Source organism: Oncorhynchus clarkii, chromosome 23, assembly GCF_045791955.1.
Source record: "Oncorhynchus clarkii lewisi isolate Uvic-CL-2024 chromosome 23, UVic_Ocla_1.0, whole genome shotgun sequence".
NCBI classification, from domain to species: Eukaryota; Metazoa; Chordata; class Actinopteri; order Salmoniformes; family Salmonidae; genus Oncorhynchus; species Oncorhynchus clarkii.
The window spans coordinates 43,576,391-43,648,479 of NC_092169.1; the positions used below are offsets into that span (position 1 = coordinate 43,576,391).

General features: G+C 41.9%; 4 protein-coding genes across 4 annotated transcripts; 3 read left to right on the plus strand and 1 right to left on the minus strand.

Moving 5' to 3' along the window:
* Positions 1–8,189: 8,189 nt before the first annotated feature.
* On the plus strand, positions 8,190–10,346 carry LOC139381344 (proteasome subunit beta type-1-like). The gene is made up of 6 exons (XM_071124798.1): positions 8,190–8,377; positions 8,747–8,854; positions 9,176–9,257; positions 9,408–9,537; positions 9,674–9,780; positions 10,039–10,346. Exons 1-6 carry the CDS (start codon positions 8,280–8,282, stop codon positions 10,222–10,224), a joined length of 711 nt encoding a protein of 236 aa, XP_070980899.1. The 5' UTR covers positions 8,190–8,279; the 3' UTR covers positions 10,225–10,346.
* Positions 10,347–16,129: 5,783 nt separating this feature from the next.
* On the plus strand, positions 16,130–25,180 carry LOC139382051 (TATA box binding protein). Its single transcript, XM_071126011.1, has 8 exons — positions 16,130–16,642; positions 17,116–17,323; positions 17,442–17,767; positions 17,953–18,040; positions 21,745–21,836; positions 21,924–22,091; positions 22,254–22,348; positions 23,801–25,180. The coding sequence occupies exons 2-8, from the start codon at positions 17,273–17,275 to the stop codon at positions 23,878–23,880; spliced, it is 900 nt and encodes a 299-aa protein (XP_070982112.1). The 5' UTR covers positions 16,130–16,642; positions 17,116–17,272; the 3' UTR covers positions 23,881–25,180.
* LOC139382050 (programmed cell death 2) lies at positions 24,975–29,167 on the minus strand. The gene is made up of 6 exons (XM_071126010.1): positions 28,748–29,167; positions 26,836–27,075; positions 26,589–26,729; positions 26,325–26,425; positions 25,781–25,894; positions 24,975–25,509 (listed from the first exon to the last, which is right to left on the minus strand). Exons 1-6 carry the CDS (start codon positions 29,034–29,036, stop codon positions 25,351–25,353), a joined length of 1,044 nt encoding a protein of 347 aa, XP_070982111.1. The 5' UTR covers positions 29,037–29,167; the 3' UTR covers positions 24,975–25,350.
* Positions 29,015–36,067, plus strand: LOC139382053 (rho-related GTP-binding protein RhoU-like). Its single transcript, XM_071126012.1, has 3 exons — positions 29,015–31,112; positions 31,481–31,539; positions 35,082–36,067. The coding sequence occupies exons 1-3, from the start codon at positions 30,863–30,865 to the stop codon at positions 35,535–35,537; spliced, it is 765 nt and encodes a 254-aa protein (XP_070982113.1). The 5' UTR covers positions 29,015–30,862; the 3' UTR covers positions 35,538–36,067.
* The last annotated feature ends 36,022 nt before the right edge of the window (positions 36,068–72,089 follow it).

The following is a 72,089-nucleotide window of genomic DNA, read 5'->3' on the forward strand; positions in this document are numbered from 1 at the left end:
ACTCAATATTAGGAAGGTGTTCATAATGGTGGTACACTCAGTGTATATATTATGTATTGCTGCTCACCAGAAGGAGAGACAGGTAAAATGTGTTGATCCTTTGCAAACACCAAATTGTCCTGGTCAAAGCACTGTCTTTTGAAATTGGAGTGAGCTGTAATGTACTTCTCAGCAGATGTATGCTTCCTTAATTGATGTTTCTTCATCATTTTTGTTAAGCCATAAACTGCAGTTACGACATTTGATTTTCCTCTTGCTTGCAGGTCTCATAGCTGGACACGCTGAACCTGGGTCTCTCGCAGTTGCACTGGTTACATCTGCACTGGTTACATCTGGGCCTCTCGCAGTTGCACTGGTTACATCTGCACTGGTTACATCTGGGCCTCTCGCAGTTGCACTGATTACATCTGGGCCTCTCGCAGTTGCACTGGTTACATCTGCACTGGTTACATCTGGGCCTCTCGCAGTTGCACTGGTTACATCTGCACGGGTTACATCTGGGCCTCTCGCAGTTGCATTTGTTAAATCTGGGCCTCTCGCAGTTGCACTGGTTACATCTGGGCCTCTCGCAGTTGCACCTGGGTCTCGCCCACATACTGACTCACATTGTAGAATGTGTTTGGTAAAATCACTCCTATTTACATATATCTTGGGGCAGTATGGGCTGTGAAAATGCTTTGCTGCTCTGCACTCCAAATGGCATATGAATATTGAAATGGGGGGGAAAAACAATCAGCATCCAGAACCCAAAGTTCCCCAGTTGATAAAAAACATGGTATCATGTGCTAAACTAGCATAATTAATGGATGAGATTACCTCTATGCAGCACAGCCTTCAATCTGTGAGACTCAATGTGTGCCGACACACTGGCATAGTCTCGGGGCTTGAAAATGGAGAGCTGGCAGAAGGGGCAATGATACAATTGGTACTTCTGGAACTTGGATAAAACAACACGGCCATCAGCTGCTTTCCGCACAGTGATATGCTGTCAAACACAAATTACAAATATCCTGAACAACAATATAAACACAACAATTTCAACTTTACATGTTGCGTTTATATTTTTGTTCCGTATAGTTTAGCAAGTCAGCTAGGTGAGTTAATAATGTTGCCTCACTGTGTATCGTACATCATGAATAAGGAGTTAGCGTAACTTTGCGTTCAAACAGGTCTGCAACGAATGGGCCTAAAGCCAATATTCCCTCAAAAACAATTAGACACTGAGGAAATTTCAGGTCTGCTGAGCGCAAACTTCACAGTTGTGAAAATTCTGTGCAACGTCCAACGAGCATTTACTATGAACACTGAGGCTGTATCCGCTTTATGTTAGTTTTAACAGTGGCCAAGTAGGCTACTGAGGCTATTTGATCATAATGTAGACCTACCAGAGTGGCCTACCATAAAAAATAATGGAGAAAATGCATCCCATAACATTTTAACATGGAAATAGCTGTTCTATCATTCAGGCTACAGTAGCAGCCAATGTGTGGTGCTCAATGTAGGCCTACATTCCATGAGACATGCAGGGCTTGACAACATGCAGGGCTTGACAACATGCAGGGCTTGACAACATGCAGGGCTTGGCAACCGGTTTATCCACTTGTCCTTCAGACAAGGAGGTGACTGAAAATGTTGTGTTGTTTGATAAGAGAACCCACTTTACAAAATAAAATGCATTATTTTTCCCATACCATTATTACAGAGAATCAGACAAATTATGCTACCCTCTGTCTATTGGCTACTTATTCAAGCCTGTCTCAAAATACAACACTGTCCCTTAAAAAAAAAAAACTCTTTACCTGACTGGCTTTTCAAAGATGTCTAGCAATGCACACGTTTTGTGCTCTTGTAGGAAGCAATCAGTCCCCTATTGCTGGCTACAAATGATCTATAACCGCATAGCATCACTACTCTGGACGGTTCTGACTTAGAATATGTGGACAACCTCAAATACCTAGGTGTCTGATTAAACTGTAAACTCTCATTCCAGACTCATATTAAACATCTCCAATCCAAAATTAAATGTAGAATCATATTCCTATTTCGCAACAAGGCATCCTTCACTCATCCTGCCAAACATACCCTCGTAAAATTGAAAATCCTTGACTTTGGCGATGTCATTTACAAAATAGCCTCCAACACTCTACTCAGCAAATTGGATGCAGTCCATCACAGTGCCATCCCTTTCGTCAACAAAGCCCCGTATACTACCCACCACTGCGACCTGTATGCTCTCGTTGGCTGGCCTTCGCTTCATATTCGTCGCCAAACCCACTGGCTCCAGGTCATCTATACGTCCTTGCTATGTAAAGCCCCGCCTTTTCTCAGCTCACTGGCTCACTGGTCACTATAGCAGAAAATACTCAATGCTTCTTTTTTTTCTTTCTTTTTTTACACTTGAGAAGAGCACAAATAGCATGCGCTCCAGCAGGGGTAAATTTCACTGGTCACCCCCAAAGCCAATTCCTCCTTTTGCTACCTTTTCTTCCAGTTCTCTGCTGCCAATGACTGGAACGAATTGCAAAAATCTCTGAAGCTGGAGACTCATGTCTCCCTCACTATTTTTAAGCATCAGCTGTCAGAGCAGCTTACAGATCATTGCACCTGTACGTAGCCCATCTGTAAATAGCACATCCAACTACCTCATCCCCATATTGTTCATTATTTTATTTATATATTTTTTTTTTCCCCCTTTGCACCACAGTATCTCTACTTGCACATTCATCTTCTGCACATCTCACTCCAGTGTTTATTTGCGAAATTGTAATTATTTCGTCACTACGGCCTTTTTATTTCCTTACCTCCCTAATCTTACTTAATTTGCACACACTGTATATAGACTTTTGTATTGTGTTATTGACTGTACATTTGTTTATTCCATGTGTAACTCTGTGTTGTTGTTTGTGTCACACTGCTTTGCTTTATCTTGGCCAGGTAACAGTTGTAAATTAGAACTTGTTCTCAACTGGCTTACCTGGTTGAATAAAGGTAAAATAAAAAAAATACTGTATGTGGGAATGTCTTATGTCCGTCCTACATGTAGTGTTGGTACATGGAATATTTCTCAACTGCATATATCATACATTGCTATTGCAAATAGAAGTATTATGTTCAACAACTGACATTTTCAGATATTATTTTGACAAACACACTTTGGTGCTTACAATTTGTTATTGTCATAGAGTTGGTGGGCACTGTCATCTGGGATCTTTGTGATATGACTTTCTTTAAGCACGTACTGATGAAACTGTCACTTGATATTTTTTTCTTAAAGTCTACAAACACTCTACAGTCGTGGCCAAACGTTTTGAGAATGACACAAATATTAATTTCCACAAAGTTTGCTGCTTCAGTGTCTTTAGAAATTTTTGTCAGATGTTACTATGGAATACTGAAGTATAATTACAAGCATTTCATAAGTGTCAAAGGCTTTTATTAACAATTACATGAAGTTGATGCAAAGAGTCAATATTTGCTGTGTTGACCCTTCTTTTTCAAGACCTCTGCAATCTGCCCTGGCATGCTGTAAATTACCTTCTGGGCCACGTCCTGACTGATGGCAGCCCATTCTTGCATAATCAATTCTTGAAGTTTGTCAGAATTTGTAGGTTTTGTTTGTCCACCAGCCTCTTGAGGATTGACCACAAATTCTCAATGGGATTAAGGTCTGGGGAGTTTCTTGGCCATGGACCCAAAATATTGATTTTTGTTCCCCGAGCCACTTACTTTTGCCTAATGGCAAGGTGCTCCATCATGCTGGAAAAGACATTGTTCGTCACCAAACTGTTCCTGGATGGTTGGGAGAAGTTGCTCTCGGAGGATGTGTTGGTACCATTCTTTATTCATGGCTGTGGTCTTAGGCAAAATTGTGAGTGAAGCCACACCCTTGGCTGAGAAGCAACCCCACACATGAATGGTCTCAGGATGCTTTACTGTTGGCGTGACACAGGACTGATGGTAACACTCACCTTGTCTTCTCCGGACAAGCTTTTCTCCGGATGACCCAAACAATCGGAAAGGGGATTCAGAGAAAATGACAGTCCGCCGGTCCTCAGCAGTCCAATCCCTGTACCTTTTGCAGAATATCAGTCTGTCCCTGAAGTTTTTCCTGGAGAGAAGTGGTTTCTTTGCTGCCCTTCTTGACACCAGGCCATCCTCCAAAAGTCTTTGCCTCACTGTGCGTGCAGATACACTCACACCTGCCTGCTGCCATTCCTGAGCAAGCTCTGTACTGGTGGTGCCCCGATCCCACAGCTGAATCAACTTTAGGAGACGTCCTGGTGCTTGCTGGACTTTCTTGGGTGCCCTGAAGCCTTCTTCACAACAATTGAACAGCTCTCCTTGAAGTTCTTGATGATTCGATAAATGTTTGATTTAGGTGCAATCTTACTGGCAGCAATATCCTTGCCTGTATCCATAGATTAGGGCCTAATGAATATCTGATCACTCTTCATAACATTCTGGAGTATATGCAAATTGCCATCATACAAAATGAGGCAGCAGACTTTGTGAAAATTAATATTTGTGTCATTCTCAAAACATTTGGCCACGACCGTACATTTATTCACTCTGTGATAGGGTTGGATCCTATATGCTACTTTTATTGTCCTGTTTTGTTTTGATTGAATGTTTTGCATGCCAACTGAGGTTCCATGTGCTGTGCCTAGGAATGAAGACAAAAGAGTTCAACAGAGTAAAGAACACAAACTGGAAGTGCAGTCTGTTGTTGAAAATGTATGTTATACCCCATCCACACTGAAGAGGCTGACATGTACATCAACCAGGGATAAAGAGAAAGTTAACACGGTGAAATGTTTCATACTTAATTGAAGTTAAGTGTCTGTTGACATGTTGGAAAAGATTAAAGGTCTAATGTTTAATTTGTCAATATTATATTTTTATTCATTGATTTACTGGCCACCTTTACTGTGGTTACATGTTCAGTATATGTATTGACCAGCAAACCCACTGCAGCCTACCTCACCAGCTCTCATCCCTGCTTTGGACAATGAATAGCATGAATCTCGTACTTTGCCCTTTTCCTTTATGGTTGAAATTAATGAAGAAAGGAGATATTATCTGTCTCTCTCCTACAGGGACTTTGAACTACCAATTATTGTAGATAAATATATCATATATAAATATTAAAGAAAAGGGTAAACACAACACTGGACTGAACCCCCTAATTGTCAAACTAATAATAATGTACAACAATATAGAAGATACATGACTAGAGGATATGCAATATGGGTGTATATCCACTGTATGCTTCTTAGGTGTGTAATTGAAATGACCAAGGAGCTATTGCAAATGTGAAACTATGAAAAATGGACGTTACACTGCATGATTTTACAGTACACAAACAAGAGTGTGCAATATAGAAGGGTAGTCAGCGGACATTAGGTCACATGACCAAGGAGCTATTGAAATTCTAAATGTTGAAAAATTCATGTAAAACCATGTGAGATGAAAATGGACAAACTAAAGGGTGTGCAATGTGTAGGGCCACTGAGTGGACATTCTGAACCTTGTTTGAAGTCACCAGGTCATATGACCAAGGAGCTAATGAAATTCTAAATTTTGAAAAAATTGTGTAAAACCATGTGAGATAAAAATGGACAAGCTAAAGGGTGTGCAATTTCGAAGGGTAGTCAGTCGACATTCTGCACCTTGTTTGAAGTCACTAAGTCACATGACCAAGGAGCTATTGAAATTCTACATTTTGAAAAATTATTTTAAAATCTTGTGAGATAAAAATGGACAAACTAAAGGGTGTGCAATGTGCGTCTATGCCATCGGGTTAGCTACAACCAGTTTTGAAAATGTTTGTAATGGTTAAAGAGCTATTGAAATTCGAGAAATGTGATTTGTCACTATGTTGACGGTCCCTAACTGCTGTTGGTGGACGTAAGGAAAACTACAGGCGAATATCCAACCTGAAACTGTCTTTACCTCGGTGTAGGATATGGGATCAAACTTTTGCATCCGTCACTCTCCTCGCCCCAACCTGTTATTGAACCAGGGACACTCTGCACACATCAACAAGACACCATCGAAGCATCGTTACCCATCGCGCCATTTGTGGATTGGTGATTTACATTTGTGGATTGGTATCTTACATTTGCGAATACATTTGGCATGATATTGATCCCATAAATCAATCACGTCGAGCGGTGATGACTCAAAAAGCAGTGACAGTCTCTACGCCCCCTGTGTATTATCGGTAGCTAACAGCTAACTTAAGCAGTCACTCAACAGCAAACGGAATTGAATTGAATTTCTAAATACACCGTCTGGAACATGACAGTGTTTGATTCTGGAAATGGTCCTCTCAGGTCATCTACAACTGTCAAACACTTATGTTCCAGACAGGGTATTAATAAATGGGTAATTCCACGGTAGTAACAAAATAAATACCAATGATTGCAAAGTTAAACAAACCATACAACTCTATGCACAAGGACTACTTACAAATTAGTGCTTACAAATTAAGCACTGAACCATACATACCAAAAGTAACATATAATACCAATGAGTGTTCCAGATGTACATTTATTATGTTACGTCTTGTCTATGAGATCAGGCTGAATACACAGACTCCCGATGTAGTGTCCCAAAGCTAGGAATAGCCCAAACTCCTTGTATTGTCCCCAGGGTAAGGTAAACCGCAACATGCGGTAAGCGACTGTGTTGATGTCAAAATCGGGGGTGTGAACTAGGTTTCTATTCAAGCGTTGATCAACATGGTAATGGCTCTATAGTATTGGAGAAAAGTTGAAAGAAACTGACCCTCCGTTACATCTTGACGTGTCATGTCGTAACGTACGTTACGACATGACACGTCAAGATGTAACGGAGGGTCAGTACGGAGGGTCAGAACGGAGGGTAACGTACGTTACGACATGACACGTCAAGATGTAACGGAGGGTCAGTTTCTTTCAACTTTTCTCCAATACTATAGAGCCATTACCATGTTGATCAACGCTTGAATAGAAACCTAGTAGTTTCCTGAAGTCCACAAGCTACTTTTTCTGTCTTACAATCTCTCTCCACCAGGTGTAGCACTTCTATCATCCTTTAAAAACAAGAAATGGACAGTGACGGGGGTAAGGGGGGGATACCTAGTCATTTTTTTCACCATCATTGCATGCGATCATCATTCTCAAAGCCGCTGTTTACTTCTAAGATCACTTTAACACCGCCCTAAAAACCCGATTCAAATTCGACACAAACCTTCATTAAAAAAGATCCGACGGGGCTCATTGCCTGCTTGAATTATGCAGATACGGGCAGCTTTTAGGTCATGTAATTGATTCTGTTGGAAAGGGGAGAAATTGTGCTTTACACTGGTATTGACATTACAGTTGATCTGGAAGTATTACGTTTTTGGGGCGCTAAATTAAGGGAAATTGTACGGACCAAGGCGATGTACGAGTTTACGTTAACTTACCTAGCTAGCTAAGGTAAAGGCGAGTTAGCTTGGTAGATTGATACGTTATAGTTATACAGCAATAAAAAGCTAGTGTATACATCTACGAAAAACGTAGATACCGGTAGCAACACCAAAGGCCAGGCTCAAAGTGAATCGCATAATTTGTTACAAAATGTTAACCTAAATGCAATGGCTTTACCCTCATCTCTGCGGACGAAGACTTACTGAAAGAGACACAAGAGGGCTGTATTCATTACGTTTATTCTGTTGCAAAACGTTTACTACGAAAGGAAAAAGTTTTGCAATGAAAACGAGATTATATTGGACAAATTCAGGTAGGTCCCTCGCCGTTTCATTACCGTTAGCTTCCGTTTTGTTATTAACGGTTTCCGTTGTAAGACGTGATGAATGTGTATTCATCACGTCTTACAACGGAAACCGTTAAGCCCAAGCAGCGAAGTCCGCACAAGACAAAAGTGTCGTAATTAGTAGGATTCTGTATTTTCATATGCTAAAGTGATGTTTTTTTATTTAAAAAATGCTTTATCTGCTTTCCCAATGAAAATATGTTTTAAAATTGTTTCTGGACATTGTTTCTGCTGGTAACATTGTTGAGCTGCACAGATTACTGTTCGATTTGAGAGCGCTCCTCCCTCACCGCTTTTTCGAACTCTCACCATGACTCCAGCCACTGGGTGGTAGGAAAGACAACTTTTTTTGTTTTGTCGGTTGTTGATGATGATGAAGAAGAAGAAGCATTTCCGTCCGCCATATTGCAGTGATACAGCGAGATTTCCCATTTGTCTCAGCAAGTTGAAGAGTTCGGGTTTCCTTGCTAACTGCTATAATGTTTACGCAAGTTTATGGAGATAATGGGAAAATGAAGGAGTATCACTATACTGGACCAGTAGAGCACCGATTCTCTCCATATTCCTTCAACGGAGGGTAAGCGTCAATATCCAACTAACAATCGTTTTGGTAGCCCAAATGATAGCAAGCTACAGTAACGTTACCTAGCTAATTCTGTACATAATTGTGTTCTGCAGAATGGACACTGACTGGAGATAGCGTCTGACTAGTAATATGTCATTGTGCAAATAGCTAACACTTCATCAATAGATGTTCGTAGTTAAGTAACGTTAGCTAACTACGTGAACAACAATACATGTTTATCTGGTTTCGATTTCAGTTAGCTACAGTAGCTAACGTTAATTATCTGGTAGTTAAGTTAATTAAGGTTTTGCCAAAACTAACGTCAACTTGTTTGTTAGGGCATCATGTCAACTGCCACTTAACTTTTTTGTGTGTTTTCAGGACTGTGCTTGCCGTTGCAGGTGAAGACTTCGCCATTGTGGCCTCAGACACACGTTTGAGTGAAGGCTATTCAATCCACAGTCGTGACTCTCCAAAATGTTACAAGTTGTAAGTCAAGTGCACACAACTGTATTTCCTAGGATTACCGAAGGCAAATTGCCAGATGGTGTGGTTTAACCCCATTTACTGCCTCACTATTGCTGTGTTTAGACAGGCAGCTCAATTCTGATATTTTTTCACTAATTGGTCATTTGACCAATCTGATCAATCACAGATCTTTTTCTGAGCTGAACAAAAAAAACAATTAGTCGTGGAGAAATCATAAATGGGCTGCCTGTCTATGCTTGTGAACATCATAATAAATTATATGTTAAATATTTCACCACTAAGTTACGGTGCTGTTACTAATAGATGTTTAATTTCTCACAGAACAAATACAACTGTCATAGGCTGCAGTGGATTCCATGGGGATTGCTTGACTCTGACCAAAATCATTGATGCAAGATTAAAGGTGAGATCATTTTGAGGCTGTTTCACTTTCATAATTTTCTTTCAAAATTGTTAGTTGAGCTGAAAGTTATGGCGTACACAATAAGTTAACGTTTGTAAATGTATAATTTTCTAACATCAGCCAATATCTGATGGGAAAATGTATTTTTAGATGTACAAGCATTCAAACAACAAGAGCATGACAAGTGGAGCCATCGCAGCCATGCTGTCAACAATCCTGTACGGTAGAAGATTCTTCCCCTACTACGTTTACAACATCATCGGTGGCTTGGATGAGGAGGGTATGACTCCTGTTCTATTGCTGCTATTACTATTATCAGATGCCTGGTTCCATATGTGTAAGGTATTCACTGCATGTGTTAAGTATAGTCCACTATTTATGACTCTAAACTGAGCTGGTTTGTTTTTGCTTTTCAGGTAAAGGAGCTGTTTACAGTTTTGACCCTGTGGGATCCTATCAGAGAGACACATACAAAGCTGGTGGCTCAGCGAGTGCCATGCTGCAACCTCTGCTTGACAATCAGGTAAATAAACCAAAAAGTGGTATAAGTTGAGCATTGCTATTAGCTTTTGAGGGCTTTGTTCCCCCCCAAAGCACCTCTGTCCAATTTGACAGCACAATATGGCTTGAATGTTTGTATGCCAAATGTGTATACAGAATTTAGCAGTGGCAAGGAAACCCTAGACATTCTAGTGACCAAGATATCTTTGGTTCGGGACAAACCATCTCTTTGTTTCTGTATTGCCCCTTAGTCTGTCTTTTATTCTTAATTTACTATTAGATTGGATTCAAGAACATGGAGGGTGTGCAGCACCTGCCCCTGAACCAGGAGAAGGCTGTGCAGCTGGTCAAAGATGTCTTCATCTCTGCTGCTGAGAGAGACGTGTACACCGGAGATGCCCTCAGGATCTGCATCGTCACCAAGGATGGCATCAAAGAAGAAACAGTCCCACTCAGGAAGGACTGAACAACCTATTTCTGCCACCATTTCAAGCTACTGCTTTTGTCTGGATTTTTCATATTTTGGACCCTTCCCCTGCTTTTCTCTTTACATTCTTGCTGAAGAATAAAAATGTTCCCTGTAGTTTATTTTCTCATGTCAGTATAAATCAAGAAACATGAAAGTTTCCAAATGTATCAAGACAATTCTTGCTCAACATACACTACCGGTCAAAAGTTTAGAACACCTGCTCATTCTAGGGTCTTTATTTGTACTATTTTCTACATTGTAGAATAATAGTGAAGACATCAAAACAATGAAGTAACACACATGTAGTAACAGTGTTAAACAAATTTAAAATATATGAGATTCTTCAAATAGCCTTCATGACAGCTTTGCACACACACTTGGCATTCTCAACCAGCTTCATTTTTTTATTTTTTTATTTCACCTTTATTTAACCAGGTAGGCTAGTTGAGAACAAGTTCTAATTTACAACTGCGACCTGGCCAAGATAAAGCATAGCAGTGTGAGCACACAGTTACACATGCAGTAAACAAACAAGTCAATAAAACAGAAAAAGAAAGAGTATATACATTGTGTGCAAAAGGCATGAGGTAGGTGAATAATTACAATTTAGCAGATTAACGAGTGATAAATGATCAGATGGTCATGTGCAGGTAGAGATACTGGTGTGCAAAAGAGCAGAAAAGTAAATAAATAAAAAACAGTATGGGGATGAGGTAGGTAAATTGGGTGGGCTATTTACCGATGGACAATGTACAGCTGCAGCGATCGGTTAGCTGCTCAGATAGCAGATGTTTAAAGTTGGTGAGGGAGATTAGTCTCCAACTTCAACGATTTTTGCAATTCGTTCCAGTCACAGGCAGCAGAGAACTGGAAGGAAAGGCGGCCAAATGAGGTGTTGGCTCATACAGCAGGTGTATCAGTGAGATACACCTGCTGGAGCGAGTGCTATGGGTGGGTGTTGCCATCGTGACCAGTGAAATGAGATAAGGCGGAGCTTTACCTAGCATGGACTTGTAGATGACCTGGAGCCAGTGGGTCTGGCGACGAATATGTAGCGAGGGCCAGCCGACTAGAGCATACAGGTCGCAGTGGTGGGTGGTATAAGCTGCTTTAGTAACAAAACGGATGGCACTGTGATAAACTGCATCCAGTTTGCTGAGTAGAGTATTGGAAGATATTTTGTAGATGACATCGCCGAAGTCGAGGATCGGTAGGATAGTCAGTTTTACTAGGGTAAGTTTGGCGGTGTGAGTGAAGGAGGCTTTGTTGCGAAATAGAAAGCCGACTAGATTTGATTTTAGATTGGAGATGTTTGATATGAGTCTGGAATGAGAGTTTACAGTCTAGCCAGACACCTAGGTACTTATAGATGTCCACATATTCTAGGTCGGAACCATCCAGGGTGGTGATGCTAGTCGGGCGTGCGGGTGCAGGTAGCAAACAGTTGAAAAGCATGCATTTGGTTTTACTAGCGATTAAGAGCAGTTGGAGGCCACGGAAGGAGTGTTGTATGGCATTGAAGCTTTTTTGGAGGTTAGATAGCACAGTGTCCAAGGAAGGGCCAGAAGTATACAGAATGGTGTCGTCTGCGTAGAGGTGGACCAGGGAATCGCCCACAGCAAGAGCAACATCATTGATATATACAGAGAAAAGTCGGCCCGAGAATTGAACCCTGTGGCACCCCCATAGAGTGCCAGAGGTCCGGACAACATGCCCTCCGATATGACACACTGAACTCTGTCTGCAAAGTAGTTGGTGAACCAGGCGAGGCAGTCATTAGAAAAACCGAGACTACTGAGTCTGCCGATAAGAATATGGTGATTGACAGAGTCGAAAGCCTTGGCCAGGTCGATGAAGACGGCTGCACAGTACTGTCTTTTATCGATGGCGGTTATGATATCGTTTAGTACCTTGAGCGTGGCTGAGGTGCACCCGTGACCGGCTCGGAAACCAGATTGCACAGCGGAGAAGGTACGATGGGATTCGAGATGGTCAGTGATCTGTTTGTTGACTTGGCTTTCGAAGACCTTAGATTGGCAGGGCAGGATGGATATAGGTCTGTAACAGTTTGGGTCCAGGGTGTCTCCCCCTTTGAAGAGGGGGATGACTGCGGCAGCTTTCCAATCCTTGGGGATCTCAGACGATATGAAAGAGAGGTTGAACAGGCTGGTAATAGGGGTTGCGACAATGGCGGTGGATAGTTTCAAAAATAGGTAGTCACCTGAAATGCACCATAAATTCATTTGTGGAGTTTCTTCCCTTAATGTATTTGAGCAAATCAGTTGTGTTGTGACAAGGTAGGGGTTGTATACAGAAATGGCCCTATTTGGTAAAAGACCAAATCCATATTATGGCAAGAACAGCTCAAATAAGCAAAGAGAAATTACAGTCTACTTCGAGTTAAGGTCAGTCAGGAAAATTTCAAGAGCTTTGAAAGTTGAAGTGCCGTCACACTTGGGGCTCCCAAGTGGGACAAGACGCTGCATCTCAGTGCTAGAGGCGTGACTAGTGAGAAACTGGTTCAAATCACAACCAGCTGTGTCACAACCAGCTGGGATTGGGAGTCTCATAGGGTGGTGCACAATTGTCCGAATTTGGCTGGTATAGGCCATCATTGTAAATAAGAATTTGTCCTTAACTGACTTTTTAAAATTAAATCAAGCGTGATGCACCTTGGTCTGAGGAAACAGATAATATATATTTCAACCTACTATGTGTGCCAGTAGGTGTTCCTCAGGAATTCCAGGCCCTAAACAGGAATGATGGTTTATGGCACCTACTACCAATTCTTGGCCCCGCTATTGTGGATGCCAAACAGACCTCATGGATAAATATACTATAATCAACAACGTTTTGTTAACTATACCTGCTCTGTCCTTACTGGTATGGCTGAGCAATTGGAGGCTACTACCAGGACCGCCAGGCAGAATTGATTGACTTTAGATATGATCCTGACCAAAAATGTTGGTGAACAATGTCGTACATTTATACCTAATAATATCCCAGATGGGAGCATATCAAAAGCATTGGTTGGGTTGGACAAGCTTTCGGCAGAAATGAAGGGCGTGGCTGGGGTGGAGGAGTCTGGCTGGATGTCTTGGATGGGGGTGTGGCTTGGTGAGTATGCATCACTGGTGGTTACTGGATTTCTGACCCTAATTCTTGTATTTTTATTATTGATGTGATGTGTTGCTTGCATCATACCTTGTTTGAAGAAGTCTGTTACAGATGTGGTACAGGCTTCAGGTATGATGCCCTTGCTTGATGCTCCTGAAGGAGATGCAGGTACGGAATCTAACTTCCGGAGAAAGATGGGGCTGACTGAGGATGACCCCTGGTTTGCTGTGGGTGAGGATGGGGCTGACTGAGGATGACCCCTGGTTTGCTGTGGGTGAGGATGGGGCTGACTGAGGATGACCCCTGGTTTGCTGTGGGTGAGGATGGGGCTGACTGAGGATGACCCCTGGTTTGCTGTGGGTGAGGATGGGGCTGACTGAGGATGACCCCTGGTTTGCTGTGGGTGAGGATGGGGCTGACTGAGGATGACCCCTGGTTTGCTGTGGGTGAGGATGGGGCTGACTGAGGATGACCCCTGGTTTGCTGTGGGTGAGGTCGTGGAATGATAACTTCTTAAATACAGGAGAGAGGGATAGGAGAGAGACCTGTGTGCAGAGGAGAGGGTCTGTGCCACAGTGTGTCGGGCGAGCGGGCCTGTCTGCAGTGAGCTGCAGACTGTCGACGTGGCTGAATGGGGGCAGCAGCAGGGACGGGACACAGACCTACAGCCAGTGTTACAGTAGGTAGAGGCGCAGGTGAGGCCACCATGGGAAGAGATGACAGCGCTCTCTCTCGCGACCAAAGGGTTGTGGTCAAAGTTTGAGAGACTGCGGCTGGCTGATGGCGTGCTACAGCGGGCATGGAAGGAGTCAGCTACGGGAGAGGAGAGGTGGCAGGTGGTGGTCCCAAAAGCATTGCGGGAGGCTGTGCTCCAGAGTACTCATGGGGGGGTGGGGACTGGACACTTTGGGGTCACAAAAACACTCCGCCGCCTCCGTCAGGGCTTTTACTGGGGGCAGCACAAGAGGGATGTGGAGGACTTTTGTCGCCGCTGTGACAACTGCACGGCGAGAAAGGGCCCCCCAGGCCGCTCTCATGCTCAGCTCCAACAGTTCCCAGTGGGACCTCCCATGGAGAGGGTGGGAGTGGATGTAGTTGGGCCGTTCCCCACCACAGACAGTGGAAACCGCTGGGTGCTCACGGCCATGGACTATTTCACAAAATGGCCCGAGGCCTATGCTCTGCCTAACCAGGAGGCAGAGACCATCGTCGACGCCCTGACAGCGGGGATGTTCAGCAGGTTTGGAGCTGCGGAGTCCATCCACAGCGACCAAGGCAGAAACTTTGAGTCCCGTGTGTTCGCCACCATGTGTGAGAGGCTGGGTATGCACAAGACCCCACTACTCCTCTCCATCCTCAAAGTGATAGCCTTGTGGAGCGCTTCAACAAAACGCTTGGACAGCAGCTGGCCATCGTCTTTTCCACACTCTTGCTGTGTGTTATGTGTTAGCCTAGTAGGTGGTTGTGTTGTACTTAACAGTACCCAGTGTTCGCGGGGTTCGACATGCCAATCAACCTGCTATCTGCCAATCACAGTAATCCCTTGAAAGTTATGATGCTTGGCATCCTGGCGGTTGGCGGAGTGGAGTGGAGAGGGGTTGGAGCATTGGAAGTTAAGACCAGGTTTAGCCTTTGTTCTCTCTCTTACGTCTGGGCTTCACAAGAGAAGGTCACGATTGGCTTGTGGGTTATCTTTCATTTATTTGGCGTGGGCTACAGCCAAACAGTAGCCTGTGTAAAGTTGGTTTAATAAACCGTCAAATCGTAAACTCAATCCTCTGTCTGGACAATTGTTCCTTTATGATCTAGTCAGGTCATTACAATATAGACTTGAAAAATGCAATAATTTGTGTGTTATTAGTTTAAGCACACTGTTTGTCTATTGTTGTGACTTAGATGAAGATCAGATCAAATTTGATGACTTATTAATGCTGAAATCCAGGTAATTCCAAAGAGTTCACCCGCCGAAGCTGTAATGCCGTATTCAGATGCTAGTCAGAACTAGGAAACTGACATTTCAGATTTGCTAACTGGTTGTTGTTATACACGTGCCGCGTTTAATTAATCAGCAAGTTGGACATTTCCTAGTTTCAACTAGTTTTTGAACGCAGCACAACATACATTTTCCAAAACAACAAGCAGAGAAAACGAACGTTTGCTAAGTGCGTTTTTGAAGCATGTGTCGGTACTGATAGGATCGATAGAACGACAATGCTGCTCTCGGATCAGTTTTCTCCATTCAGATCTTATCAATTACCATACCACTAGAATTATTCCACAATACTGAGGAGGGATCAGCTCCAAGAAAGATATCACCTATGGCTGCAAATATTGAGTCGGCTTATTCTAACGCTTAACCTAAAATAATGCACTAAATCAAGATCATTGCGCACGCTAGGCTACACATGAAATATAGACACATTAGCCAACAGAGCATACAAGTAGCAAAATATAACTCAATTTATTGAGCATGAAATTTGTCAAATTAATGTAAGTATGCCTATAACCTATTGTATTATTTTATTGCAGTCATCTCGGTTTTAATATGAATTTGAACTTTTTTTTATACGTCGCTGGCTTGTTTTATTTGTAAAGACATTGGCAACTTTATTTGTAGTCAATTTTGTTCTGAAGTTATCGGCGGGAACAGAGGCTAATAAACCACATGAATATCTTGTGTATAAAGTTACACGGGAGGGCGAAAAATAATCGACCGATGCGTTTAGCTGTTCTACGAGTGGTCTGAGGTAAGCGTTAGATTACGAGCGTTTTCACGTGCAACGTTAATAATGATGGTTTTGGGATACAGCTAGGAGATTTAACGATGGTCCTACGAAAGAATGTATTATTTAGTGTTGTGTAGTGGCTTTGCTGGCATGCGTCCCACTTATATATATTTTTGCTCCACCAAGATGTACATGCTAAAATCGGTACTGCCCCTATGCAACCAGGGGTAACGCTTCTGACAAAGGCCAGAAACCAGGGATAATTTTTCTGCTGCCACATATGTAAGGGTTGAGGGGGACTGCTGAAACAGGGATTGAAGCAAAGAAAATCACGAAAGAAAATGCATAATGCCAACCGTTTTTTCTTGAACAGCAATTTCTGTTTTGAATTTTGGATAACCTTTGCCTTTGCTCATGCCAGATAAAATAACCAAAAATGTTATGTGAACTTTGACACCGGAAGTGTTTAAGTACCATACCGGATATAACTTTTGAGCGAGTGAACGCATGAACCAGTGAAAGCAGCGGCTAGGTTTTTAATGTGACATTTTAAGTGCCGTTTTAGGGACGTGGTGAGTATTTGAAAATGTTGTCCCATCTCAACCTCACCACTTAGTGTGCAAAACACTTATGACCACATGAGTGTTGACATGGAAGTAGCTAGCTAGCGTAAATACTACGCTAACGTTAGACTGGCCAGCTCTGCCAATCATCAATTCAGTTGCGATTTTTGCGCCAAACAAGTTGTACGCGTTCTGTGAACATTGGATTTAATTATTCCAATGTGTAATGTTAGTGCTAGCTATATTAAGAGGGATTTCGTGCGCCACTATTGCTGTCTGTAGCTAGCTGAAGGTTTGCAAAGGCTAAGTTTGTTAACTAGCTTGTTAGCGGTCAATAGTTTTTCGCTAGCTACTGCTGCATAATGTGGTCTAGTTGAGTCATGATCAAGTTTCTTGACAGCAGGGTTACTTGGTATCAATTTCACCGGTCTCGATGCTTAGCTAACTTTATGTATGTTTTTTTTCTTCTAATATTCTTTCAGGTCAAAATTATCTAGCTAAGGGGTTCCCTGCTAAGCTCCGTTCCAACACATGACTTTTGTCGGCATTTTCAAATACAGAATTGCTCCTAGTCCTAGGTCTCTGAATTTATTTCCTTTGAGAGGGTCAACCAACTGCCCACCTTCATAATTTGAGGACATGGAGCAGAACAACAGTTTGCCTCCTTTCCAGGGTCTTGCCTCCCCTCAGGTAACTAATTTGACTAATGATACATGTCGGTGAGATGTTTTTGTTGACAAGACAGCTTTGCTCACATGTTCTAGATTCAACTAGCCTAATGGAGGGCTTGTTCTCACGTCTTTTAAAGGGGGCAATGACACCTGGAATGCCCATCTTCAGCCCCATGATGCCTTATGGCAGTGGTCTGACTCCCCAACCTGTGACGAACACCAACAGCCTGTCTCTCCTGGAGGAGCAGCATCGGCAACAACAGCAGCAGCAGGCTTCGACTCAGCAGGGTGGGGTGTCAGGGGGCTCGGGACAGACGCCACAGCTTTATCACTCCCAAACGGTCACCACCACCACACTGCCAGGAAACACCCCTCTCTACACCACTACACCGCTAACCCCCATGACACCCATCACACCTGCCACACCTGCCTCTGAGAGCTCTGGGATTGTCCCACAACTACAGTAAGTGTTCTTGAATAATGTGTTAGTCTCAACCACTATGTAGGTACTGCTATAAACCTGAAACACAAGAAGCTAAAAGATTAAGGTGAATAGTGATGGTTTGAATATGATTTTTATAGTGATGTGACCATATCAATAAGGAGAATCTCCCATCCTGATTGCATGGTTTATTTCCTTCTCTCTAGGAATATCGTATCCACTGTGAACTTGGGCTGTAAACTTGACTTAAAAACAATAGCACTCCGAGCTAGAAATGCTGAGTACAATCCAAAGGTAAGCATATTGTTATTATTAATTTGTTGCATACACAGATTAGCAGATGCTAACCATTTACCGTCGTGTGAATTGACCATGGTAGCAATGGAAAGGGAACAGTTTAGAGGTTATTGGAATTTTGGCAACAGTATCATCTGACTCATGACTGAATCTAAACATTGCACTGTTGATTTGATGTGTATTTTACATTTGCTGTACTATAACTAAATCTGAAAATACTCTGAATACATTCAGTAACATAAACAATGACAAGTGTTTTTTTGAGAGGACTAACTGGTGTCGTCTCCAAGTGGCCACACACCTCTCCAATGTGCACAATTCCTAAGTAATTTCAATGCACTTTTATGACTCAAAAAGAGTCTTAAACTATAAGGTGCTTTTTATTTAATTTTTTTAGCTCTCCTGGCTGTGCCGTTGAGGAACTAGAGCAGCACACTTGTGGTTGTTTTGTTTGGAACACATTCCCGCAATCACACAATTACTGTTTCTGAAATTGAAAAGTGGTCCATTATAAATTGCAATCTGGGTCAGATGGGCATCATTTGAAAACCTGTTCTCTTGTCAACATGACTAGCTAAGTTATAATATAGGACACAACAGTGTTAGGCTTTCACAATGCAATTCGGGGAAACGGATCATCATTTTGGTGCGCATAGGGATTTTGAGTGCATTCAGGTGTGTGTGCCGCGGTGAATTTTCTTCAACAGACTAACATTCTGTTCAGAACAACCCAGGGTATGTCCCCATGTAATCCTGTACATTAAACATTGTGATCATAAACCTTGACACTGTATATGAGTTTTTTGATCTAGAAATGTGAAGTGCACATTTGGACTCACAGGTTTGGCTTGCTTGTTTCAAATTATGTTGGTCACAATACACATGGTTAGCAGATGTTATTGCAAGTGTAGCGAAATGCTTGTGTTTCTAGTTTCAACAGTGCAGTAATATCTAACAATTCCACAACAAAAATCTAATACACACATGTCTAAGTGAAAGGAATAACAATGTATAAATATATGGGTGAGCAATGTGAGAGCGGCATAAGCTGAGATGCAATAGATAGCATAGAATACAGTATATGAGATGAGTAATGCAAGATATGTAAATATTGATGTATGACATCAGAGGCATTTATTATAGTTCTCAACATCTCATATTTGAAAATACATTGAGTCCTCTTAATTTACAGCATTTACCACAATTTTTTTTGTGCAAAAGTTGCGGGAGGGATGGAGGCAATGTCTTGTTGTGCGAAGTGCTCAAGCTCTGAACCCATTCAGTGCTGTGAAGCGCAAAGCCAGAGCTCTGATGTCATGTATGGCATTTTACTCTACAGCCACTGCATTCCAATTTAGCTGTTTATCAGTGCGCAAATCTCCTGTTTTCAACCCGCATATGGGTACGAGTGTAAAGTTAAAGCAGGTGCAGCGAAATGCTTAATTCTAGCTCCAGCAGGGTGTGTCCAAAAGTACAATGCTTAATACACAAATAATCCCCCCCGGCTTTGACAAAAAATAATCAAGAAATATCTGAAGAAGCAATGTCAGTCCGTAATATAAATATGCAGTGTGTGTGTATGGACAATATATAAGTAATGGGTATGCACATCAGTAGTCAGGTAGCCTAGTGGTTAAGAGTGTTGGGCCAGTAACCGAAAGGTTGCTGGTTCAAATCCCAGAGCTGACTAGATGAAAAATCTGTCTGTGCCCTTCAGCAAGGCACTTAACCCTAATTGCTCCTGTAAGTCATTCAGGATAAGTTTGTCTGCTAAATTATTAAAATGTAGTTAGTGCATTCATAAAGTATTCAGACCCCTTAACTTTATACACATTTTGTTACAGCCTTTTTCTAAAATGGGTTATATTAGATGTTTTCCCTCATCTACAGAATCTTTTATAAAGTTTTATTTCAAGCAAATTTATTACAAATAAAAAAAGATACCTTATTTACACAAGTATTTATGAGACTCAAACTTGAGCTTAGGTGCATCCTGTTATTATTGATCATCCTTGATGTTTCTCCAACTTGATTGGAGTCCACCTTAATTCAACATGATTTTTTTAATTTAATTTTTACCTTTATTTAACTAGGCTAGTCAGTTAAGAACAAATTCTTATTTTCAATGACGGCCTAGGAACAGTGGGTTAACTGCCTGTTCAGGGGCAGAACGACAGATTTGTACCTTGTCAGCTCGGGGGTTTGAACTTGCAACATTAATTCTTTGGTACCCTTCCCTAGATCTAACGCGCTAACCACTAGGCTACCCTACCCCTGATTTGGAAAGGCACACACCTGTCTATATAAGGTCCCAAAGTTGACCGTGCATGTCGGAGCAAAAACCAAGCCATGAGGTCGAAGGAATTGTCTGTAGAGCTCAGAGACAGGATTGTGTCGAGGCACAGATCTAGGGAAGGGTACCAAAGAATTAATGCAGCATTGAAGGTCCCCAAGAATGCAGTGTTCTCCATTATTAAATTGAAGAAGTTTGGAACCACCAAGACTCTTCCTGGAGCTGGCTGCCTGGCCAAACTGAGCAATCAGGGGAGAAGGACCTTGGTCAGGGAGGTGACAAAGAACTCAATGGTCACTATGACAACTCCAGAGTTCCTCTGTGAAAACCTTCCAGAATGACAACCATATCTGCAGCACTCCACCAAGCAGGCCTTTATGGTAGCGTGACCAGATGAAGAGACGCCACTCCTCAGTAAAAGGCACATGATAGCCCACTTGGAGTTTGTCAAAAGGTACCTAAAGGACTCTGTGACAAGATTCTCTGGTCTGATGAAACCATGATTAAACTTTGGCCTGAATGCCAAGTGTCAAGTCTGGAGGAAACCAGACACCGCTCATCACCTGGCCAATAGCATCTCTACGGTAAAGCATGGTGGTGGCAGCATCATGGTGGTGGCAGCATCATGCTGTGGGGATAATTTTCAGGAACTGGGAGACTCATCAGGATCAATGGAAAGATGAAAGGAGCAAAGGACAGAGGTCCTTGATGAAGACCTCAGACTGGATTGAAGGTTCACCTTCCAGCAGGACAATGACCCTAAGCACGCAGCCAAGACAATATAGGAGTGGCTTCAGCCAGAGCCCGGACTTGAACCCGATCAAATATCTCTGGAGAGACCTGAAAATAGCTGTGCAGCGACGCTCCCCTTCCAACCTGACAGAGCTTGAGAGGATCTACAGAGAAGAATGGGAGAAACTCTCCAAATACAGGTGCCCCAAGCTTGTAGCGTCATACCCTAGAAGACTCGAGGCTGTAAACGCTGCCAAAAGTGCTTCAACAAAATACTGAGAAAAGGGTCTGAATACTTATGTAAATGTGATATTTCAGTTTTAAATATTTGCAAACATTTCTAAAAAGCTGTTTTTGCTTTGTCAATATGGGGTATTGTGTGTAGATTGAAGAGACAATTTAATCAATTTTACGTTATAGCCTTATTCTATACATGTGGAAAAGGGGATTCGGAAAGAATTCAGACCCCATGTCGAGAATACACAGCTCATCCTATATAATAACTAGTGCTCTACATACCTTTTCCAAATCATTGTCAGGACCCAGGGAAAGGTGAAATGGGACCAAGCTAAAATGCCAACTAGAATGCGCCTGAAAGGCATGTTGCTTCTGGTCCGAGAATGTCCCACCAAGACACCATTGTTCTATTGAACAAATTCACAACTTTGTCTTACAGCGATTTGCTGCTGTTATCATGAGAATACGAGAGCCAAGAACAACTGCACTTATCTTCAGCTCTGGGAAAATGGTGTGCACAGGTGCCAAAAGGTTAGTATCTTCTTTCAACAAAGAAAAAACACAAAACATATGAGAACATCTATTTAAAGGTATCATGCTCCCTCTTCCCCTTCCCAGTGAAGAGCAGTCCCGCCTGGCGGCCAGGAAATATGCCCGAGTCGTGCAGAAGTTGGGCTTCCCAGCCAAATTCCTTGATTTCAAGATACAGAACATGGTGGGCAGCTGTGATGTCAAATTCCCCATTCGGTTAGAGGGACTTGTACTAACTCACCAGCAGTTTAGCAGGTTTGTAAAATTCACTACTGCAATATTAAAGTCTGTAATAGCTGAGGAGATGCATTGTCATACTTGGAATTCTGTCATTTTGTTCATTATTTATAATTTATAATACTGCGTTTGGTATTCCTAAAGTGATTTAGTACTGAGAGCAAAGATCATGTTTTTCAGTTATGAACCGGAGTTGTTCCCTGGGCTAATCTATAGAATGATCAAACCCAGAATTGTCCTGTTGATATTCGTTTCAGGCAAAGTTGTATTAACAGGTGAGTTTTTCTCCTTTTCCTAATGACATACAGTGCCTTGCAAAAGTATTCACCCCCTTGGTGTTTTTATTTTGTTGCATTACAACCTGTAATTTAAATAGATTTGGATTTCATGTAATGGACAAACACAAAGTCAATTGGTGAAGTGAAATTTAGAAACAAACTTGTTTAAAAAAAGATATATGGAAAAGTGGTCCGTGCATATGTATTCACCCCTTTGCTATGAAGCCCCTAAATAAGAAATTGTGTAACCAATTACCTTCAGAAGTCACATAATAAGTTAGATTGCACACAAGTGGACTTTATTTAAGTGTCACATGATCTCTGTTCTGAAATGCCCCACTACCAAGCAAGCGACACTATGAAGACCAAGGAGCTCTCCAAACCGGTCAGGGACAAAGTTGTGGAGAAGTACAGATTAGGTTTGGGTTATAAAAAATATCCGAAACTTTGAACATCCCACGGAGCACCGTTAGATCCATTATTAAAAAATTGAAAGAATATGGCACAACAAACCTGCCAATAGAGCGCTGCCCACCAAACTCACAGACCAGGCAAGGAGGGCATTAATCAGAGGCAACAAAGATAACCCTGCAGGAGCTGCAAAACTCTACAGTGGAGATTGGAGTGTCTGTCCATTGGACCACTTTAAGCCATACACTCCACAGAGCGGAAGAGTGTCCAGAAAAAATCCATTGCTTAAAGAAAAAAATTAGCAAACATGTTTGGTGTCTGGTAAAAACCCAACACCACATCACCCTGAGAACACCATCCCCACAGTGAAGCATGGTGGTGTGGATGTTTTTCATTGGCAGGGACTGGGAAACTGGTCAGAATTGTAGGATGGCGCTAAATACAGGGACATTCTTGAGGGAAACCTATTTGTCTTCCAGAGATTTGAGACTGGGATCGCGGTTCACCTTCCAGCAGGACAATGACCCTAAGCATACTGCTAAAGCATCACCCGAGTGGTTTAAGGGGAAACATTTAAATGTCTTCGAATGGCCTAGTCAAAGCCCAGACCTCAATCCAATTGAGAACCCATCCAACTGCTGGAGCAGTTTCGCCTTGAAGAATGTGCAAAAATCCCAGTGGCTAGATGTGCCAAGCTTATAGAGACATACCCCAAGAGACTTGCAGCTGTAATTGCTGCAAAAAGTGGCTCTACAAAGTAATGACTTTGGGGGGGGGTGAATAGTTATGCACACAAGTTTTTTGTTGTCTTGTTTCATATTTAAAAAATATTTTGCATCTTCAAAGTGGTAGGCATGTTGTGTAAATCAAATGATACAAACCCCCCAAAATACATTTTAATTCCAGGTTGTAAGACAACAAAATAGGAAAAATGCCAAGGGGGTGAATACTTTGGCAAGCAACGGTAGAAAAAGGGAATTTGTTGTCAATTTTTGTCAAATGTAACTTGCGTATTTTACTATTGCTGCTTATTTCAAGGTGCAAAGGTGAGAGGAGAAATTTATGAAGCATTTGAAAACATCTACCCGATCTTGAAAGGATTCAGGAAGACGACGTAAATATTTGTCTGACATTATTTTTAAAATTTGTTTTAATAGTCACGGGGACACTTGTCCTTTTGTTGTGACCCGTTCCATTGGGACTCTGATTGGACCTGTACAGTTTAATCAACAAAGCAGGGACCACTCCTATTCCCCTTAAAGGGATACTTCTGAGATTTTGGCAATGAGGCCTTTTATCTACTTAGTCAGATGTCCTCGTGGATACCATTTTTATGTCTGTTTCCAGTATGAAGGAAGTTAAATGTAGTTTCTTGAGTTAATGCTAACTAGCTTTAGCATGCTAGCAGATACCCGTAGATTTCCAGTCACTGCACTAATGCTAGTTAGCATTGGCTCGCGAAAATACCTTTTAACTTTCTTCATACTGGACATGCATGGTATTTATGAGTAGATCTGAATCTGGGGGAGTAGATAAAGGTGATACTTGGAGAAATGCTGTATTTTAGCAGTTTTTTTTTTTTTTTTTAAGTGACTCTTGCTTATTTAATAAGGCAGTCTTGGCTGGCTCTTTAATTTTTCTAAAGTAGGTTTTATTGTTAACCTACAGTTTTTCAGTGCATCTTTGTCCACACATTCCCTACAGACATTTTAAGATTCATAATTTAAATGTTTTTTAGTCTTTTTCATTGTTGTATGAAGAATTTCACTTGGGATTGTATTGCAGCAAGGCTTAACTACCCAATTTGTCATCATTTTAACATTGTTTGGACGACTGGTACTGAAGGCAAGAAAATGGAACATTAATGATGCAGCCTTAGTCTGCATCTTAGGAATGTTATTAGTCATCTGTATGTACCTCATGTCTTATTTCTCATTCAGTTTTTGGTCATGATTGAAGAACCCTCATGTTTTAATGCTATAATGGACTAACTAGCCTAATTCACCATGGATTTTGTTTCATTTTACACACTGTATTTTTGGTCTACCATGAAAGCCCTGTCAGTAATTTGTTTGTTTTAAATGTTATTTTGCTACCTTGTGCACAGTTAAATGTTTCCTTACTAATTCTGATCTCCCTCCTTTAGTTTAAAAAGCTTTGTCTTCAGGGTATGGTAAGATTTACAACAATCCAGGGAATGACTGTACATGGATTTGAGATAGCATGACCAGTTTCATGAATGGACTCACAATGTCACATGACATTAACATGTTTTAATTTGAGCTTTAATGCACAAAAAAGGACATTGCATTACATAAATGTTTTTAAACCAGTTGAAGCTATGCAAACTATTAGTCCTATGGCAAAACAAATGACATGTTTTTTGCTTATGGTGATAAAGTAAGAATGTAACAACCTGAAGTAAGATTCCTCAAAACAAAATGTATGAGCGATTTGGAACAGATTGTGGCTGTTTATGCGTAGTTTCTCTAGGAAAGGAAATAGCCACTGAGACAAAGGGACAGTATAACTATGCAAAAACCCCACTAAATATTTTCTTAACTAGGTACATTTGGATTTTAATACAATTATTTCTGTTCTGTGAAATCTTGTTTCCAGATGAATTCAGAAGAGTACTTGTTGCCTTGGTCACAGCTGTCAGCACATGTGTAGACAGCCAAGGTTCCCCAGTCTATACTGGCATCAGGGCTGTCCACTTTCAGATCATTCAGTAGCTGGGGCATGACCTGTTGCGATGCAAAACACTATCAGCACATTGTCATTTATAAACAGCAAGCCTTAGACTTTGAAACATTAAGGTCTGGTTTTCCGGACCCAGATTAAGTTCTGTCCTGGATCAAAGATCTCCACTGAAAGTGTGGTTTAGTCCAGGATTAGGCTTACGGGGTGTATTCATTAGTCGCAAACCACTACAAAACATTTACTCTAGGATCTAAACAAAGAAATTGAGGGACCTACCTGAATTTGTTTAATAGAAACGGTTTCTGTTGCAAATACCTGAAATTCAAAGATACGCCTGGAACCACATGAACAATGTGGGATGCCCTTCTCCACAGGAACATGTTCAGACGAAACCCAAAGAGGAGAGCCATCTCTGAAATATCGCAAAACCTACAATAACACAATATTATGGTCTTCAGTAATTTAGGAAACCCAGAACTAAAATAATAATTTAATCAGATGCTTGATTAAGCTCTGAGGGAGATGTATGAAAATATACTAATAAGTCTCCACCCGGCTAAATGGAAACTCAGCCAGAGCATTCGCCGAATGTCACCTCCCCTTATGAAATTCGAAAGCTGTGAATACCTGCGAAATCGTGATTTGTCCAAATGATCAGTGACAGAAAAAAATATGAGTCTTTGCATCTGTCTTGACAGAAGCTACGATACCATCCTAAATGATGTGCGTCTGTGCACAAGCGATTTGTTTCAATTAAAAAATGATTAATTTCAGAGTTATCTACACGATGGTCAAATATATATTTGAGTAATTCTGATGCTCTTCATGTCTGAGGATTCTGCTTGAAGAGTTATGTTACCTGATGTGGCTCTGATGCAATCCTCCGTTTAAACTTCTGGAACACTTTGCCATCTTCTGTTTCTTGCATGGCCATGTTTTCAAGTTCTGTCTCAGCCAAATCTGTGGAATAGAAAGCATGCTTTTATACAACAGAAATTGTAATCATGTATAGACTGCTATTTAGGTTGGGTCCAACGTCAACATTTTCTCTCATCCTCCTTTTGGTGTCGTAATGGATCTGAAAAGACTAGGCATGTAAATGCAATGCAGTCCAACTTCTTACCATCAACTAAGGAGTAGCATTCCACATTATTCTGTGCATCCCCCACCGTTTGACTAGACTCTTCTTTCTGATGTTCCTCAGGCTCTGTGACCAGTTCCAACTCGGGGAACAGGAATGGGGAAGGCACTGCACTGGATGGCACTAAACATGTATTGAAAGTTGAATTTCTATGTTTCAGGCGAGCATAAAACACAATTTCATCATTATTACAAATAGTGTGACAGTTTATGGTAGCAGTATAAATTACCTTGTTTGCAACACTCTTTCTTGTGACAGTGTTTCCAGTCTATGGTCTGGTGTTCTTTGCTGCAGTAGGACACTGCATGGCATTTAGAGCAAACTTTTTGACCAGGACAGCCACAGAGCTTGCATAGTTTAACCCCTGAACTGTGGACACAGGGGTCACGCTCAGTCCAATTGGGGTCTTCATCAGATGGAGGATTGTAGGGATAAAAGTCGTTTCTCCTTGGCAACTGGCTACGAAATACTAGAAAAGAGTAATCTCAATGTCAGCTTGAGCAGAATAAAAGCAGAGGAACATCATTAGTTTTATTAGTCGTATGTACAGGATAAACATGGTATACGCCGTCTTACTTGCAGGTTCCTTCTGGACAATGCAACAAGAAATAAAATAACATGAACATAAATGTCTCAATAGAATAAACATTTTAGCATAAGTATAATACAGGAAGAGACAATTTTATAGTCCAATATGTATGTGTATTGGGGAAGAGAGGGAATTGGGGGATAAGTGTTTAAATTGTGCAGTATTAGCAATAGTAAATAAGCGTTTGCTAGCAGCCATTGTGGTGTGTGTGCAGAGTCAGAGCAGGTGGTCAGTCCAGTTCAAGTGTTCAGCAGACTGCTCTAATGGCTTGTAGATATAAACTGTCTCTGAGCCTGTTAGTATCAAACCTCAGGCTCCAATACTGTATGCCCAATGGTAAGGGAATGAATAGCTTGTGGCTGAGGTGTGTGGGGTCCTTGATGATGCTGTGGGACTTCCTCAGGCATTGTTTCAAGTAGATGTCCTCGATGGGTGGGAACACGGCCCCAGTGATGTACTGGGCTGTCTTCACCATCTGCTGGAAGGTCGTGGACAGAGCAATTCCCTGTCCCAGGCTGTGATGTAACCGGTCAGGACACTCGATGGTGCAGCAGTATTTGGAGAGGTCCCGGGGGGGCATGCCAAATTTCATCAGCCGCCTTTGGAAATATTGACACGGGTGTTGGTCCATGTGAAGTCCTTGGTGATGTGGACGCCAAGGAACTTAAAACAGGACTGACTACTGCAGTCCTGTTGATGTGGATCGGGCGTCCTGTTGATGTGGATCGGGAATATTCCTGCCTATAATCACTAATGTTGCACATCATAACTACACTCAAGGCTCAGCTGGATAAGGAGAGCTCACTATGGATCCCAGCAGCTTTTTGCAACTACCAAACCGCCTCCTCTTGCCAAGGGATGGATCTGGACCTTTGGTAGTGTCAAAGATTTGTTTAACTCGCCTATGGCCAAAGCCTGGCATTTTAAAAGGGAGCAAATGAGTCGGAGGGGGCAGAGCCAAGCAGGAGCTAGCGAGATCCTATTGGTGCGTTGTAGCATGTATTTGCATTTTCTGTTAGGGAACGCCTACTCTGAAGTGCACGTGTGAAATAACTCAACGTGCACTACTTCTAAACTTTTTTTTTTTTACTTTGGAAAAAGGTCAAATCTACTAAACTTAGTCCACCCTGTTTGATTATAGTTTTGAGAACAGAAAACTATTGACGTCAAACGTTTCATCCTTGAGTAAATTGGCATTATGTCGGCCAAAATCCACTGCCGACCACTGGGCTTCCTCACCATATTCCACTGCCGACCACTGGGCTTCCTCTCACCATATTTGGTAGTGAGTGGAAACGCCAACCGGATGCTTCACACATCCAATCGGTGAAATATCTGGCTCATTGCTCCATCTGTGGTAATGTGCTTGCCCTCTAACAGGTTTGCAAATTCAAACCCCACTCCAACTGTTGCACCGCTGTAGCTAACTTTACACTGGTGGGAGCGGTGGATAATCCCAGCCTTTTAGTGTGCCCCTCTCCTTCCCTGACCATGTGACTATGGGTGTGATGTTGATGGAAATGCAATAGCTAGTTTGCTAACAGCCATTTACCTTTCAGACAACGGCTGTCGTTTCGTGAATAGCAGTCTGGTGTCTTGCAGCAGAATACAAAAAGAGTTCGGTGAAAACTTCTATCCTGTCCAGTTATTGGAGCGTAAACTTGCATGAGAAATGCGGTAGGAAGATGGCATTTCCCACATTCTAACTCGGGAAGACCTGGGATGTCCAACTGACTCAACCATGCAGGTTTGCCTCCAACTTTGCTGGGGAACTGATGACTCTGTAGTTGCCAGTTTTCGGCCTCCTCCAAAAAGCCAAGAGCAACCCCTGTTTCTGCCATAGTGTTAATTTTACTAATTTGATCGTACTAATAACGTTAATTTGATCGTACTCTTTCAATCGCTGGCTAGCTGTCTGTCACAACAAATTCCAACGTGCGTCACTGTTGTAGCTTTTAAAAATGTCCGGAGTGGAACAGTACTTTTAGAAGGCAAACGTTCCGTGTAACTCGCGCTCCTGCCATATCGCCTATTTGCAATTAAAACACTAGAGAGGGAACAGTGTGATGACCTTATTATAGTTGAAGAGTTCAATCGAATAAATGAACATCTTAAAAATCAGTCTCCTGGGACTGATGGTATATCTGCTGAGTTTTACAAACGTTTTATCAACAGTTAGCCCCATTTCTGTTGGAGGTCTTTTCTAAAAGCATTGCAAATAATACTCTCCCAGTTTGACTCAAGGTCTGATTATATTAATACCTAAGCCCAATACATATTTGCTTCTCGATAATTGGCGTCCAATCTGTCTGCTCAATAACGACTACAAAATATTAGCCTCTATATTTGCAAAAAGAATGAAGGCAAAGTTGGGCTCAATTATAGAAGATACCCAATCTGGCTTCATGAGGAATAGACATATATCTAATAATATCCGACTGGTGTTAGACCTTATTAACTATTCTGATCTAAACTTCCATGATAGCTTCATTGTATAATTCAACTTTTATAAAGCCTTCATACGGTGGAACTTGAGTTTCTATTTCTCTCCCTTGAGAAATTTGGTTTTGGGGAATTATTTTGTAGCACTATTAATTATTTATATGAATGGGACCAGTTCCATTAAATTAAAGCATGTCACTTCTTTGATTTGAAAAGAGGAATTAGGCAAGGATGCCCAATTTCGATTGACCTCTTCCTGCTTGCAACCCAACTTCTTACCTGTTTTTTTTTTTTTAAATCCAGCGATATAAAATGGATCTCTATTGTTGACAGATATTATCATGCGAGCTTGCAGATGACACCACTCTATTTTTGAAAGATACCAGGGCTCGAGAGTCCCATAGGGTGGCGCACAATTGTCCCAGCGTCGCCCGGGTTAGGGGACAGTTTGCCCGGTGTAGGCCGTCATTGTAAATACGAATTAGTTCTTAGAGATTTTCAATATAGCGTCTTTCATGTCACAGTCCACAAGATGGCAGACTTGAACTACTGTATCATCGCTCAGCCATTTCATCCGAGAGAAGTATTGTTGGTGAGATCAAACAGGTTGAGGGATACAATTGTAAGAATTGTGCCCAATTTATGTAACAATTTAACCATCAATAGTAGAGCATTGGAAACCATTGAACAGACGAAGCCTTACAAATTAGTTCATAAAAAAAAAAAAAAAATTTGCACAAAAATAATCAAATTCTACCCCCAGAGTATGATATTTTTGCAATCTACGGGGGGGGGGGGCTTGCTTGTTGCTATTGGTCAATGGTGCAACGTTTTTTCTGACTCAGTGGTGTTTGATGATGTCATGTTGCTCACGAGTAGAAGGCTGAGCTTTTTTTAGAGTCATAGGGCTGAGTAGGTGAGAAGAGTGCAAACTACAACTTTCGAAAATATTCAGGAAATACATTTCTATTCATACGGGGTGGAAACATTTTCACCTATTGGATTTATTGCTTGAGGAATTTATTTCTGTACAATGGGGATTGTCATCAAGGTGTCTACATCGTCTTTGTAGAAAGGCAAACCTTTTTCCAGCCATGGAACACTACAGAATATAAGGGACAGTTCTTGTGAAAGTCCCGTTGATGTCCAATCTAGGAAACTAATCGTTTGGCGTAACTAGGATTAACTGGTTGCTGGACAGTTCCATTGGCGATACCACAAGGCGATGCCACCCCAGGGCGACGGAGATTATAAACCTGTAGCGGTGTCGGCGGCGGTCCCACCGGTTCCTCCTCGGAGGGTTCGGAGCAGAGAGTCGTTTTCGGGCTCCAAGTGTCGGCCGGGTGGCGGAGAGCGCAAAGTGAAGTGTGTGCTTGTCGGTGACGGCGCAGTTGGGAAGACGAGCTTGATTGTCAGCTACACCACAAATGGATATCCAACTAAATATGTCCCAACTGCCTTTGATAATTTTTCAGGTAACTTGACAAATATGTGCCTTTTTTAAGTCGGGTAGACTATTAGGACCTGTTGTGGTCCTATTGGGCTATGCAATTAATTGTTTTTATCTGGCACTTTTAACAGCACAGGTGTTACCTGAAAAACAGGTATTGTTTTCTATGAATTCTATATTTGAACTCTGCCTGACTTACAACAATCGAAGTATTTTTTTTTTTGCTGCCTTACATTGGCAACAGGAACACTATGGTAATTGTTATACTCAATAGTTTGTCCATAACAACACTATTCTGGCCTTAACAGTATTTAATTGCGTTGTGGTTACCAATTTATTCTTTGTTATATTGGCTGATTTAAATGTATAATTTGTTGTATTTTTTTCTTTCAGCGGTTGTGGCAGTTGATGGCAAGCCAGTGAAACTGCAGCTTTGTGACACAGCTGGGCAGGTTTGTCATTCAAATACACCTATAGGCCAGTTTCATGTGATCGCTACAACCCTGGAAGTGTAAAGGATTCATTAAAAATAAACAAGTTGACCTTTTTGCTGTTCCTAAATGTCTCAAACGTCTTCTAACCCCCTAGGCAACTACACGTACGGAATGGGTTCAAATGGTCTACTAGTGTAGGGAAGATAAGGGATCTGTCTGTCTAAATTGATGCTCTACAGTAGTGTTTTTGTCCAGTCATGAGTCTGCACCAGAAATGAGCTTACTCAGATAAATACTGTCTTCCCCACATGTGAGGGGGTAACAAGCTTGGGGGGATTACAGAGAGGAAACTTTATAAGTGTAATGAATTGAATCTGAGCCTGGAAAGGAAACGCGAGATGGGTCTGTTTCTGAGGAGCAGAGCAGGCTGGAGAGAGTCCGCAGTGGAAAACAGCCCAGGAAAGCAGGCAAAGAGAGATCCAGAGTGGTTCTGTCTAGACACAGAGAGAGTCCCTGGCTGGAGGCTGAGCTCTGGGGGTTCATAGGGTTCTGCTTTGTCTCTTTGCAGAAAGAGCAGCGAGGCTCTGAGGCGATGGGCTTTTCATTAGACACCAATGATCTTTTCAATTGTTTTGAAATAATGTTTTACAAGACAATGCAAGCAATATCATAGTTATAACTTTGTTACATTGAAATATAATCAAGATGACATTTCCGTTTGCATTAATATTTTGCTTTCATGAAACAGTCCAAAATAATTGTGAAAGCACATGCACCACCTGCCCGCCCAACCCCATGATGTGCTACAAATATGAGATAATGGCTGAGCCAATTCAACAAAATAATAGTTATTACCTTTTCAATGCTCAATGTCACCCTGCTCCTCTGGGCATAACTGAGTCCATGTAATTAGCATACTAAGCATGCAGAAGACTGTCTGAATACCAAATACAGGATCCCTCACTGTCAATGTTTTTCTATTTTATTGGGATCCCCATTAGCTGTTGCTGAAGCAGCAGCTACTCTTCCTGGGGATGTTGTTGACCTCATTGGGTTCCTGATACCACTAATTAACTCCCAGCCAATCAGAAATGATCTGGAGACCCTTTGCTGCTACCATCTGAGGAGGGAAATGCACTATTAAAATCTCAGGAAGCAATGGGTACACACAAGCTGGGTGTATCAGAGAAACAGATGAGAGAGAGAGTGATAGAATGCACTTTTGTCAATTAACAACAAAATATAATCTCAGTGGAATGCCACCGTTATCTTGCCTCCTATAGAACTAGATGTATTGGAGATGTGCAAATGTAATATGAACGTTGTGTAATAAGTTTGCCAGATAAAATGGCTAAACACATATTAGCGAAGATAAGCACACACTTATACCTGATATAAATGATGTCATCGCTCCACTTGGGCTTTAACTGGTAATGTAAATGATGTCACTGCTCCCTTCAGGGGCTCTTTAACTGGTAATGTAAATGATGTCACTGCTCCATTCAGGGGCTCTTTAACTGGTAATGTAAATGATGTCACCGCTCCGTTCAGGGGCTCTTTAACTGGTAATGTAAATGATGTCACCGCTCCCTTCAGGGGCTCTTTAACTGGTGATGTAAATTTTGTCACTGCTCCATTCAGGGGCTCTTTAGCTGGTGATGTAAAATTATGTCACTGCTCCATTCAGGGGCTCTTTAACTGGCAATGTAAATTATGTCACTGCTCCATTCAGGGGCTCTTTAGCTGGCAATGTAAAATTATGTCACTGCTCCATTCAGGGGCTCTTTAGCTGGTGATGTAAAATTATGTCACTGCTCTCTTCAGGGGCTCTTTAACTGGCAATGTAAATTATGTCACTGCTCCATTCAGGGGCTCTTTAGCTGGTGATATAAATTATGTCACCACTCCACTCAGGGACTCTTGCTGGTGATATAAATGATGTCACCACTCCACTCAGGGACTCTTGCTGGTGATATAAATGATGTCACCACTCCACTCAGGGGCTCTTTAACTGGTGATATAAAGATGTCACCGCTCCAGGGGCAGACAAAGTGTGGACTATGGTTCATGGTCTTATGTATACTAAACAAAAATATAAAGTGTTGTTTTCATGAGCTGAAATAAAAAATCCCTGATATTTCCCATATGCACAAAAAGTTTGTTTCTCTCTAATTTTGTGCACTAATTTGTTTACATCCCTGTTAGTGACCATTTCTCCTTTGCCAAGATAACCCACCCACCTGACAGGTGCTGCATATCATGACGCTGATTAAACAGCATGATCATTACACAGGTACACCTTGTGCTAGGGACAATAAAAGGCCATATGCAGTTTTGTTACACAACACAATGCCTCAGATGTCTCAAGTTTTGAGGGAGTGTGCAATTGACATGATGACTGCAGGAATTTCCACCAGAGCTGTTGCTAGATATTTGAATGTTAATTTCTCTACCATAAGCTGCCTCCATCATTTTAGAGAATTTGGCAGTCCGGCCTCACAACCACAGACCATGTGTAACCACACCAGCCCAGTACCTCCATATCCGGCTTCTTTGCCTGCAGGATCAGGCAAAGGGGGGTATTTCTGTCTTTAATAAAGCCCTTTTGTGGGGAAAAACTTATTCTGATTGGCTGGACCTGGCTTTCTAGTTGGTTGACCTATGCCCTCCCATGGCTGCACCCCTTTCCAGTCATGTCAAATCCATAGATTAGGGCCTAATTTCCTCATATGAACTGTAACTCAGTAAAATCTTTGAAATTGTTGCATGTTGCGTTTATATTTTATGTTCAGGGTAATTATTTAAATCTATAATATAGTCATGTTCTAGCAATTTAACAATGCTCTTTCTCTACAATGTAGCTATTGGTAGTTTTTCTATTTAGCCTTCATGCTAGTGTATTATATGCTGGTCGGCATGAACAGTACCTTCATTACTAAATTGCATGTCAGTCGGCAACATTAGAGGAAATTAAAATCAACTGTAGGCTACGCTGAAAGAGCTGTCCCTAATCAGAACCACTACGGCATGTCACGCTAACTGAAACTGATACAGGTGTCATGGGTTTTCAGGTTGTGGACACAGATTGTGTGTTCCTGCTTGCCAGAGACACTTTGTCATGAGGCTGAGGCGCCACTAGTTACAGACATGCACATGGTGACATAGCCAATGAGGGCAGGATTTTCCTTCTCTTGGCTATGATGATGCCCTTGTCAACCCTATACACTCTTGGAAAAAATGATTCTTCGGCTGTCCCCATAGGAGAACCCTTTTTGGTTCCAGGTAGAACCCTTTTTGGTGTTAGGTAGAACCCTTTTGGGTTCCATGTTGAACCCTCTGTGGAAAGGGTTCTACCTTGAACCATAAAAGGTTATTCAAAGGATTCTCCTATGGGGACAGCCAAATAACCCTTTTAGGTTCTAGATGGCACCTTTTTTTTCTGAGTGTACTCAAAGACCTTTTCACAAGGAGGGCTATTGAGTTGAGCTTGCCCATTCTTGGTTCTGCTTGTTATCATGTCGTGTCATGAACCCCCCTCTCCTCTCCATTCCTCCCTGCAGGATGAGTTTGACAAGCTGCGTCCGCTCTGCTACACCAACGCAGACGTCTTCCTGCTGTGCTTCAGTGTCGTCAGCCCCTCCTCCTTCCAGAACGTAACAGAGAAATGGGTGCTGGAGATTCGCCGGCACTGCCCGCAGGCGGCGGTGGTTCTGGTGGGCACCCAGTCAGACCTGCGGGAGGATGTTAATGTTCTGATTGAGCTGGCCAAGTACAAAGAGAGGCCAGTGGAGCCCCAGGAGGCCCAGCAGTGTGCCGAGGACATGAGGGCCGTGTCATACATGGAGTGCTCCTCACTCACCCAGAAGAACCTCAAAGAGGTGTTTGACGCAGCCATCGTGGCCAGCATCCAGCACTCCGACAGTCAGCAGCAGCAGCATCGACTGAAAAGACGGACTCCAGACAAGATGAAGAAGCTTTCTAAATCATGGTGGAAGAAGTACTGTTGTGTGGTTTAGCCTCTATCTGTGTGTGTGACAGGACGGACGCATAGGTTCCAATTTTGCTTCCATGTCAGCACGTTAACAGACTTCAGGGGCAGTAAGGAAAACAGTGACTGGAATATGGACGCAGGTCTGGTCTGGAGTATCTGAGTTATGTGTAGGTTAGGCCTCAATGACCCCATGCTATTTTTGCTTTACCAACGTGAGCTGCACTGGAGACAGAGCTGACTTCCCTCAAAGAATACTCATTGACTTTCCACTGCCTTATATCCATGATCCTAGGGCTGACACAGCTTCTACATGGACGACTGTGGAAGATGAAGCCCTCTTGATTACCAGGAGGGCTTATGTTGTTATATCATTGTTTTATTAACCTGGTTTACTCTGACCTTTCCCATGGTAAGTGTACAGTATGTAAACTCAGATTAATTTAGCATATGAGATTGAGTCAACTTTCCGATGTGGGATTTACCATCTCTTTGATTTAGCCGTGTCTATGGTAAAAATAAAAACAATCTGTGCAGTAATCAGATAATGCGAGGCAAGTACTGTGTAACGTTCATTATTTGAATGCTTGTTCTTCCAGCCCATATTGGAGAGCCTCATTTGGCTTGTTGTCTAATGTACAAACCACTCAGAAACCTAATTTTTGTTTTCAAAAATAGTTTTTCAGAATTTCTAACTGTTGTTTACATTAGGACATGGGTTCTGTCTAAGCTCATATGAGGGTCACAGTCTCTAGCTATGTGCTGGAATTCTAACTAGACTTGTTGACCTTTGGTTCACTTCACCATAGCACCACCTGAGGAGTTTTAAACAAACACCTTACTCTGTACAGGGCTGACTGCAGCTGAGTCAACGTTAACTCTTAACTACCTTACTCTGTACAGGGGTGACTGCAGCTGAGTCAACGTTAACTCTTAACTACCTTACTCTGTACAGGGCTGACTGCAGCTGAGTCAACGTTAACTCTTAACTACCTTACTCTGTACAGGGCTGACTGCAGCTGAGTCAACGTTAACTCTTAACTACCTTACTCTGTACAGGGCTGACTGCAGCTGAGTCAACGTTAACTCTTAACTACCTTACTCTGTACAGGGCTGACTGCAGCTGAGTCAACGTTAACTCTTAACTACCTTACTCTGTACAGGGCTGACTGCAGCTGAGTCAACGTTAACTCTTAACTACCTTACTCTGTACAGGGCTGACTGCAGCTGAGTCAACGTTAACTCTTAACTACCTTACTCTGTACAGGGCTGACTGCAGCTGAGTCAACGTTAACTCTTAACTACCTTACTCTGTACAGGGCTGACTGCAGCTGAGTCAACGTTAACTCTTAACTACCTTACTCTGTACAGGGCTGACTGCAGCTGAGTCAACGTTAACTCTTAACTACCTTACTCTGTACAGGGCTGACTGCAGCTGAGTCAACGTTAACTCTTAACTACCTTACTCTGTACAGGGCTGACTGCAGCTGAGTCAACGTTAACTCTTAACTACCTTACTCTGTACAGGGCTGACTGCAGCTGAGTCAACGTTAACTCTTAACTACCTTACTCTGTACAGGGCTGACTGCAGCTGAGTCAACGTTAACTCTTAACTACCTTACTCTGTACAGGGCTGACTGCAGCTGAGTCAACGTTAACTCTTAACTACCTTACTCTGTACAGGGCTGACTGCAGCTGAGTCAACGTTAACTCTTAACTACCTTACTCTGTACAGGGCTGACTGCAGCTGAGTCAACGTTAACTCTTAACTACCTTACTCTGTACAGGGCTGACTGCAGCTGAGTCAACGTTAACTCTTAGCTACCTTACTCTGTACAGGGCTGACTGCAGCTGAGTCAACGTTAACTCTTAACTACCTTACTCTGTACAGGGCTGACTGCAGCTGAGTCAACGTTAACTCTTAACTACCTTACTCTGTACAGGGCTGACTGCAGCTGAGTCAACGTTAACTCTTAACTACCTTACTCTGTACAGGGCTGACTGCAGCTGAGTCAACGTTAACTCTTAACTACCTTACTCTGTACAGGGCTGACTGCAGCTGAGTCAACGTTAACTCTTAACTACCTTACTCTGTACAGGGCTGACTGCAGCTGAGTCAACGTTAACTCTTAACTACCTTACTCTGTACAGGGCTGACTGCAGCTGAGTCAACGTTAACTCTTAACTACCTTACTCTGTACAGGGCTGACTGCAGCTGAGTCAACGTTAACTCTTAACTACCTTACTCTGTACAGGGCTGACTGCAGCTGAGTCAACGTTAACTCTTAGCTACCTTACTCTGTACAGGGCTGACTGCAGCTGAGTCAACGTTAACTCTTAACTACCTTACTCTGTACAGGGCTGACTGCAGCTGAGTCAACGTTAACTCTTAACTACCTTACTCTGTACAGGGCTGACTGCAGCTGAGTCAACGTTAACTCTTAACTACCTTACTCTGTACAGGGCTGACTGCAGCTGAGTCAACGTTAACTCTTAACTACCTTACTCTGTACAGGGCTGACTGCAGCTGAGTCAACGTTAACTCTTAACTACCTTACTCTGTACAGGGCTGACTGCAGCTGAGTCAACGTTAACTCTTAACTACCTTACTCTGTACAGGGCTGACTGCAGCTGAGTCAACGTTAACTCTTAGCTACCTTACTCTGTACAGGGCTGACTGCAGCTGAGTCAACGTTAACTCTTAACTACCTTACTCTGTACAGGGCTGACTGCAGCTGAGTCAACGTTAACTCTTAACTACCTTACTCTGTACAGGGCTGACTGCAGCTGAGTCAACGTTAACTCTTAACTACCTTACTCTGTACAGGGCTGACTGCAGCTGAGTCAACGTTAACTCTTAGCTACCTTACTCTGTACAGGGCTGACTGCAGCTGAGTCAACGTTAACTCTTAACTACCTTACTCTGTACAGGGCTGACTGCAGCTGAGTCAACGTTAACTCTTAACTACCTTACTCTGTACAGGGCTGACTGCAGCTGAGTCAACGTTAACTCTTAACTACCTTACTCTGTACAGGGCTGACTGCAGCTGAGTCAACGTTAACTCTTAACTACCTTACTCTGTACAGGGCTGACTGCAGCTGAGTCAACGTTAACTCTTAACTACCTTACTCTGTACAGGGCTGACTGCAGCTGAGTCAACGTTAACTCTTAACTACCTTACTCTGTACAGGGCTGACTGCAGCTGAGTCAACGTTAACTCTTAACTACCTTACTCTGTACAGGGCTGACTGCAGCTGAGTCAACGTTAACTCTTAACTACCTTACTCTGTACAGGGCTGACTGCAGCTGAGTCAACGTTAACTCTTAACTACCTTACTCTGTACAGGGCTGACTGCAGCTGAGTCAACGTTAACTCTTAACTACCTTACTCTGTACAGGGCTGACTGCAGCTGAGTCAACGTTAACTCTTAACTACCTTACTCTGTACAGGGCTGACTGCAGCTGAGTCAACGTTAACTCTTAACTACCTTACTCTGTACAGGGCTGACTGCAGCTGAGTCAACGTTAACTCTTAACTACCTTACTCTGTACAGGGCTGACTGCAGCTGAGTCAACGTTAACTCTTAACTACCTTACTCTGTACAGGGCTGACTGCAGCTGAGTCAACGTTAACTCTTAACTACCTTACTCTGTACAGGGCTGACTGCAGCTGAGTCAACGTTAACTCTTAACTACCTTACTCTGTACAGGGCTGACTGCAGCTGAGTCAACGTTAACTCTTAACTACCTTACTCTGTACAGGGCTGACTGCAGCTGAGTCAACGTTAACTCTTAACTACCTTACTCTGTACAGGGCTGACTGCAGCTGAGTCAACGTTAACTCTTAACTACCTTACTCTGTAACAGGGTTGACTGCAGCTGAGTCAACGTTAACTCTTAACTACCTTACTCTGTACAGGGCTGACTGCAGCTGAGTCAACGTTAACTCTTAACTACCTTACTCTGTACAGGGCTGACTGCAGCTGAGTCAACGTTAACTCTTAACTACCTTACTCTGTACAGGGCTGACTGCAGCTGAGTCAACGTTAACTCTTAGCTACCTTACTCTGTACAGGGCTGACTGCAGCTGAGTCAACGTTAACTCTTAACTACCTTACTCTGTACAGGGCTGACTGCAGCTGAGTCAACGTTAACTCTTAGCTACCTTACTCTGTACAGGGCTGACTGCAGCTGAGTCAACGTTAACTCTTAACTACCTTACTCTGTACAGGGCTGACTGCAGCTGAGTCAACGTTAACTCTTAACTACCTTACTCTGTACAGGGCTGACTGCAGCTGAGTCAACGTTAACTCTTAACTACCTTACTCTGTACAGGGCTGACTGCAGCTGAGTCAACGTTAACTCTTAACTACCTTACTCTGTACAGGGCTGACTGCAGCTGAGTCAACGTTAACTCTTAACTACCTTACTCTGTACAGGGCTGACTGCAGCTGAGTCAACGTTAACTCTTAACTACCTTACTCTGTAAAGGGCTGACTGCAGCTGAGTCAACGTTAACTCTTAGCTACCTTACTCTGTACAGGGCTGACTGCAGCTGAGTCAACGTTAACTCTTAACTACCTTACTCTGTACAGGGCTGACTGCAGCTGAGTCAACGTTAACTCTTAACTACCTTACTCTGTACAGGGCTGACTGCAGCTGAGTCAACGTTAACTCTTAACTACCTTACTCTGTAAAGGGCTGACTGCAGCTGAGTCAACGTTAACTCTTAACTACCTTACTCTGTACAGGGCTGACTGCAGCTGAGTCAACGTTAACTCTTAGCTACCTTACTCTGTAAAGGGCTGACTGCAGCTGAGTCAACGTTAACTCTTAGCTACCTTACTCTGTACAGGGCTGACTGCAGCTGAGTCAACGTTAACTCTTAACTACCTTACTCTGTACAGGGCTGACTGCAGCTGAGTCAACGTTAACTCTTAACTACCTTACTCTGTACAGGGCTGACTGCATCTGAGTCAACGTTAACTCTTAGCTACCTTACTCTGTACAGGGCTGACTGCAGCTGAGTCAACGTTAACTCTTAGCTACCTTACTCTGTACAGGGCTGACTGCAGCTGAGTCAACGTTAACTCTTAGCTACCTTACTCTGTAAAGGGGTGACTGCAGCTGAGTCAACGTTAACTCTTAACTACCTTACTCTGTACAGGGCTGACTGCAGCTGAGTCAATGTTAACTCTTAGCTACCTTACTCTGTACAGGGCTGACTGCAGCTGAGTCAACGTTAACTCTTAACTACCTTACTCTGTACAGGGCTGACTGCAGCTGAGTCAACGTTAACTCTTAACTACCTTACTCTGTACAGGGCTGACTGCAGCTGAGTCAACGTTAACTCTTAACTACCTTACTCTGTACAGGGCTGACTGCAGCTGAGTCAACGTTAACTCTTAGCTACCTTACTCTGTACAGGGCTGACTGCAGCTGAGTCAACGTTAACTCTTAACTACCTTACTCTGTACAGGGCTGACTGCAGCTGAGTCAATGTTAACTCTTAACTACCTTACTCTGTACAGGGCTGACTGCAGCTGAGCCAATGTTAACTCTTTACAGCTAGCAGAGTAAGGTAGTTAGTTATTAATGACTGAGCAAATAATTCAATATCTTTCTGAAACTAATACACTGGAAAGAGTATGTTAATTGTCCCAAGCAAGCTTAACAATACCATAATCTTTTATTATGTTGAAAAAAAGTTGTCAATACCTATTTTCCTATCACTGTGGCATGGGATGTCTACCTCTGTCAATACAGTGTTCTGATTTAACCTATAGAGATGAGGTTATTAGAATTTCAAAATGATAACCATAGAATCAGGAATTAGAATACTAAAATGGACATGAACATTCTTAAGATGGTCCAAAGGTCAGCCATTTTGGTCAGGGAGTTGGTCAACTATGGTTTGACAGTGCTGTGATAAGATATGGTGTGAAACAATGAATGTGTAGAATTTATCTGCACTGTGTGTTTGTTAGCTAGCTAGCCAGCCAGTTTTAGAGGAATTTTTCCATTAATTGTTCAAATTAAATGCCAATATGCCAACATTCCATTCAAACAATGCAGTCAAACCACAGCTGTACACTGGCCGAAATCAATTGATGATAGGACTGAGACAAGTTGTAAATGCAACAACTACTGATACTGTATCATAAAAGCACTCACACTTTCCAAGAAAATAACATCCGAGACATTTATGGTCAGTTTACATATATTTTAGAGGCTATTTATACAGAAAGTTGGTATAAAACCTGTATAAACTGTATTTATAATTATGTGACAATATTTTTTGTTGATTATAATTCTATTTCTGATACATGCATCTCCTATGCCTCTACTGCCATTCATTCTAATTACACTGGTTTTGTCACGACTTCCGCCGAAGTCAGTCCCTCTCCTTGTTCGGACGGCGTTCGGTGGTCGACGTCACCGACCTTCAAGCCATCGCTGATTCATTTTTCATTTTCCATTGGTTTTGTCTTGTCTTCCATCACACCTGGTTCCAATCCCATCAATTATATGTTGTGTATTTAACCCTCAGTTTCCCCTCATGTCCTTGTCGGTGATTGTTTGTTATGTGCAAGTTATGTTCTGGTGTGCGACGGGTTTTGAACCCACTTTTATTATTTTGTATATGATGGTTTTCGGAGTTTTGTGAGCATTTATTAAACAACTCTGTTTATACCAAGTTCGTTCTCCTGCGCCTGACTTCCCTGCCACCAGCACGCACCACATTACAGGTTTTGTATTTCTCCCTGACCAATATGGCTACCATTTTGACCCCATTCTGTACCTTTGAGGTTTTATGACAGCCCCTGTAGTAATGTAATAGGATCTCTATGGTGATAACTGTCACCTCTTTCAGAGGTTTGTTTTCCAAGCATTGTAACTCAAGCCTTGTAATAGCTCTTCCAGTAGAATGCCAAACTAAACCTTGGGCTAAACAATACAGTTTCATGTATGATCAGGTTCACCTCCTTAGATGTGTGATGGACCTCTGAAAGGGAATTATAGTGGAAGACAGACAATGGAGAAGTTAATGTTTTACTGGATCACTCTTAGTCGACCATGTTGCCTCAACGGTCAGTTCAATGTTAATCATAACCATGAATAAATAATATATACAGCTAGTGATTTTATCTCCTCCTTATGAAATACAAGGTATATATTTTCAAACTTCTTCAATGTCCAGTTTCTCAGTATTGCAGTATTTTGTGAGTCAAAAGTGTGGACACGCCTACTCATTCAAGGGTTTTTCTTTATTCTGACTATTTTCTACATTGTAGAATAGTAGTGAAGACATCTAAACAATGAAATAACACATATGGAATCATGCAGTAACCAAAAAAGTGTTAAATCAAAATATATTTTATATTTGAGATTCTTCAAAGTAGCCACCCTTTGCCTTGATTACAGCTTTGTACACTCTTGGCATTTTCCCAACCAGCTTTATGGGGTAGTCACCTGGAATGCATTTCAATTACACATGTATTTTTATTTAACCTTTATTTAACTAGGCAAATCAGTTAAGAACAAATTCTTATTTGCATTGACGGCCTACCCCGGCCAAACCTGGACAATGCTGGGCCAATTGTGCGCCGACCTATGGGACTCCCAATCACGGCAGGATGTGATACAGGTGTGCCTTGTTAAAAGTTAATGTGTTTGAGCCAATCAGTTGTTGTGACAAGGTAGGGGTGGTATACAGAATATGGCCCTATTTGGTAAAAGACCAAGTCCATATTATGGCAAAACAACTCAAATAAGCAAAGATAAACAACAGTCCATCATTACTTTAAGACATGAAGGTCAGTCAATCTGGAACATTTCAAGAACTTTGAAGGTTTCTTCAAGTGCAGTTGCAAAAACCATCAAGCGCTATGGTGAAACTGGCTCTCACGAGGACCACCACAGGAAAGGAAGAACCAGAGTTACCTCTGATGCAGAGAATAAGTTCATTAGAGTTACCAGCCTCAGAAATTGCAGCCAAAATAAATGCTTCACAGAAGAGTTCAACAGGCACATCTCAACTGTTCAGAGGAGATCGAATTGCTGCAAAGAAACCCCTATTAAAGGACACCAATAATAAGAAGAGGCTTATTTGGGCCAAGAAACACAAGCAATGGACATTAGACAGGTGGAAATCTGTCCTTTGGTCTGATGAGTGCAAATTTGAGGTTTTTGGATCCATCCGTTGTGTCTTTGTGAGATGCAGAGCAGGTGAACGGATGATCTCCGCATGTGTGGTTCCCACCGCGAAGCATGGAGGAGGAGGTGTGATGGTGTGGGGGTGCTTTGCTGGTGACACTGTCTGTGATTTATTTAGAATTCAAGGCACACTTAACCAGAATGGCTACCACAGCATTTTGAAGCGATACACCATCCCATCTGTTTTGCGTTTAGTGGGACTATCATATTTTTTTAACAGGACAATGACCCAACACACCTCCAGGCTGTGTATGGGCTATTTGACCAAGAAGGAGAGTGATGGAGTGCTGTATCAGATGACCTGGCCTCCACAATCACCCGACCTCAACCAAATTGAGATGGTGTGCCATGAGTTGAACTGCAGAGTGAAGGAAAAGCAGCCAACAAGTGCTCAGCATTTGTGGGAACTCCTTCAAGACTTTTGGGAAAGCATTCCAGGTGAAGCTGGTTGAGAGAATGCCAAGGTTGTTCAAAGTTGTCATGAAGGCAAATGGTGGCTACTTTGAAGAATCTAAATTTGTATATATATTTTGATTTGTTTAACACTTTTCTGGTTACTACATGATTCCATATGTGCTATTTCATAGTTTTGATCTCTTCACTATTATTCTGCAATGTAGAAAATAGTAAAAATAAAGAAAAACCCTTGATTGAGTAGGTGTGTCCAAACCTTTGACTGGTACTGTATATCCTCAATACGAATGCATTTTACGACGATGCATTTCTTCAAATGCTTCTCTTTGTAACAGTGCAAATCACATGGTGTACTATACTCTTGTACTATACTGAGTGGACAAAACATTAATATTGAGTTGCACCCCCTTTTGCCCTCAGAACAGCCTCAATTCATCATGGCATGGACTCAACAAGTTGTCAACAGCATTCCACAGGGATGCTGGCCCATGTTGACTCCAGTGCTTCCCACAGTTGTGTCTATGTCATGGAAAGAGCAGGTGTTCCTAATGTTTTGTACACTCAATGTATTTCCAAGTAAGCTATGACTTCCAGCAAACGTGGAGGTTCAAGGATCTCTGTTCAGGGCTCTGTAGGGGATGGCGCTGTGGTGAAATAACAGCTTGCATTCAATGTCATGTTAGGACAAAGATCCCGTTTGTCTGTAGTTTGATACCTTTGGAAAATAAATAATATTTGGTATACATGCTGGATTTTGTGTTTGTTACATTGGAATGGATTTGTTTCGGGTTTTGTCTCTGAAGCTCTTTTCCTTTGTGAGTTTTGTAATTACGTAGTTATTACAACTTAATGCTTGATTGATCGACCAACTATGGCTCAATAGTGGATAGTTTAATTGTACTAACATAATCCATATACAGTTGTGCTTAGGTCAATATTGTAGAAATGTAGTTCAATAAGGAGAGTTTATGCAGTTGAAATGGAAATATGAAGAAACAAGTTGATTTGGAAAGCCCTCTTATGCCCTCTTATGTGTAGAGGTCTTGCCCAACCATACAAAACCACATGACAAATAACTGCCTCAACTTAGAACAGAATAAATGTGACAGATGTCTAGATGGTACAGATAACATGTTTTGACGTATGCACACTGATGCCCACAATCACCTATGAAGAAAGTCCCGCAAGACAAGTTCCATAACTTCCTAAAGAGTGGGGGAGAGATACCGGTGGCCTGATAGATTTGCTAGAGTAGCTGTACAGCACAGCTGCAGAAAAGCCAAACGGTATCCCAGAGTTGCAAACGTGGTGCATAGAGCTGCAAGCAGAACAGAGGGACTTGGCAGATCAAGTAAAGCTGTGACTTCTAAGAGGCTCAAGTCTGGATGGATGTTGAAAAGTAATTGGGCTGCTGGCCAGGTCATCACTAGCAGGAAGTTATGATCCACTTGTTTCTCTTTGCGTGACAGAGAAAGGCAACAGTGAGGACTTAGTCTGAATACCCCAGACCTACTAATGCTCTTCTTTGAATACAGTGTATAAATACAAGATGGGTGACATGAGGAAAACATCATATCAAATTGTATTAGTCACATGCGCTGAATACAACAGGTGCAGACCTTACAGTGAAATGCTGACTTACGAGCCCCTAACCAACAATGCAGTTTAAAAAAATACGGATAAGAATAAGAAATAAAAGTAACAAGTAATTAAGCAGTATAATAACAATAGCGAGACTATATACAGGAGGGTACCGGTACAGAGTCAATGTGTGGGGGCACCGGTTAGTTGAGGTAATATGTACATGTAGGTAGAGTTATTAAAGTGACTATGCATAGATGATAACAACAGAGAGTTGCAGCGGTGTAAAAGAGGGGGAGAGCAGGGGGGGCAAAAGCAAAAAGTTGGGTAGCCATTTGATTAGGTGTTCAAGAGTCTTATGGCTTGGGGGTAGAAGCTGTTAAGAAGCCTCTTGGACCTAGACTTGGCGCTCCGATACCGCTTGCCGTGCGGTAGCAGAGAGAACAGTCTATGACTAGGGTGGCTGGAGTCTTTGACCATTTTTAGGGCCTTCCTCTGGCACTGCCTGGTATAGAGGTCCTGGATGGCAGGAAGCTTGGCCCCGGTGATGCACTGGGCTGTTCGCACTACCCTCTGTAGTGCCTTGCGGTCGGAGGCTGAGCAGTTGCCATACCAGGCAGCGATGCAACCATGCTCTTGATGGTGCAGCTGAAGAACCTTTTGAGGATCTGAGGTCCCATGCCAATACTTTTCAGTCTCCTGAGGGGGAATAGTTTTTTTCATGCCCTCTTCACGACTGTCTTGGTGTGCTTCAACCATGTTAGTTTGTTGGTGATGTGGACACCAAGGAACTTGAAGCTCTCAACATCCTCAACTGCAGCCCCGTCGATGAGAATGGGGGCATACTTGGTCCTCTTTTTCCTGTAGTCCACAATCATCTCCTTTGTCTTGATCACATCGAGGGAGAGATTGTTGCCCTGGCACCACACGGCCAGGTCTCTGACCTCCTCCCTATAGGCTGTCTCGTCATTGTTCGGGGTTCAGGCCTACCACTGTTGTGTCTTCGGCAAACTTAAAGATGATGTTGTAGTCGTGCCTGGCCGTGCAGTCATGAGTGAACAGGGAGTACATGAGGGGACAGCAGGCACCCTGAGAGGCCCCTGGGGGCGGCCCGTCAGGAAGTCCAGGATCCAGTTGCAGAGGGAGGTGTTTTGTCCCAGGGTCCTTATCTAATTGATGAGCATTGAGGGCACTATGGTTTTGAACACTGAGCTGTAATCTATGAATAGCATTCTCACATAGGTGTTCCTTTTGTCCAGGTGGGAAAGAGCAGTGTGGAGTACAAAAGAGATTGCATCACCTGTGGATCTGTTGGGCCGGTATGCAAATTGGAGTGGGTCTAGGGTTTGGTGTTAATGGTGTTGATGTGAGCCATGGCCAGCCTTTCAAAGCACTTCATGACTACAGACGTGAGTGCTACGGGTCGGTAGTCATTTAAGCAGGTTACCTTAGTGTTCTTGGGAACAGGCACTATAGTGGTCTGCTTAAAACATGTTGGTATTACAGACTCGGACAGAGAGAGGTTGAAAATGTTGGTGAAGACACTTGCCAGTTGGTCAGCGCATGCTCGCAGTACATGTCCTGGTAATCCATCTGGCCCTGCGGCCTTGTGAATGTTGACCTGTTTAAAGGTCTTAATCACATCGGCTGCGGAGAGCGTGATCACACAGTCTTCCGGTACAGCTGGTGCTCTCATGCATGTTTCAGTGTTATTTGCCTCGAAGCGAGCATAGAAGTAGTTTGGCTTGTCTGGTAGGCTTGTGTTACTGAGCAGCTGTGCTTCCCTTTGTAGTCTGTAATGGTTTTCAAGCCGTGCCACATCCGACGAGCATTGGAGCCGGTGTAGTACGATTCAATCTTAGTCCTGTATTGACGCTTTGCCTGTTTGATGGTTTGTCGGAGGGCATAGCGGGATTTCTTATAAGCTTCCGGGTTAGAGTCCCGCTCTTTGAAAGCGGAAGCTCTAGCCTTTAGCTTTGTGCAGTTGCCTGTAATCCATGGCTTCTGGCTGAGGTATGTACTGTGGGGACAACGTCATCAATGCACTTATTGATGAAGCCAATGACTGGTGTACTCCTCAATGCCATCGGAAGAATCCCGGAACATGGCCAAGTCAAAGTCCAGACCTGAATCCAATCGAGAATCTGTGGAAAGAACTGAAAACTGCTGTTCACAAATGCTCTCCATCCAACCTCACTGAGCTCGAGCTGTTTTGCAAGGAGGAATGGGAAAACATTTCAGTCTCTCGATGTGCAAAACTGATAGAGACATACCCCAAGCGACTTACAGCTGTAATCGCAGCAAAAGGTGGCGCTACAAAGTATTAACTTAAGGGGGCTGAATAATTTTGCACGCCCAATTTTTCAGTTTTTGATTTGTTAAAAAGTTTGAAATATCCAATAAATGTCGTTCCACTTCATGATTGTGTCCCACTTGTTGTTGATTCTTCACAAAAAAATACAGTTTTATATCTTTATGTTTGAAGCCTGAAATGTGGCAAAAGGTCGCAAAGTTCAAGGGGGCCGAATACTTTCGCAAGGCACTGTATATCTTGAGTCCACTCTCAGATCACTCTGGTAGAAGTCTACATAAGAGCAAACAAGACACCCCATGACGTCTTTAAATGGGTCCACATCAGACATTTTTGGTTATCCTCAAAACCCTACCCTGAAAATCTGCATATACACAGTGTGTGCTGTTCAAGAGACTGGACCCATAGTTGTGGCAAACAATTCCAGTATATGTGGTTGTTTATGGGGAGTTAGCACAGCTAGTTATTGGATCTGAGAGGCAATGTTTGGGCTGTTAAAGTTAATAGTGGTTGGAATAACCACAAAACAGGTTGTGTGTGTGCGCTACTTTAATCAATTCCAAATGTTGGATGAGAAAAAGGCCCTGTTCATAATTTCCCTGAGGAGAGTAACAGAGTAACAGATGGCTGTTCATCATTTCCCTGAAGAGAGTAACAGAGTAACAGATGGCTGTTCATCATTTCCCTGAAGAGAGTAACAGAGTAACAGATGGCTGTTCATCATTTCCATGAGGAGGAGAGTAACAGAGTAACAGATGGCAGTTCATCATTTTCATGAGTAGGAGAGTAACAGAGTAACAGATGGCAGTTCATCATTTTCATGAGTAGGAGAGTAACAGATGGCTGTTCATCATTTCCATGAGGAGGAGAGTAACAGGTGGCTGGACTACCCCATCTGCTAGCCTCATCTATACCGGATGTGCTGGAGATACATTTTGTATAACTGCTTAAGTAAACTCTTAATTTCCCCTCAAATCATATTTTTCTTTCCTTTTTTGTCTGTAACTCAGCTTTTATCTGTTAACCTTACTGTTCAGGTATGTATCATGTGTAAAGGTCATTGTGTTATTTGAATGGGCAATGCCTGCTTACTCTTGTAATACATTGCATCTGAAACGCCATAGGCTCAGTAGGAAACACAAGTCCTTTAATGCAGGCATGGTTTTGCCTCTAAACTATGCCACAGTAACAAGTAGTCTAGATAAAGACCCATTCCCATGTAGAGAAAGGGTATTTTCAGAAAATTTCCAACTGCTCTCTTTCTCCCTCCTAGAATTACAGAATGAATTTGCTCGGTACTCTGTAAACTGTAATGACACAGCACAGCCAGGGTAACATGCATTCTGACACAGGCCAAAAAGGAGGGCATTGCAGACCATTATGGTTTCAGGCACAATTACAACTCAACCAGTTATATGATGTTATATAACCAAGGGAGGAACCAGGATCTTCACAGAAATGTTTTTTTTTTATGGCCGAGGAACTAAAAAAATGATATCGGCCAGACAAAACTCACATTGCAAGGCCCCTAGTTTTGAAGATAGTGTAATACATGTGTTGCCATGTCATTTGGATGGAGTAAAAAGAACACTGAAGATGTAATAGCTTATTTAACAATTTGTTATTGTTTTGGTTTATTGTGTGTGTGTGTGTGTGTGTGTGTGTGTGTGTGTGTGTGTGTGTGTGTGTGTGTGTGTGTGTGTGTGTGTGTGTGTGTGTGTGTGTGTGTGTGTGTGTGTGTGTGTGTGTGTGTGTGTGTGTGTTAAATGAACAGGTCAAAAGACCTAGCCCAGGGAGACTGGCAGCAGATCATTTGTACTAGCCTTGGCAAACTGCCATCTCTTTCAACCACCACCAACATAATTGGGTCCAGGCTTTTCAATTGTGTGGACAGTATCCACTTGAAATCATGAAAGAAAGCCTTTAGAATTGCCCTGTCCTCCTTGAGTTCACTGTCTTTAATAATTCCATTTAACAAACAATTAACCCCACAACAATAATGTATGTATTAAGTTATTCTACAGAAGGGAGGCTAATGTAGAGAGCCAATGGCTCTCACACTACAATATCGTGTAGGCTATTGTCAACCCTTTGTGATGATGAAAGGAGCTTTACTAACTGCGCTGTTGATCAAACTTCACACTGTTTGAACAGTTTGTTGTGCTTTGAGGCCTACAGTTGTGCTTAAATGTGGTAGGAATTACTGTAAGATAGTAAACAAGTACTAGCACCTTGCATGTTTCAAAAGACAAACATTTCATGTTTGCAGCAGGCGGAAAAAGAAAAGGCGATTCCAATTATCACAACATCAAATTCCTTGAACAAACTCAGTATGTTTGTAAACTTCATACCAGTCGTTTAAACTCAGTATGCTTGTAAACTTCATACCAGTTGTTTAAACTCAGTATGCTTGTAAACTTCATACCAGTTGTTTAAACTCAGTATGCTTGTAAACTTCATACCAGTTGTTTAAACTCAGTATGCTTGTAAACTTCATACCAGTCGTTTAAACTCAGTATGCTTGTAAACTTCATACCAGTTGTTTAAACTCAGTATGCTTGTAAACTTCATACCAGTCGTTTAAACTCAGTATGTTTGTAAACTTCATACCAGTTGTTTAAACTCAGTATGCTTGTATACTTCATACCAGTTGTTTAAACTCAGTATGCTTGTACACTTCATACCAGTCGTTTAAACTCAGTATGTTTGTATACTTCATACCGGCCGTTTAAACTCAGTATGCTTGTACACTTCATACCAGTTGTTTAAACTCAGTATGCTTGTACACTTCATACCAGTCGTTTAAACTCAGTATGCTTGTAAACTTCATACCAGTTGTTTAAACTCAGTATGCTTGTAAACTTCATACCAGTTGTTTAAACTCAGTATGCTTGTAAACTTCATACCAGTCGTTTAAACTCAGTATGCTTGTAAACTTCATACCAGTCTTTTAAACTCAGTACGCTTGTAAACTTCATACCAGTCGTTTAAACTCAGTATGCTTGTAAACTTCATACCAGTCGTTTAAACTCAGTATGCTTATAAACTTCATACCAGTTGTTTAAACTCAGTATGCTTGTAAACTTCATACCAGTCGTTTAAACTCAGTATGCTTGTATACTTCATACCAGTCGTTTAAACTCAGTATGTTTGTAAACTTCATACCAGTCGTTTAAACTCAGTATGCTTGTATACTTCATACCAGTCGTTTAAACTCAGTATGCTTGTAAACTTCATACCAGTCGTTTAAACTCAGTACGCTTGTATACTTCATACCAGTCGTTTAAACTCAGTATGCTTGTAAACTTCATACCAGTCGTTTAAACTCAGTATGCTTGTATACTTCATACCAGTCGTTTAAACTCAGTATGCTTGTAAACTTCATACCAGTCGTTTAAACTCAGTATGCTTGTATACTTCATACCAGTCGTTTAAACTCAGTATGCTTGTAAACTTCATACCAGTTGTTTAAACTCAGTATGCTTGTAAACTTCATACCAGTTGTTTAAACTCAGTATGCTTGTAAACTTCATACCAGTCGTTTAAACTCAGTATGCTTGTAAACTTCATACCAGTCTTTTAAACTCAGTACGCTTGTAAACTTCATACCAGTCGTTTAAACTCAGTATGCTTGTAAACTTCATACCAGTCGTTTAAACTCAGTATGCTTGTAAACTTCATACCAGTTGTTTAAACTCAGTATGCTTGTAAACTTCATACCAGTCGTTTAAACTCAGTATGCTTGTATACTTCATACCAGTCGTTTAAACTCAGTATGTTTGTAAACTTCATACCAGTCGTTTAAACTCAGTATGCTTGTATACTTCATACCAGTCGTTTAAACTCAGTATGCTTGTAAACTTCATACCAGTCGTTTAAACTCAGTACGCTTGTATACTTCATACCAGTCGTTTAAACTCAGTATGCTTGTAAACTTCATACCAGTCGTTTAAACTCAGTATGCTTGTATACTTCATACCAGTCGTTTAAACTCAGTATGCTTGTAAACTTCATACCAGTCGTTTAAACTCAGTATGCTTGTATACTTCATACCAGTCGTTTAAACTCAGTATGCTTGTAAACTTCATACCAGTCGTTTAAACTCAGTATGCTTGTATACTTCATACCAGTCGTTTAAACTCAGTATGCTTGTAAACTTCATACCAGTCGTTTAAACTCAGTATGCTTGTAAACTTCATACCGGTCGTTTAAACTCAGTACGCTTGTATACTTCATACCGGTCTTTTAAACTCAGTATGCTTGTACACTTCATACCGGCCGTTCAAACTCAGTATGCTTGTAAACTTCATACCATTTGTTTAAACTCAGTATGCTTGTAAACTTCATACCAGTCGTTTAAACTCAGTATGTTTGTAAACTTCATACCAGTCGTTTAAACTCAGTATGCTTGTAAACTTCATACCATTTGTTTAAACTCAGTATGCTTGTAAACTTCATACCAGTCGTTTAAACTCAGTATGTTTGTAAACTTCATACCAGTCGTTTAAACTCAGTATGTTTGTAAACTTCATACCAGTCGTTTAAACTCAGTATGTTTGTAAACTTCATACCAGTCGTTTAAACTCAGTATGCTTGTAAACTTCATACCAGTCGTTTAAAATCAGTATGTTTGTAAACTTCATACCAGTCGTTTAAACTCAGTATGTTTGTAAACTTCATACCAGTCGTTTAAACTCAGTATGTTTGTAAACTTCATACCAGTCGTTTAAACTCAGTATGTTTGTAAACTTCATACCAGTCGTTTAAACTCAGTATGTTTGTAAACTTCATACCAGTCGTTTAAACTCAGTATGCTTGTAAACTTCATACCAGTCGTTTAAACTCAGTATGTTTGTAAACTTCATACCAGTCGTTTAAACTCAGTATGCTTGTAAACTTCATACCAGTCGTTTAAAATCAGTATGTTTGTAAACTTCATACCAGTCGTTTAAACTCAGTATGTTTGTAAACTTCATACCAGTCGTTTAAACTCAGTATGTTTGTAAACTTCATACCAGTCGTTTAAACTCAGTATGTTTGTAAACTTCATACCAGTCGTTTAAACTCAGTATGTTTGTAAACTTCATACCAGTCGTTTAAACTCAGTATGTTTGTAAACTTCATACCAGTCGTTTAAACTCAGTATGCTTGTAAACTTCATACCAGTCGTTTAAACTCAGTATGTTTGTAAACTTCATACCAGTCGTTTAAACTCAGTATGTTTGTAAACTTCATACCAGTCGTTTAAACTCAGTATGTTTGTAAACTTCATACCAGTCGTTTAAACTCAGTATGATTGTAAACTTCATACCAGTCGTTTAAACTCAGTATGCTTGTAAACTTCATACCAGTCGTTTAAACTCAGTATGTTTGTAAACTTCATACCAGTCGTTTAAACTCAGTATGCTTGTAAACTTCATACCAGTCGTTTAAACTCAGTATGTTTGTAAACTTCATACCAGTCGTTTAAACTCAGTATGCTTGTATACTTCATACCAGTCGTTTAAACTCAGTATGCTTGTATACTTCATACCAGTCGTTTAAACTCAGTATGCTTGTAAACTTCATACCAGTCGTTTAAACTCAGTATGTTTGTAAACTTCATACCAGTCGTTTAAACTCAGTATGTTTGTAAACTTCATACCAGTCGTTTAAACTCAGTATGCTTGTAAACTTCATACCAGTCGTTTAAACTCAGTATGTTTGTATACTTCATACCGGTCTTTTAAACTCAGTACGCTTGTATACTTCATACCGGTCTTTTAAACTCAGTATGCTTGTATACTTCATACCAGTCGTTTAAACTCAGTATGCTTGTAAACTTCATACCAGTCGTTTAAACTCAGTATGCTTGTAAACTTCATACCAGTCGTTTAAACTCAGTATGTTTGTAAACTTCATACCAGTCGTTTAAACTCAGTATGCTTGTATACTTCATACCAGTCGTTTAAACTCAGTATGCTTGTAAACTTCATACCAGTCGTTTAAACTCAGTATGCTTGTATACTTCATACCGGCCGTTCAAACTCAGTATGCTTGTACACTTCATACCGGCCGTTTAAACTCAGTATGCTTGTATACTTCATACCGGCCGTTCAAACTCAGTATGCTTGTACACTTCATACCGGCCGTTTAAACTCAGTATGCTTGTACACTTCATACCGGCCGTTTAAACTCAGTATGCTTGTACACTTCATACCAGTCGTTTAAACTCAGTATGCTTGTACACTTCATACCGGCCGTTTAAACTCAGTATGCTTGTACACTTCATACCAGTCGTTTAAACTCAGTATGTTTGTACACTTCATACCGGTCATTTAAAATCAATATGCTTGTACACTGCATTATTTATATATTTTAAAAACAAACAAGTTATGACTAAACAAATTAACTGCTGGTTACTGTATGATAATTAGTTGTGACTAGACAAACCAACCCCTGGTTACTGTATGATAATTAGGGCTCAGTTGTGACTGACTTATCCGTCTGTGAAGGTCCGCGTGGGTTTTAAAAGTAAAAGCATCTGGACACTGAAAAGAGAGAGAGTTCAAGCCTCAAATCAGCTGGTCTGCAGTCATTTGGACTTTTGCCAATAAATTACTTTTGTTGCCAAGAGCATGGTTTCTAAGAAGGCAGTGATAAAATCTTAAAGCGCCAATAATAATTGTGCTACAACTGTTTTGCAAAAAAAAAAAGGTGTAATAATTTATTTACACAAGTAAAAAATATCTTTGTCCAAAAAAAATCTTTATCCCTTTTGCCCCTCAAGCTCCCTCGAATGTATTTAGTTGTACAACTGACTAGGTATCCCCCTTTCCCATTCCATTGTTGTTATTAAAACCAGACTGGTCTCATAGACTAGAAGTAACATAGTAAACGTACATTTGGGGCACCAAATTAGTATGATATGTTATGTTTGGTATGGTTACATAAGATTGAAGGTTATTTAAGGCAAAACGAAGAGGGTGGATGATCTAGCAACCCAAAGGTTAATTGTTAAAATCTTACCACGAATAACTTTAGCATTTTAGCTAATTAGCAACTTTGCAACTACTTACTACTTTATAGCTACTTTACAGCTACTTCGCATGTTAGCTAACCCTCCCCCTAAACTTAACCCTTTTAGCTAACCCTTCCCTTAACCCTAAACTTCACCCCTTTAACCTAACTCCTAACCTTAACCCCTAACCTTAACCCCATAACCCCTAGTCCTAACCCCTAGCCTAGCTGGCGTTAGCAACCTAGCCACCTAGCTAACGTTAGCCACAAGAAATTGGAATTCGTAATATATCATATGTTTAGCAAATTCATGACATATTGTACGTTTTGCAAATTCATAACATATTGTAGGAATTTTAATTTGTAACATATTGTATGAAATGGAAGTATGGACATCCACAAATTAATACATACCATATGAAACATATCATACTAAATGTAGTGTCTCGGATTTAAGTACAAAATGATACGAAATGCTCTGAGACCAGGTTGCAGCAACTGTGAGGAACCTCAAATGTTGTTTTTCTTGGATGGGATGATTACATAGACTAGAGGTTGTTTATTTCTGTGTGACTTGTGCATGTTTACTGTGTTGGCGGAACAGTTGGAAAGTGTCCCAAACACTTTTCAACAGCGTACCCTTACCTTTAAGATGTCACTACCACTGTACTTTATCTTAAACCTGTCCCTTGTCTCACTGTCTCAGCAGTCATCCAAAAATAACTTCTGTACGCTTCTTATATTATATCCTTCCCAGAAAAATTAGGTTAGGATTCTGACATATTCACCTTTTGAAATTGTAAAGCAGCAGAGTGTGTAGACACAAAGTGTTGCTGGGAAAAGTAGACAAAAAACAGCCTCCCTCTGGTTTATTAAGTTTTGGCCTAGAAACCAGATGTAGCCACCACCAGGTCGACCCCCTCCACCCCCTCCTCTATGCCCACTGTCAGAGTCATGGCACTGGACCAGAACCAGTCAGAGTCATGGCACTGGACCAGAACCAGTCAGTCATGGCACTGGACCAGAACCAGTCAGAGTAATTTCACTGGGCCAGAACCAGTCAGAGTCATGGCACTGGACCAGAACCTTTGTCTTGTTTTCCAAATTTGTGAGCTGACTCAAACGAGACAACAGGCAAGGCTTTTGAGGGAAAAACGAATCACCTACGTTCTCCTTCTTTAACCTCATAGCTTATGGCTCTCACATCCTCAAAGAATAGGCTCTGCAGAAAACAAACAAGATGAGAAAACAATTGGCAATCCTATTTGCATCCTATGAATATAGTTTTTCCACGACATACACATTTTAAGATCACCATATCTCCATCATTTTAGCAGGAATTATTTTAAATGAAAGATTATTGGAGAGAGTTGACACAACTCTCACACACTGCTAGGAACTATTGTTGTAATGAAATCCCAAACTTCATTAAACACATTGAATTACAGTATAATGCTGACTGAGACTGTAGTGTTTTGTCTTGAAAACTCTATCTGATCCTTTTACCCCATATGACCAGCAAGTGGTTTACAATCGGTTGCCCCCATGTTCTTACTGGCTAATACTTTAAGCCACTGAGCCTCCAATAAACTGTCAGTTGGGATCTGATGACCTGGTATTGAGTGACTGATCTTGTGCTGATGAAAGGCAGGTATTGTAAAGGGGTTAAGACATGATGGAACAATGTGAGTTGAATTTACAGTTTGAGCTGAATTTGACCCCAAGATTGGGAGGAATACGTTACAACCTCCTGGAGATGCCTGACATCAACATGTTTAGTTCATTTTCTATACCGGTTAGTTCCATTTGAATACATTCAATGAACTGATGTGATCAGACGTCCAGATCAAACGGAGCAAACCTGATAATCTGGGCCTGACCAATAGAAAATTAAGTATGAAAAACAATTTTGAATCAATGGATTACTCAAGCATATTAGTACCTGGGGTCAATAAAACAACACTGAAATGTATATGCATTCATTTCGATATTTCCATGCAGATACAGTGCCTTCGGAAAGTATTTATATCTGTTGACTTTTCCACATTTTGTTACGTTACAGCCATTATTTTATAAATTAATTTATAAAATGAATTTAAATTAAATATTCTCAGCAATCTCCACACAATACCCCATAACGACAAAGTGAAAACAGGTTGTTATAATTTTTCACTCATTTATATAAAAAAAAAAACTTATTTACATAAGTACTCAGAAACTTTACTCAGTACTTTGTTGAAGCGCCTTTGCCAGCTAATACAGCCCCGAGTCTTCTTGGGTAAGAATCTACAAGCTTGGCACACCTGTATTTGGGGAGATTCTCCCATTCTTCTCTGCAGATCCTATCAATCTCTGTCAGGTTGGATGAGGAGAGTTGCTGCACAGCTATTTTCAGGTCTCTCCAAATGTTTGATCAGGCTTAAGTCCGGGCTCTAGCTGGGCCACTCATTTTTACCTATGGTGTATTTTGTATAGATTGATGAGGGAAATACATATTTAATACATTTTAGAATAAGGCTGTAACCTAACAAAATGTGGAAAAAGTCAAGGGGTCTGAATACTTTCCGAAGGCACTGTAAGTATGGTTGTATATGGATGCACACAGAAACAGACATTTGCTAAAAGCAATACCATCTTAAAAATGTCCACATCACTGGCACATTTACTGGAATTTTTACCTCTAACCATGAATTGTTCAATTCCGGGCCTTTGATCCTATGAGTTGTCACAAGTATCATTGTTTTCCATGGGCTGCACCCAGTTCCTCTATTTTGGTGACTTTCCCCAGCACAGTGTCAGGGGAAGGGAGCTGCAGGCAGCTGTTTTCTGCATAGATAGTGAAATGACCTAACCAGGAGAACGGTGATGGGGCCACGATTGGGCGGCAGGGGCTGCTGCCAGGACACAGACCGTGTCTGGAGGCTGCAGACAGCATGTATTCCAACACTGCTCACAGGACCCAATCTGTTATCTGCAATGAGGTGGCTAATACAGTCATTCCACTGTCTTTCCCCTCTAATTTGGACATGATTATCTGGTGGTAGTTTGTTACAGCAAAATAAAGAGGTGCCTCGGAACCTGGTGGACCAATCAAATCAACAACCTGGATTTTTATGGTAGCTTGTCTATTTCCTGTTTCTGCTGTAAATATGTGTGTCTACATTTATTCAACAGCATTTTTTTTTATATACATTTTCAAAAACCCTTTACACTCTTCCCTAGTTTTATGAACATTGATCCACTATGACCTGTGGGGTGAGAAACCTGCTGGGGCATCTCTTTTATGTAACTATAACAAATGTTAGACTTCAGGGTAGCCTAGTGGTTAGAGTCTTGGACAAGTAACTGAAAGGTTGCAAGTTCAAATTCCCAAGCTGACAAGGTACAAATCTGTCGTTCTGTCCCTGAAAATAAGAATTTGTTCTTAACTGACTTGCCTAGTTAAATAAATGTAAAATTAACCCACACTTTAAATGGAATATAGAGAGTCTCAGTGTGTGTGGTGATGATGTATTGAGGTGTGCCCAGGGGTTGATATCACATGCACTAGACTGATTATACACACAGTTACCCTCTTCTACCAGATAGATGTTTGTAGGGAAAGAGCAGGGAGCACTGCTTTGTCACAGAATGTGATTGACACAATAAAGGGAAGTTTCTGCTCCATCTTGTTGGAAGTGTCACCATTGTGCATTAGACAGGCCTCTGCGTGAACAATCCCTCTGTATGACGGGTTGGGGAGTAACAGATTACATGTAACAAAGACAATAATATTAAAAGGCCAATGTTTATACTGAGGGGTTGGTCTTTTAAATGCATTACCACAATCATGAATAGATCGGTTGGCTGAAATAAAAGGCTTTGTTGTCGGCAATACCTTAAAGATAAAGATATATTGGCAAAAAGTTGGAGGGAATGCTCAAGTTGGCCGGTTTTCATCTGTTAAAAAAGGGATATTTGTCAAATGTGATTGAATTTAGGAGAGGGAGGAAAAATGTAAAACAAATTGTATGGTTTATTGAAACCATCTACATCGCAGCAACTTGACTTTCCTGCTATGCCACCAGCACCAGGTCTGTGGGTATGAAAGTGTTTGGCCACAGATTTATTGCCAAGAGTACATTAAGCACTTTGCTAAAACACTGTAAATTTTTGTGTTGAGTCACCTTAAAAAAGTGTGTTTCCCTGCTACCTTAAAATATTAAGTCAAATCCAATCCAGATTTCATCTAGAGTTAAATTCATCTAAAATGACTTCAACCTGCTCTTACTGAAAAAACACATTTTCAGGTGATCACTTGATCTTATGTGAAGTTAATGTGATAATATTTGGCAACATGTAAAGCAACATTTGATAACATGAAACTACACATGCGATCAAATGTAAAGTGTTCCAAAAACACATTTTCACATTAAATAATTCGATTTTTCTGCAGCTCATAAAATCATGTAATCGTTTCCAAAGAAGAAAGCTTCAGTTTCATGTTATAGAGCTGAATGCCATTAATTACAAGTCTGTCTTGGGGAATAATGTCATTTCAGACTTCAAGGCTATGAAAACAAGTGAATCCACAATCACTAGGGCACTTGAGATCTGTAAATTGATTTTTTCACCTCTAGAATTTCGATATGTTTTCATGTATCGTCTGACTCCTGCTGAACATGTTTATGATTTACGAGACATTGTTTATTACATTATCATCAAGCCACTGTGTCATATCTCTGGCCCACTCTTGTGTTTTGGAATGAGATTCAGATAGCGGAAAGCCTGGGACATGACGTAATCTGCCAAGCACGTCCACAACAGATCTGTCAGATGTTTTTGTTTCCACATACTGAATTTTATCTTCTGTATCCCACACACTCCCTGCCACCCCCCCAGCACAATACAGTCAAGCTTATGTGTGAGAAGGACATTCCAACAATACGACTAAGGATTTGTTCTCCCAACAGATTGGAGGTTGAAAGAGCAACTGTGTCTCTCTTCAAAATGTTAGCCATTGAGTCAACACACCATCTCTGCCTGAGGCTCTGCAAGAAACCAGGTCCAGTTGCTTTGTTAGATAGAGGACAAGGAACACTGTGGAAACCAGCTCCAGTTCCTTGGTTAGATAGAGGACAAGGAACACTGTGGAAACCAGCTCCAGTTTCTTGGTTAGACAGAGGACGAGAAACACTGTGGAAACCAGGTCCAGTTGCTTTGTTAGAGGATGAGAAACACTGTGGGGAAAGCAGAAGACAACTGAGGTTCATGAAAAAAGCAGCAGGTTATAATGACAGTATTTCAACAAATGCGTGTTCCAATGGCCAATGAGTCTACAGGAGACACACATTTTCACATTCAACCCTAGAAATGCTAGAGGTGAGGCTGACAGCAGAGACATCCTAACTGTAACGAATCTCTTCGTCGTCTGAGGAGGAGTAGGAAGGATCGGACCAATGTGCAGCGTGGTAAGTGTCCATGTTAATTTATTAAACTGAACACACAAAACAAAATAACAAAGTGAATGGAAGAAACGAAACAGTTCTGTAAGGTGACATACACTAAACAGAAAACAACTACCCACAAATCATAGTGGGAACACAGGCTACCTAAGTATGGTTCTCAATCAGAGACAACGATTGACAGCTGCCTCTGATTGGGAACCATACCAGGCCAAAAGCAGAAATACAAAACCTAGAACAAAACATTGAATGCCGACCCCAACTCACACCCTGACCAAACTAAAACAGAGACATAAAAAAGGAACTAAGGTCAGGACGTCCCATACTCACACTCATCATCCATTCTGGTAATGGGGGGGGGGGGGGGGGGTGGAGCCCATAGCATGTGCTACATTGGGACAGAGGGTGATTGACCATGAATGGAGGAAAATGAAGATAGGCTGAATTGGTTGGTAAATGAACCTGTGATGTCGTAGACCCTCTAATCCCTTCATCTTCGTTGTCAACTGTTTCTATGTGGTCTTCATGCTCCACCAGGCACTCCCCTAATGCTCCCTCAACTTTTCCCTTGTTAGATTCTAATTACAGCACACTGGGACTGTTCCCCCAGCCTCACTCCCCCTAATGCTTAATGAAATCTGAAAGGTCAATGCGTTCTGCACTGTGACGCGTTTGCATGGAGGAGGCAGCGAGGACTTTGTAGTCTCAACGGCAGAGCAGCACATTTGCTGTGATTTAGGGGTGTCTTGATTCAGACATTTTCATGTGAACCCAATGGAAGCCTCAGCCTCTTTCCCACTCTCTACAGGAATGCTTAGAGAATGTCCTCAAGCAGACCAAGCTGCAGTTAGACTGTTATTCTAGATGTTGCAACAAATGTTGAGGATCTGTACTACCGAATAAAGGGAAATGTTACTGTGAAGTTCTCTTTTGGTTGGAAGGTAACTTTGACCTGAGTAGATGGTCAACTCCCTAACGGTCAAGTCTTTAGTGTTTCCCATGGATGTGTGTGGGTGTGTTGGGGGATGCTTCTATTCTCAGCAAGGGTGGCCTTTAAAGAGAACTCTCATTGATCTAGTAAACAAGAATCCAAAGCTACATCTCATTGAAATCACCACATCTGATGATGAAGAGAATTACTGGTTCTATTGTTTTCCCAAGCACATTTTGCCTGCTTGAAGCCAGAGTACTACTACAGCACTTCCCCATCTTTAATCTGGCTATCACTGAGTTAAGTCAATTTGAAGAGTGTTCTCATGGGGAAACTATTTCCATTGACTATCCTACCCCACTGACAGCACATACCTGTCCTCAGTACGTAAGTCCTGAAAACAGTCTCCCATGAGTGTGAATGGGTGCAGGCTCTTTTCACTCTGCAGATTACCCATTCTAAAAGGGCTCAATAGGGCCACCAATGAAACAATTGACTTGTGGATCAGTAGGCTGAGAGCTGCAACTGCCCCATTTCATATTCACATCTCAGATGAGGGGGCCCTTGCTTGGTCACTTTTTTTGCACAGTGACCGGTGTTCAACTTAATACACATTGTCCATTGCAGGGTGTCATGGTGTCCTTGGTCCTCAGTGCCCCCAACTATCAAACATTTACCAGCCAGCATCACCCAGCTCAAAGCCACTGCCCTCTGATGCTCAAACAATTAACTAGAGAGGGTGGAAGGAGGGTGGGTGAGAGATGAGGGGTTGGTGTGGTAGGCAGACAGGGGAGAGGCCATTCCTGTTATTGTGGAAGCCTCTGCTGGACTTTGTATCAGGCTGTCTTACTGACAAGGATGACACACAAAGTAGATATTCCATCCCCCAGCCCCTTCAAACACGGGGTATGACATGACAACGACAGGATGGAAATCTACCCAGGCTGGCGGTTTACGAATCAGCTCACATGACAACTTCCTGTTTCCTGTCTGACCTCTTAAGATTAGCAGTGCCAAGGTTCCCATCAGGACCCAGAATGCTCCCAGTGACCCTCAGTAGACATGCCAAGTGATCCCAGTTCCCTTTGTGTGTGTTTAGTGAACACTTAAGTGATCAAAAAGAGCCAAGTCACACCCCCTTGCCCTCCTCTTCCATGGTTGACTTTTTTGATGCTCTCTGTCCACTGCCTCCCAGGCTGTCCATCCCCCAATATTGATGTGAGGTGGAACAATGGCAAACTCTGTGTACCATGAAGGACTGTGGGGGCATCACTGCCTGAAAGAAGACATTGGGCCTTTCAGAGCAGTAGGAGGGAATGTTTCTTTGATTGTTAATTTCCTTTCTGGTAATGTAACTCTGTGCCAATTTAATGGAAAATACTACCGGCATCGATTCAAATGGATATGTACTGTACATGTAACAGTATAGCTTCCGTTCTTCTCCTCGCTCGAACCAGGGACCCTCTGCACACATCAACAACAGTCACCCACGAAGCATCACCCCATCGCGCCACAAAAGCCCCTCTGCAATGGGAACAACTACTTCAGGTCTCAGAGCGAGTGACATCAACCGATTGAAATGCTATTTGTGTTCACCACCGCTAACTAGCTAGCCATTTCATTTCGGTTACACTCACCCCCCCCAAAGTTTAACTTCCGTCCCTCTCCTCGCCACATCCTGGGCTCGAACCAGAGACCCTCTGCACACGTCAACAACTGAAACCCACGAAGGATCGTTACCATCGCGCCACAAAAGCCCCTTGCAGAGCAATGGGAACAACTACTTCAAGGCCTCAGAGCGAGTGACGTCACCGATTTAAACGCTATTTAGCGCGCACCACCGCTAACTAGCTAGCCATTTCACATTGGTTACACTCACCCCCCTTTTGACCTCCTCCTTTTCCGCAGCAACCAGTGATCCGGGTCAACAGCATCAATATAAAAGCTTCACTTCCGTCCCTCTCCTCACCCCAACCTGGGCTCGAACCATGGACCCTCTGCACACATCAACAACTTACACCCACGAAGCATCATTACCCATCGCGCCACAAAAGCCTCTGCAAGGGTAACAACTACTTCAAGGCCTCAGAGCCAGTGAAGTCACCGATTGAAACGCTATTAGCGCGCACCACCGCTAACTAGCTAGCCATTTCACATCGGTTACATACAGTACATGTACTGAGTGCTAAAACTGTTTTGAACCTCTAAGCTACAAGTCTACTGGTCATCATAGCACATCTAATATGTGGGATATTTGTCGTTATGCAATACAAATATCCCACATCTCGTAAGGTCTAAAAATACCAGGCAGACAGTGTATTATAATGGACTGGGAGGTCTGCAGATTGCAGTGACTATGAACATCAAGTCTTGTTTGCTTGTATCTGTCTTGAGAATATTCAGCAGACTTATATTTTAGCTGAGTAACTTGAGGAAAGCATTTCAGTCAGACTTCTCTCTAAATCTGGACTGCTGGGGGATCAAGAGGGGATGTACTTCCCTGACAAACTTGTTATGCAAGTAGTTTTCAACAAAATTAGACACTACTGGTTTGGAGTGGTCTTGACGCCAAACCATTTCAAGTCATCGTAACATTACAATATTATTGTCCAGGCATTACAAACTGTGGGCTTTTACAGGCTAGATCAGCTTATGAACACCTGCAGTGTGAGCCATTAAAGAGATGTTGTTGGCAGCAGACATTTCAAGCTGACTGTGCTCCTGTGATCCTAGGTTCCTAGTGTTCTGGGGTCCGTCTCCAGAGCAATCTGTCAAGTTTAAGGACAACTTGCAGTTTCTCTGGAGCCTGTACAAGGAGACCATTCAGGGCATCTGCGTCACAGTTTGACACTGGTGTTAAGAGTGCTAGGCTTCAGCTCTCCATCAGTTCCAGAGGAGTCATTCTTATGTAGGGTAAATAAGGTTAATACCATTAGAGGTGGCCAGTTTGCCTGTGGGAAAGCAGCCCATCATATCCCAGCAGGGGTCAGCAATGTCTGCAGGCAGCTCAACTATGAGCCATCATTATTCATATACTGCCAGGAGTCTTAAGGTCTCCCCCAGTTTAAGTAACAAGTACTATTTTGTTCAGTGTGGTATCGAATGACCACGAGTCATATATCTTGTATGGATGGTGTCTTTCCTCAAATCACTCTCACCTGTTAAACATGACCAAAGAAAGATCATTCTTTAGATTGCTTGGTTGTTTGGAATTTCTGTCACAGTGTTGATACTGTTGACAGTCTGGTCCCTTGTGGCAATGGAGAGCTGGTTGTTTTGGAGGGGCTATTTGTTTAAAGGGACAAAGTCCATTGGTGTGTTTATTTTCACACTATTATTTCAAAAACATTTCTACAGTAACCCTAACTACAGAGGGCTTACAGTATTATGTTACAGGACCCAAGTCTGTGTGGTGAATGAGAGAGTATCACAACCAGTTCTACTCTGAAGATCTGAATAAGAAATTATATTAGTCCGTTATATTTGTTATATAGTTACGTACATCTGCCCACACAGGTAAAGCAACATCATTTACAACTCCGTCCCATTTCAGACCTTCAGTGTGCTCTACCCCAGGGTCTGACCTGAACACAGATGCTAGCCTCTCACTGATTCACAGAAAGAAACTTCCCATATTTTGGAACAACATCCTGATGACATTTTTAGATTCCAAGGACAGGTCATTTCCCCTCTTCCTGGTTTCTATTGTTTTCTAGTGATACCATTGGTCCTCGGGGGGAGCAGGTTCCATGGTGTTAAACCAGCTTACAAGTTGTGAAAGAGAAGACCTCCGTTTTAATTTTCAGGCTCTACAGTGGCCCGGTCTACTGTATATTGAGACTTCAGAGGCTGTTCTCAGTACGGCAGAAAGTTTGTAGTTTAATGTTACAACATGCTGGTTGTAATAATATTATATGGTTGTACTGTAGCATGAAGTAGGAGCCAACATCATTCATTTCCCCACCTAGAAATAAATAGCATCAAACTATTTTCTGTTGCAAAGGGAAAAGATTGTGAAAACATACAACACTAGAAGCTATCCAACGATAGTTTTGTCTATTTAAATACATTACAATTTCCTCAAAACCTAGAGGTGAACTAATTGAATTTTGGATATGTTCTCTTTTTTTTTACCCCAGTGGCATTGGTAGTCTGCATTCTCTTATCTCAACATATTCGTAGTAGCACTTATCAGATCTCATTGAAATGTCAAGCAGATGTCCATAACATATACAGTACATTCAGGAGAGTCTGACTAAACAGGAAATCTGACATAGCGACAGTAAGACTTCTTTACACATCCTTAGGCATGATGTAACATAGCACTCCTATTCATCTGGGGATAGGCTACCTTGTTTATTGAATACTTGACAAAACAACTACTGTAGAATTAAATAATTTAATTGGCTACCAATAAACCCATTTTAAATCTCAAAATAACACCTGAGGTCCTGTCCTCATCATTTTACATCTGGGTGGGGGGAGGTAAGTGGAGGCTTGGGATGTCTAGTTATAACAGACCTTCATGGGTGTCATTCAGTACATTTTCAAACCATAGGACCCAAGCCCTCAGAATTTAACACACCAGCTATGTGAAATCCAAAGGCGTGAGCAGTGTCCACATGGTGGTTCCTCAACCACTCTTTCCCCCTGCCTTAAGACATTTCTGCTTCTGTTGATTTTACAGAAGAAAAAAAAAATTATGGGGCCTTGATGTTGCCATAGGGGTCCTTGTGAGTCTTATCTGGGAAAGACTGGGTATGGTGTACAGGAATTTGAAGCAAACTGACTCATAGAATATGAATATGGCGGATATAGCTAAACTACTAGTGCACCCTTGTGGTGGTTTGGGTGTCTGCATTAGGATACTTTATTGCATGGAGTATTCACTTCACTCCAAATTTTGAACCATAAACATCTAAAAACATATATAAATATAATAACGTTGACGCTGCCTGAAGAAGATTGTCGTCAAACCGTGTTGCATGCGTCCTGATGTCTTGTAAACTGTAGGCTATATTTAAGCAATAAGGCCCGGAGTGGTTTGGTATATGGCCAATATACCACAGTTAACATTCCTGGACACAGCCCTTAGCCACGGTATATTGGACATATATCACAAACCCCTGAGGTGCCTGATTGTTATTATAAACTGGTTACCAACGTAAAATACTTATTTTCCACCATAATTTGCAAATAAATTCCTAAAAAATCCTACAATGTGATTTTCTGGATTTTTTTCTTCTCATTTTGTCTGTCATAGTTGAGGTGTACCTATGATGAAAATTACAGGCCTCTCTCATCTTTTTAAGTGGGAGAACTTGCACAATTGGTGGCTGACTAAATACTTTTTTGCCCCACTGTATGTATATACTGTACTCTATACCATCCACTGCATCTTGCCTATGCCGTTCTATACCATCACTCATTCATATATCCTTTTTATGTACATATTCTTATTCATTCCTTTACACTTGTGTGTGTATAAGGTCATTGTTGTGAAATTGTTAGGTTAGATTACTCGTTGGATATTACTGCATTGTCGGAACTAGAAGCACAAGCATTTCGCTACACTCACATTAACATCTGCTAAGCATGTGTATGTGACAAATACAATTTTATTTACTGAACCCACGATAGAGCGGGTTCAGTAACCACATTTGCCAAATCTGTATATTGTATCCCTATACAATCAGAGCCCACTGAATAAGGCGGCTGTTCTGATTGTACATTTGCCTAAGAAACAATAAAGGATTATGGTCCGTGAAGACCAGTACAGGCTAGGCACTGGAGCCTACATATTACTCAAACTGTAAGGCTAGCAATAAAGCCAGTGTCTCTTGTTCAATGGCGGAGTACCTTGACTGACATGAGTTGAACTTACAGGAGAAGAAACTGACGGGCCGATCCACTCCCTCTTCATCTTCCTGCAAGAGAACCGCACCCACCCCCACTATACTAGCATCTACCTTCAACTTAAAAGGTTTGTCAATGCTGGGGCGGCAAGCACTGGGGCACTACAAAGTAGCGCTTTGGCAGATTCAAAAGCATAGTTAGAGTCCTGGGACCACTTAAATGTTACTTTAGGACTGAGCAGAGATGAAAGGGGAGCTACTATCGTTGAAAAATTCTTACAGAACGTACGATAGTACTCTACCATCTCCATGAAACTGCGCAACCGGGAGAGTCGTGGGAGAAGGAAAAGCAACAATTGCTTCCACTTTGCCAGTTACTGGGCGCACTTGACCTCATCCCACTTGCTTCCCTAAGTTACAGTAGCCTTCGCAAACTCACACTTGGCAATATTGAGGGTTAAAGAAGCATTCTCCAACCGCTGAAACACACTTTAAGGTGGCGAGATGATCAGACCAAGTAGATGAATGATTCACCACATCGTCAAGGTAAGCAGTACAATTTGGCACATCCAAACAATGTTAACTGCATTACACATTCCAAAGGGCATCACAGTGTATTGTACGAAGTTATCAGAAAGCCGAGATGTCAGAATCTCGAGAGGCCAGAGGCACCTGCCAATTCTTTCAATGCAGTCATCTAAGCGAGGTAGAGGAAAATAATCAGACTTTGTAATGGCATTTACACGACGATAGTCCGTACATAAGCGTTCACATTGTTGTAACGTATGGCGTAACTCCAATCCGTCCTCCTTATCCTCTTGGTCCCAGCCAGGCTTCAGCACCACTGCATACACACAGGAGATGGCGGGCTGGACCGGCTTACCTGAGGAGCTGTCTGGAGAGTCAAGCATATGATATGCTTTCAGCATGTTAACATGACACACATGGGAAGAACACCTACAATCTGGGGTCTTTATCACATAATTGGTGTCACCGAGTTTCTTTTCCACAAGATATGGCCCAGAAAAACGTGCCGACAGAGAGGAGCCAGGGATTGGAAAAACTATAACTTGATCCCCTGGTGCAAAAGAAAGACCAACCTTTTTGTCATAATGTAATTTCATGCATTTGAGACGAGGAGAGAGACTTTTTGGCTAACGCACGTGCGGCGTGCAGTCTCTCCTGCATCTTACTGACATAATCCAACACATTTTTAGGGGCGCTACTTGGTGTAGGATAGGATATGCTCCTTCAAAACTTTTAGCGGACCCAGGGGGTGTGTCCAAACAAGGTCAGCAGGGCTGAACCCTAAGGACTCTTGTATTGTTTCCCTAATAGCAAATACGACAAAGGGCACCTCCTCATCCCAATCGGTACTGGTATCCATGCAATACTTGCGTAGCATCGTCTGATGCCAGCGTTCGAGGGCCTCTTGACTCTCCGGATGATACGGACTGGAGACCTGATGGGAAATACACAGCGTCTTATATATAATTTAGAACAGTTCACATAAAGATGGTTCCCTGATCAGTTTAGATTACTACAGGGAGTCCAAACAGAATAACTTCACTTGTGCCTTCACCACAGTTGTAGCCATTATAGTACGGAGAGGGATAGCCTCTGGGTATCGAGTAGCACTGCACATTATTGTTAGTAAGAACTGGTTACCTGACCTAGTTTTCGGAAACGGACCTACACAATCAATTATCACTCTACACAATCAATTATCACTCATTCAAACAGTTCCCTAACCACAGGAATCGGGCAGAGCGGTGCACAAGGAACTGTTTGATTCGCTTTCCCAGTGAGTTGACATACATGACATGTTCTAAAAATTGGACCATGTCAGACTTCAACCTGGCCAGAAAAAATGTCGAAGGACTCGGTTTTAGGTCTTCATGATCCCCAAATGTCCTAACCACGCCTGGTCATGGGCGAGTGACAGCACTTGCTGTTGGAACGGCGTAGGAACAACCACTTGACTCCAGTCACTAACGGTGTCATGAGCTGCCCATTTACGCATCAAAACTCCTGCTTCCGTAAAGTAGGCGGTCTCCCTAGTTTTAGCTTCTTCAATGGAAATTACCAAAGCAAAACTTGCGAAGACCGGTGTCTCCCTTTTGACATTCAATCACCTTCTCGGGGTAACAGACAAAATAATGCAATGTAATTGGGGCGCGATTTCGCTTTTCCCTGCCTTAGTTTAAGGGGGTAAAAACCAGAGGCCTTGCAGAAAGAATACTCAGTACCTTGTCTTCTACCTCACCATTCTCAAAAATGGAACTAGACAAATCCACCACATCTCCCAGCTTGCGATATTGTGCCTTCATTAACACACAAGCAGAAAAAACATTGGGAAATGCTTGAACCAATTTATCATCTGCAGTTTTGATTTCTGGGTTGTCACAGGAGTGACATTACCACCAGCGATATTGTTCCCCACTAGCAATGTGTCTCCTCTTACTGGCAGTGTAGACACTCACCAACACGGAAACGTCCTGATACCAAGTCTGACTAAGTGGACCCAGTGTAATGGTACAAGTAAGGTTTTTGTCTCTATACGCTGAAATATGACATGCAAGCCCCAATACGTTTCAGGAGACCAGGGTAAAGCATCAGTAATGATTACTGACTGTGCTGCCCCAGTGTCTCGTAAGATTTGTATGGGCTTTTGATCAGCTTGTTCTCCAGTTAAGGAAACACAACCGGCAGAGATAAAACGGAGCATAGATATTGATTCAGCATTTGGGAAACTGGATCCTAACTCAGTCCAACGGATGAGCCAGACTGGACTAAACCCATGCAAGGCACTGATGGCGTAATCGTTCGGCCTTCAAAACGAGGCGCACCAAAGACAGTCTTGCGTGTCAAAGCATACTCATCTGCCAACACTGCTGCCTGGGCCAATGTTGACACTTGGTTCATTTAAATGAACTACAATTCTATCAGGCAGGTTGCTTCTAAAATTCTCCAACAGCATCAACTCCTGAATATCAGCAAATGTGTTAGCTTTGCTGGCTAAACACCAGCGATTAAACAGAGACTCTTTGTACTCAAAAGTACGATGAAAGGTTTTTGTGGTTACTGAAGCGCTGCATATAAGCTTCAGGCACCAACTCATAAGCCAGCAACACGGTTGTTTTAACTATATCATACTGTAAACTGTCTTCCAGGGAGAGAGCAGCTACTACTTCCTGGGCTTTCCCAGACAATTTACGTTGCAACAGGAGCGGCCAAACCTCGAGTGGCCAATGCAGCGCAGCGGCCACATGTTCAAACGTAGAGAAATAGGAATCAACTTCCGACTCCTGGAATGAAGGGACTAAAGCAATATTTTTACTTACATCGAAGCGGGCTTGATGATGGGCAGGTTGTGGAGTCGCACTGGAGCCAGCGTCTAGCTCCAGTTGTCGGATCCTAACCTCCTTGTCGGCTTCCATTTACATTTTCCTAATTTCTAAGTCAAACTCCATTTGTCTAACGCGCTCTTTATCTTTTTGCTCCATTTCCAAACGGGCCAGCCTCACCTTTAGCCTATCGGTCCTGTCTGAACAACCCGATGCAGAAGATAAAGAGTAGAATCGGGGTAATGTAAAAGGGGTATGAGCAACCACTTCCGTCCGCTGACTTGGCATCGAAAGGTCTACCAGTCTCCTCTCCTGAAGCCTCCCTCTCACCTTTCAATGAGAAAATTTGTTTTCTCACTAAACCCTCCCCGATTAGCACCAAAAGCTCAGACTTAAGGGCTTTCTCAGGGATGAAGAGTCCATAATGGTCAGCTATAGCGCAAAGGTCTACTTTACACAATCCCAACAACCGATCAACAGGGGCGCTTTAAACCCGATGGGTTTAAAGATGCCATTGTGTTACCTATGCCTCTTGGAAGAGGAAACGCAACACCCTGCTACAACTCAACTCCCCATAGAGTTTAAGAGGTATGTGATTGTAGGTGCGGGTAAGGATGACAGAGGCAGAGAATATTGCCATTAACAGGGGATTTATTTCCATAAGGTAAATGTGGGGAAAAGGGGCTGGACGGAACCAAAGCAAAGAAAGTAAAAATTTGTTTTTTTAAAACACACAAAAAAAAGTCCTCTCTCCTACTTTACCTGCTTACCCACTACTTACCTATTCTTAACGCCACGTATGTCCGCAGGCCTCTTGCCTAAACACTTCCAAGGTTTCTTCCCCTTCACCCCAGGGAACAAATTAAACAGAATAAGTCACCAAACTCAGTGAACAATTTGAATAAACCAAAAACACTAGGTACTATAGCAAACACATACCTCTGCTGGACCGGCTACAAAATACTTTTCAGCAAATTTACCAGACCAACAACCGGCACAGCACATACAAAGAAGCTCTCCTAACAATGGAACACTGGCTTTTCAAGCTGCAGAAGGAGTTGGTAATTGCAGACAGCTGTATCCCCTGACGAGAGGGCGGGGTCAGAGCGCCAATCTGCAACGGGGCCGACCAATCAGCTGCTTGGAATCCAGGAAGCCACCCTGAAACACACACACACAAACACATTCAAACCCAAAACAGCACAGAAACTGGGGAACGTAACAATATATAATACTGGATTAAGTAATGATGTAGTAATAACTGCTTACTCACTTCTCTCCACTGATCTCCACAGTGACCTGCTCAAAGGGTTCCAGGACTCAGCACACCTCCTCTACCACCTCCCATTCCTCTTGGGTTAGAGCATCACCAGCTGTATTGACAATTGTCAGGGTAGAGATGATGGCATCCTTTTACTCAATAAACCACTTCAACATATAAAATGTTGAATTCCACCTTGTAGTGCAGTCTTGTTTAGGC

Coding starts and splice junctions, on each gene's coding strand:
- LOC139381344 (XM_071124798.1), top strand. CDS start 8,280: ATGTTTACGCAAGTTTATGGAGATAATGGGAAAATGAAGGAGTATCAC. Junction 8,855..9,175: donor TCTCCAAAATGTTACAAGTT/GTAAGTCAAGTG, acceptor AATTTCTCACAG/AACAAATACAACTGTCATAG. Junction 9,781..10,038: donor AACCTCTGCTTGACAATCAG/GTAAATAAACCA, acceptor ATTTACTATTAG/ATTGGATTCAAGAACATGGA.
- LOC139382051 (XM_071126011.1), top strand. CDS start 17,273: ATGGAGCAGAACAACAGTTTGCCTCCTTTCCAGGGTCTTGCCTCCCCT. Junction 18,041..21,744: donor ATGCTGAGTACAATCCAAAG/GTAAGCATATTG, acceptor TTTGTCTTACAG/CGATTTGCTGCTGTTATCAT. Junction 21,837..21,923: donor GTGTGCACAGGTGCCAAAAG/GTTAGTATCTTC, acceptor TCCCCTTCCCAG/TGAAGAGCAGTCCCGCCTGG.
- LOC139382050 (XM_071126010.1), bottom strand. CDS start 29,036: ATGGCAGAAACAGGGGTTGCTCTTGGCTTTTTGGAGGAGGCCGAAAAC. Junction 26,730..26,835: donor GAAAGAGTGTTGCAAACAAG/GTAATTTATACT, acceptor ATACATGTTTAG/TGCCATCCAGTGCAGTGCCT. Junction 26,426..26,588: donor ATGCTACTCCTTAGTTGATG/GTAAGAAGTTGG, acceptor TCTATTCCACAG/ATTTGGCTGAGACAGAACTT.
- LOC139382053 (XM_071126012.1), top strand. CDS start 30,863: ATGCCACCCCAGGGCGACGGAGATTATAAACCTGTAGCGGTGTCGGCG. Junction 31,113..31,480: donor TGCCTTTGATAATTTTTCAG/GTAACTTGACAA, acceptor TTTTTCTTTCAG/CGGTTGTGGCAGTTGATGGC. Junction 31,540..35,081: donor TTTGTGACACAGCTGGGCAG/GTTTGTCATTCA, acceptor TCCTCCCTGCAG/GATGAGTTTGACAAGCTGCG.